General features: G+C 38.0%; 1 protein-coding gene across 2 annotated transcripts; it reads right to left on the reverse strand.

Annotated features, from left to right (window-relative positions):
- Positions 1-19596: 19596 nt before the first annotated feature.
- On the reverse strand, positions 19597-60742 carry LOC139730981 (uncharacterized). 2 transcript variants are annotated; one of them, XM_071641860.1, is made up of 7 exons: positions 60296-60742; positions 38061-38206; positions 32112-34776; positions 29591-29690; positions 27498-27657; positions 26283-26364; positions 19597-23793 (listed from the first exon to the last, which is right to left on the reverse strand). In XM_071641860.1, the coding sequence occupies exons 1-7, from the start codon at positions 60704-60706 to the stop codon at positions 23638-23640; spliced, it is 3720 nt and encodes a 1239-aa protein (XP_071497961.1). In that variant the 5' UTR covers positions 60707-60742; the 3' UTR covers positions 19597-23637. The 2 variants fall into 2 exon arrangements, with proteins under 2 accessions (XP_071497961.1, XP_071497962.1); XM_071641861.1 differs by lacking the exon at positions 60296-60742 and adding an exon at positions 47285-47553.
- Positions 60743-61517: the final 775 nt, after the last annotated feature.

A 61517-nucleotide genomic window follows, 5' to 3' on the forward strand; every position in this document is an offset into this window, starting at 1 on the left:
AGATCTATGTTTTGTTTGGCAAGTACTGCAGCTCCAATGGAACGTACACCTAAAAAAGGATAAGCTTGGGAATCTGATGAATTCCATGGTAACATAAGGCCCAGAGTAAAATTATAACCAGATGAAAATTGCACAAGAAATATTAAATAGATAAACACGACATACGTCCCTCCAGAACACAACCAGTTGAAAAGTTGACGAAAACTTCCAACTACACCCCGATGTGATTGACAATGATGCATATTGAAAGATGAGTGGTAAGAAATAATTCAAAATATCGTACGGCAGTCATGATTTCATCCATCGGGATGTAAAGTCTCTTCCAATGATATTCCGTTTATCGTTACTGCCGTCTCGTAAAGTTGGCGCGACATTGAGATACAAATCCATTCCATTTCCGCAAACATTCTCATCTCGCACCCAGTTTTCAAGCGATGTTCCCCATCGACCATTCTTTTGAGCGTCCTGTAAGATTTATATCATGCAGCTCACCGCGTTATGTGGATCTCTGGCATCAGCAGCCGACAAGTTCACCGTGACGAAAGCCCGGAAAAATGGCATTCGCCCACCGGACTAGCCTGATGCTGCTCGTGAGACGTTTTCCATGTTTTCGACATCGCGACTAAATCGTCTGCTACGACTTTGATTACTAAGTAAAAGAACGAACCCAGCGCTGGTTACTGGAAGGTTCGATTTGCTCTTTTAGAGAAAACAATCACACCATTCCACTGTCATTACTTCTCGCTGATGACAAAGTTAGCCAGTCTAGGATCCATTTATGTCTACCCTAGGGCTACCGAGTGAGCAGGCTGTCTGGAGCTCTGTTCAGATTCTCGTCATGCGTGCGATTTGTCCGACGTAGGGGAAAACTGCAAGCCACAGCTCCGGTTTTTCCGTTTAAACAGGGTGTTAGTGCGTGCGGAGAGAAGGAGTTGGAGGCACTGCAACTGAACGTGTCGGTCAGTGACTTACCTTACGACGCACCACCGGTGCATTGTGGGCATAACATAGTAGAAGCTGAAAACCACGTTGCTCCATCGCTTCAATATCAAGAGGGATGTGTATGTTAACTTATTAACACTAGATGACATGTAGGAGAAAACAGCCATGTGTGATGATATTCACAATGTAATCATTTGATATTCCTACTACCCTCAATTGTAGTTGATAGTCGGTATTTGAGATAAGTTTCGAAATAAAGTGCAATAGAAAAGTAGATAAACACCGAAAATCCGCTGATTTTACATTGATATTGATTACGGATTCAAATAAAGGACAGTGAGTTCAAGTTCGTCCTACCGTCGGGGACTGCGTTAACCTATTTCCATAACATGTATGCAAAACATGAAAAAGAACAAAACAAAATCAATAAGTCATTTGCACTCCTATTTTAGTGTGTTCGCCTCTCATTTATTTATGTTTCTTGAGACAATCAAAATTTTAGAGAGCATTTTCTTCTTAATCAGACATTAAGATACTTTTTTTTAATACGGATTATTGCATCTCAATGAGTAGCAAATTCATTTAGAATCTTGGTATCATAAAAGATATGAAGCGTAGATTTAATGCAATCCCAAATAGTCCAGGCTAGAAGGCACCCAACCTTGTTTTTTTATATATACAATGTTTTTTGATGGTTTCTTGTCAATTCGAGGGTGCTGATTCCAAATCCGATTGATGCCACTCGCGTAACCTTGAGCATTTTCGGCAAAATGCAAAAATCCAAAATGGCCGCCAGATATGCTAATTCGGCCGTGATAAACACAATAATGTGCATTATATGACCAATTATTCCACCAAATTTTGTACATATCCGTTCCTAGAGTTACTCCATCTGCATTTGCAAGCGAATTTTAATTTCATATAGGTTCATTTAGCATTTAAAGCTAATTTTTTTATTCAAAATGGCCGCCATTCCTATGCTTATGTACTATGTGAATGGCAAAACATATTATATGCATGGAAATATAGAAAAAATTTACTGTATTTCCAGTCCCGTACCTACGCTATCATGAAGTGTTGCATGTGCAATATGTTGGGTGTCACTTACAATATACAGGGGGCCTACATAGATGAGCATGTAATATTCATAAACCTTACGATGTTGAACACAATTTCTTATATATTTCATTTTGCCTCAACAAAAGTCTCAACAATATAAGTTCACTAAACGTCTCGCAAGGAATCAATATACCATCATATTCTTCATGCCGGTTGAATAAAAAAAAAATGTAATACTAACACAATATATTAAGGAGCCTAGATAAATGGTATTTATCAAATAATGTTGAAAATGGAGGGGAAGCTAGAAAGCAAAGCTTGTAATATGCATTCCCCTAAAACCATATTAACAAAGAACAGAAAAATCCTATACAGTCAATGACAGTAAGTGCAGAGATACATGGTTGCAGACAAACACACATCGGACATTAATGACACAACTAAAAACCCTTTACATTGTAGATTTTTTTTTTCCAGCAAGAGTTGGGGGGGGGGGGGGGGAGCAGTCCTGAGGCGAGTTCGAATGATGGATCATAACCTCCATCACGTTGATATGATTTAATTTAGAAGTGCCGCCTTGATATTATCGAGCAAACCTGATTTTCTCCTTGAATTAAAACAACAACAAAAACTGTTGAAGGCACAAACGGACCTGTCCTAATGCAATACCATACAAACTGTTCATTAAACATCAACCAAGGAGCAATGTGAGATACCTCTTTTAGTTCTCTCACAGTTCCCAAGTGTTGATAAAATACACTTTGACATCATGATCTCATTCAGTCTTGTCTTAAAACTAAAAGTGTCATTTTTATTGTCTTTAAAGAACCCTTTAATTGTATGTTTAGCAGCAGGCGACATCAGCCCCAAATTTGCAGAATTCTCAGGCTAAAGATGCATATTAGTCCTGCAATTGTTTTAATTGCAACCACATTTGGTGATGTTCAGCTCTTCCTCAGGGGTCAGAGGGCGATTACTTGCCATAGAAACAGGATGAAAACATAAAGACTTGCTTGATCACCACCCGTTGAAGCCCACGGTGGCTTTGTTGCCAGGCCAGAGACAGTGTTGTAGGTAACTTGGGTGGTATCAGAGATGACATTAGACCAGCACCTGCCCCAACCTGTTTTGGGGTCAAAGCTTTCAAGTTTCAGTAGGGAAATCTAGGCTTGTGGAATAGCCAGGCGCATTGATGGCGGCTGGGTTATTCAAGGGGGCATTTTACGAAGTGTTTTGTCAGATCTTTTCTTTTTGACAAACTGTTATAAGCTATTAAATCCTTGCATCTGATTGGCTGAGAGCAAATTTGTCAGACAAATTTGTCAGACAAAACGCTTCATGAAATGCCCCCCCCCCCCCCATTCTATCGTGTTTGGAAGGTCAGGTATGCGTTGACGGCACTGGTGACACTGGCCATCCTTTCCTTCCAGTGTGAGGGAGAGTGATCTAGTGCCAGTGAAGGAGGGTGGACTTCCTTAGCCTATGCTTGGAAGGCTTGCCAGAGAGGGCTACCTTGAACATAGCGTTGGCAAGATGGTTACTAAGATGGGAGGCATGGGTCTGATGATAATCTAACAAAGGTTGGGGCAAAGTCTCCAGAAGATGAAGTACTCCACTATTGTCTTGAGATGGGTCAGTACTCGGCTCATGTCATCCAAGAACTTTCTATGAGACGTAAAGGCAAGATCATCTGCAAACTTCCTACGTGAAGTGAATATAATGTCACCACATTTATTATGTTAAAAAGACCTCTAGTGGAGTTAGTTTGCAGCCACCATTAAGGAGGCCATCATTCAGAGTCCTGACACAGCTGGTCTGGTTACCGAGAGCAATCCTGAATCTGCAAATGCTGAAGATTAAAGACAAGCAGTGTGAAGTTGTTAGAACACTGCTTTCAGAATGAGGCAGCACTGTACAGATCTCAGAGTCTCCCTCGACATCATAGGCCTATACTCAAACACATTCACTCCGAACAAAAACGGTGATAAAATTCAGCTACCATATTTAATTCATCTGGGTTAACATTAAAAACTTTGGGGCATTGTTTTCATTTCAGAGATTTGACAACAGGAAGTGAGGTGGTTCCTTTTTCCACTTTCCCCTGCCTCATGTTCTTTCTCGGATGAGGGGACTGAAAAGTTTGTATGATATCGCTTTTAGATAATGTAGAACAGGACAGTTAATTGGAAATTTCATTTGTGTCATCATCTAGGATTCAGCCTTTTAATTCAGTAAATCAGAATGAATATTTTGATGTTGAACATCTCAAGGCAAGTAAGTAAATGTTCATGTCAAATAATTCCTGATAAACGATCTTGATGTTGGCGTCAATTCAAGTTTTGGTGGATTTTTCCAAATACCTAGGGAAAAATTCAGATTGAGGTAGCAAATTTGGATGTTTGCATCAAAAATAAAACAGCCTTTGTTAGGAACAACCTCATGATTTATAATCAGCACACAAATTGGTAAACAGTGTACCTGAGTGACAGAAAAAAAAAATCTTTTTTATTTCACACGCTCTGCCGTTCATATTGTGCAGGGGTATATGAGTGGCATCCATTTTGAAGTTTTGTATTAAGAAGAATATAATAAGACTAAAAACAATAAACTTTCTGTTTGTTTGCTTGTTTGTTTGCTTGTTTTGCTAGTGGCACTCATCAGATTTGCATTGCACATGCAAAACTTGATAAAAGCGTAGGTATGTGACTGAAAATTCGTCTTCTATTTCTATGCATATCTTTTGCCATTCATATAGTACATGAGTATAAGAGTGGCGGCCATTTTGAATTGAAAATAAGCTTAAAATACTAAATGTACCTCTTGAAATGAAAAATTCCTTGCATGTGCAAGTAGAATTACTCAAGGAACAAGAATTTAAAAAACTTTGATGGAATAATTTGTCATAAAATTGACATAACTGGAATTATCATGGCCAAATTAGCATATCTGGCGGCCATTTTGGATTTTTGCGTTTTGCCGAAAATGCTCAAGGTTACGCGAGTGGCATCAATCGGATTTGGAATCAGCACCCTCGAATTGACAAGAAACCATCAAAAAACATTGTATATATCAAAAAACAAGGTTAGGTGCACTTTCTATGGAGCCTAGCCTGGACTAAAACTGTCGAGTAGTTGTTTGTACTATATAGCAAAGACCTAATGTTCTTCAGATGCTAGCTCATCGTGTCAATACAACTTCTTGATTCATCTCGGATCTGTGTTAACGTCTTGAACATGTGAAATGTTCGTAGGTTTACCCATGCACATCCACGTACAAAAAAAAAACAAAAAAAAACAAAAAAAAACATGAGTACTCCCAACTATTATCAAACAACTGCAGTGCACATACAGGAACTTTTCTCAACAAGATGGATTGCATAGTGCTCAGATACTTCATTTCAATTTCGATGGCAACTTTGCTGCGTAAACATGTGGAATGAACGTGTAAACGGAGCAATTCGTTCGCTTCGGCAAATCGATAAGTGAATTTAGATACAGCCAGTGTAATCAGATACAAAAGTACCTCTCTAACACATACTCCAGTGGGCTTTATGCATATGCCTACTCAACTCAAATGAAATGGGTAGATCTTAAATCGAGATCAGACGTTTCGTTGTCTCACCACACGCCTGGAGGCTAAAAATACAACAAACAAACAAACAAAGAAGACCGGTGATAATGGTAATTTTGATCACTTTCAAAGGTCGTTCCCTTGTAAGGATCACCTGATTTGCCCACAGTCATGACAATTGGAATGTATTTGCTTACTTTCTGATTGGATGAAGCAATTTGTCTCATTAATCAATACATCGCTGAGAAGATCCTGGCCTTCTTTAGAAAATTCACAATCATTCACAATGCAAGAATGAATTTTTAGAATGTGTTTCATGGTCAAACACCGGAACATCGTTAGATGAAAATGAATTTATCTTACCCCCCCCCCCCCAAAAAAAAAAGATGCAATCCTGCTTCACTAAAAATTTGAGCCGATACAATAATTTCAGGTGAGTCATGTACATGACCCTTTTAAACTTGGAGAGAACGTAATCCATTCACTAAACCACGTGGAACCAAGGTCATCTCTTAATGAGATTACCATTTAAATTGTCAGAACTGCCGATGCGATGTCGACTGCCTTCACTATGTAACGTTATGTATACCTCTTCGGAGGGCCACTCAGATTTTCAAGCTGATAGCAAATATCCTTCAGCATCAAACATTATGGTTTATACAAAGGGGCTGATGAAGTTATCAGGTGTTTTTTTTTTTTGCTTTGTTATTGTTGTTATAGCAACACCTAGAAACAAACAATCACCCAGTATTACGCGACTCTATAGGTCCTTTATATCATTGATGATGGCAGTTATGTATACACACGTAGGTCTACGTGTCATAATTTTCAGAGATACTGACAGTAAAAAAAAAAAAAAAAAAAAAAAAAAACAACCCACACACCGAATACTAAGAGATAATGTATTGCTGCATGTCGGGTCAAACGACTACCCATGATAACCTTGTTCATTTTATTTCATTGTTCTTAGGTTCTTGTATTCTATTTTATTACCGATTAAATTGTTTAAAATAGATGAATATTCATATTTCTTCTTCATTGATATGTCTCACTTCACCAATACATCTATGAACCACAAATGAAATTGGATTATTAGTTAAACTGTATCAGACACAATCCGGTCCTGGTGTTAGAGACTAGCCTTTTTTTTTAATCAAATGAAAATAGTCTCTGTATTGTCATGCTGTATCAAACTAAACATGTGACCATTTAATACTTTTTTAGATCAAAACGCAGCCGACGCCAGCAAAAAGCGCAAACAGAAAATTAGACATGACATGTTAGCGTATGAAATTTCATCATACCATAATTAGATTATTCATAATATATCCTAGTAAATGTGGTAACAACCCATAATAACGCATCGGCACCTCACGCCGACATCATGTCATATCCAAACGCATGGCACAACAAGCGATCTTGAAGTTAAGCGTGTTAGAGTGAGCAGAGTGAATTGATGCTGGAAGAGATCCGTAGTGTTTTTTTCTCTCTTAAGACCTTCTGCCATCAAGTTTTACACTGTGCTTTCTGATAACAAAGGCTGGTCGTGATCAAACAATAGGATCATAGATAGCGAGATTCGTACTTCTTTACAGGTTTAGCCTGCGACATCTCGCTCTAATTGTTGTGGGTTTGAACCAAAGATCAAGCATTATAATGATTTCTTTCATCTTACTTCATTTAACTTGAAGTTCACAGGCTAGTGCCGTCAAAGGCTACAGGAACTGAGTGTCTTTCACCTGCTTTTAGACTCACACAATGGTTAGAATTGTAATCTGACTCTATACGTTGACGGACACCATGATGTCTCCTTTTGTATCACTCTAATCTTAGAGCGATGCAGGGAAAGCAAGTAAGACATCTCTCGCTGACTCGAGGCATCTCTCCTTCCTTTTAACATCAAGGCGTAACACCTATAGCCACCATTAAATCTGAAGCTTATGCAGTAGATATGATATACTCAACCATCAACCTCCTTCCTTTGGTCTAACACGATGTGTTCGCACTTCATTCTTTTATTAAATAAAGTCTTTCAGTTGAAGTTACAACTGACAGAAGACATTTTCAGCAGTATTGCTTTATATCATGAGCAATTACATCAATGACGCCGCAGCTCCTTTCACAAATCGTATAAGAACGTGATACATTATCTGATTATAGCTAAATAATTACAGACAAGTAGACCAATATATTCTTGTATATTGGAGAAGCAGATTATAACCTTTTAACAAATATGACTGTTCGATTTTCCGTCATACTCAGATACTCGTGTTCGAAATAAAACAGTGCTATATCAATAAATTTTCAACTTCGACGAGGTGACGATGGAATCAACTCACAAAAGTCTCCTTTTGACTTGCACGTAGATCTGCAGTTTAATTTTACCTCCAAACTCAAATACACACACACACACACACACACACACACACACACACACACGCACACACACACACGTAAGTGCACACACATGCCAAAAAAATAGAAATACAGAAACATAAACAATACTGACATATTAACCTAATATAACATACACGGGAAGCAAAAGCGATTTATATCGCCATCGCAAACAATGTTAAATTCAGTTCGATTGATTAAGTATCAATACTTTAGGTTACATTGATGTGTGCCTTTATGCACTATGTTTATGAATAATCATAATCACTATTTTTCCTAGAAAACACACAAAATGAATTTTTATGCGATAAGAAATGAAATCAAGACTTAATTGGTTTGCTTGCCAACAGGAGATCAAAATCTACAAAACTGGGAGTTCTTTCATCCCACTTCTACGGCTCAATCGCTATTGAGCCGTAGATTGTAAGTGCTTTGACACTAATAATGCAATGAAGCTGATGGTAAACTTCCTCGTCATACTTAGTAAGGATTGAGTTTTAATACGTTGATGGATGAAAAAACAACAACAACACCAACAACATAAGAACAGGGTGACGTCGGTGTGTTAGATGTCTGTGTTGAACACGTCACAATGAATACAGGGTGGCATGCACAGTGAAGCTTTCAACACTAATAAGTAGCGAAGAATAAACAGGTGACGAAAAATAAAGTGATTATTGGTGACATGACAAATTGAGTTGTCTCGAATAATCGTTTCACTCAAACGATATCCGATATTTTAGTGACAGATAAACGAAGAGAAACTAAATCTGTTAACATAGACTAGGAAGGCCAGGTGCACTATTTGATTATATATGGCTAACATTAAAATACGAATGTGATGGCAGGGGAACAAAGAACGACTCTCTTTCATATTTTGGAAGTTCAAAGACAAAACAACGATGCACGTATTCGGAGAGCTTACGTGGAATTTATAGCTTCTGTCTTCAAAATACAAAGAATTGTAATATGGAGGTCATTGAAGTGTGTGCGTGAGTGAGTTGTTCACGGAAGAATTAAGTCTGTCGTATGGCGATAAACACAATTTGATAGATCTCCGTCACAGCTACGGGCAAGTGTCATCACCAGGTATTACTGTCATCGAATCAAAGTGAGTGTAAAATTTGTAAAAACAAGGATTAGAAAGACGGCGGAGATAAGGAAGGATAAGAGCTATCTACATGAAGATGAATGAAGGAAAGAATAGAGAGAAATAGATAACCAAGTATGAAGGGATGGATGGATTATAGAGGTAATACGAGCAAACCTCCTATTATATGAATAGATTTGCTTTATTTTTTTTCTCTCTGAAAATCCTTCCCGTACTTGGAAAATGAAAATACTGTATTTCCAGCATGTTCGTATAAGCATGAAAAAATGTGCAGAGAACTTGCAAAAGGAAGAGGCATGCACTCTCTTGGATTAATAAAACTGAAAAATGGCTAGCTATGAAGATAGATAGCTAGAATACAGTAGACGGATTGACAAATGGACATATAGACGGAATAATAAATTAATAAACCAATGGATACAAAATCTAATTAACCGATAATAGATTTCTTGCTTTGGAAAGATAGGACCACGCAGGCAGCAAGGGACAGCTACACTGTAAAAACATCGGTGTTAGATTTAACACCATGGGTGTTAAATCTAACACCAATCAATCTTCAATAGAGGACCACACCCACAGGTGTAGAAAATGTATTGTGATGGTGTTAAAAAGTGTTCACATGGCACTTCGTGGTGTTAATTTGACACTGTAGCTGGTGTTATTTTTGACACTGCGCTAGAGTTAATTCATTAATGACACCGCATGGTGTTGACTTGATATTGTTGGTGTTAATTTCAATGGTTTAACACCCGTCCAGCTTCAATAGGAGACCACACCAACTGGTGTTACTGTGGTGTAAATTTGTTAACACATTTTTTCAAAAATCAAGTACTTTATCGGAAAATTCTTCATCGTCTTGTTGCAGTTCAGAATTAACAAGAAATTCAGTAACTAAGAAACTATAAAAAACAACAACAAATTTTTCATTTTGAAATGACACCCAGAGGTGTTAATCTAACACCATGAATAGGCACCGGAAATTTAACACCAGCTCGATGTTTCATACTTAACACCGGACCCTTTTTGCAGTGTAAGAAAGATGCTCCCCCCCCCCCCGGATATTATCAAATTATGCCCCTTTTCTGGGAATAACACAAAATACAGGAGTATACCTTCAACCCTATCGGCAGCATTGCCTATTGTGACCATAGCGGCATGATGAGCATTCTATTCATGGAACGAATAGATGAATAAAAAATGTCGACGTGACTTTTCTTTGCTATAGCTTCATATTGACTCTAAATTCACCACAGAAGTTTGCGATGTTTTTCTTTTTTTAACGCAAACACAGAAAATTAAAACCATACTCGTAATCAAAACACTGATAAATATAGCTTAACTACCAACATAATGGCAACTTTTACACACCGTCTTGATAAGAGGCAAACCGAAGTTATCGAATATTCGAAACTCTGAGTGCTCTTAAGTTTATTTCAAACGATGCTGTTAAATCTATTTCCTCACATGATTGGTTCTATAAAAGTTGAACTAATGTCGGCATGATTTGATTGTTCACTTAAAATCTTTATTATAGCAGTTTCGTAGTTGGTTCATTTCTGATTTACCCATGCAGAATATTTGTATAAGATTAATCATTGCTACATTGTGTATGATTTTTCTTGATTTGACGCAAAGAGTCCGAAGAGCTATTGTGCACCATCTTCCATTCGAATTTGTAGAAATTGGTTGAGCATGAGACGGCTGCCTAGTTATAAAGGGTCTTTTGACCAATTTGGTTATGTTGTTAAACAATGTTGGATCATTATCAGATTATCTGATGCTCTTTTTACCGTGCGCCAAAATAGGTTACTTGATGTGAATTTTTGTAGTGTGACTATAGATATGCTGATTATTAGCTAACACATTATCTATGTCAGATACATGTGAAGCATTTTATTTGCTTGGTACCTTATACGGTTTTCTCCCACGAAGGCAACAGACACAATGTAACCGAACGAGTTACCGATACGAAATCACACTATACTCATTCAGCCTCTTTTTAGCATATAGTCATGTTTGTGTAGCTAATCACAAGGTTGACTCTCAGTGCGTGATAGGTTGATCGTATACCCATCTAGGCAGTTAAACAGACACGTTTGATGCCATATACGAGTGTGTATGGGCTGCCTTATGTACCTGCGCCTTTCTCAGTGTAAATACCGTTTAATCGCCAGTTATGTTACGTAATACTGATGCTATGTTGGGGAGACGGGTCGATTTTGTAGATTCTAAAAATGGCAAAGTGACAATGACGGAACCAGAGTCCATGATGACTATCAAGGAATGCTCAGATAAGAACTAATTATTAACCAAACGCGACTAAAAGCATACCAAGGTTACCCTTGTCACACACACACACACAAAAAAAAAACAACCCAAAACAATTGGATCATGTAAAATCCTTTACATGCAAAAAGATCTGGTACTTGAGTATCCGGGTCCAGAGAGTAAGATATTAGGTGCCATAATTGATTTTTTTCTTGGTATATTCACATCCTCCTTTCGCATATTCTTTAGGAGACGAAGCTGATTAGTGGGCTCTGTTCTTTGACGAATTTTACCTTTCTAATAAGCCCAATAATGGTCCTTTGTCATGAAATGTCACCACGTCCGTGAAATAAATGACCGTGGCAAATGTTCAATGCATTTGACTCACTAATTGGTAATGGGGCTACTGCCAATGATCATAAATGATTTGTCTCCATCACACACACACACACACACACACACACACACACACACACACCCGATATGTGTGTATATGATTGAAATATATGTGTATATTGTTATACATAGACCTATACATGTATATATACATATGTGTGTGTTTGTGTATATAGGGCATATATATATATATATATATATATATATATATATATATATATATATATATATAATATTGTACAACGTATATATACCATAAAGATATGATACAGGCCTATGTCATACAGATAAAGAGAGAGAGAGGGAGAGACTGACAGGGAAGTTGCATGATCTATGATTTCACTTAATCAAATTAGCTCGTCTAACATGCTACACATGGGAGCGCTCGTGACTTTGTTGGTGAAGGACATGTTACTGTCGTGTTAATGGATTCGCATTCTGAATATGATAATTACGAAATGCCTTTGACATACATGGCGCCAGGGCTGATGGAATACACAAGCATGACGGACGAGGATAAGAACTTTACATTAATATCACGTTTTGTATCGAGCGAATTCAAACATACTCCACTTACGTTTTTTTTTTTTTTTCAGCACCTGCTTTCACGGGGGGGGGGGGGGGGGGGGGGGATAAATTTCACCACTTCCCCCGCCCCCCCCCCCCCCCCCCACCCGCTTGTTTCGAACTGAGCAACTTTCATTGTCAATCTATGCGCGTATTAATGGCCAGGTTAGTATGAATAGTTCTTGTTCCAAATTTCAATTGAACACTATTAGTAAGGATGGTCCTACATTCACCAGCAATTATACATGGCAGAGGGAGAGGAAGAAGAAATGTAAATGAAGATAAAGTGAAGAGCATAGGCCTACTCCTGAGGTAAGTAGACGATGATAAGCTTTCCTTGTATTTCATACTTCAATTTTACAGAATCGTATCACTTGATTATACATTGTCTACCGTTCATTTCAATTCGTAATGCTAAGTAACTCCCGCTTCCTGCAAGAAATAAAAGAAGAAAATATCAAGACAGAATTCAGTGAGGTTTAAACTTTCCATTCTGGTACTGGGATGCGTTCATTGACGGCTCAGCATGTCAGCCTGATTTGAAAAAGCTAGCCAGCGCCAGCTGTTGAAATAATGTCTATAGAGGGAGTCAGTGGGTGTCTTTTTCAAGCATCATACACTCACATTATCACAACCCGGGCGCGTCTCGTGCTCTGTGATAGAACGAACACAGCAATGATACATGGACGTCTGTCAGAGGTTATTAGTATTTTAACAAGTGCATGCTCAAAAACCGTTGTTATAGTAGACAAAAAATATATTATGTATGCATGAATAAATATACCTGTACTCGTCATATTTTTCACGAAAGGTTTTGTCATTTATGTACTTATTGTCGCTGGGGTATACTGCATATCCAAAGAAGAGCCAACACCCAAGGCTCATTAAACATGCTTATGCATTTAAAGCGATGCCTATTGGTGTCTTATATTCATTCTGTCGCCACTACATTCAAAGTTAAGACATCATCCCGCCATGTTCAAGAGTATGAGCTTCCTGCTGCCACTATATCCCTGTATAATACATGAGGTAGCATGACAAAATCAGGCAGAATTATTAACTTTGTCGAGGAGGCTATCAAATTTAGTTTTCTGCAGTTTTATTCCGATATTTCCATAACGTTTTTGGAAATGTTATGTAAAAAAAAAGTTAAATCGCTTTGCTTTGAAATGTTTTTTGATCATATCATGTGAATACTTACATGTGTGTGTATATATATATATATATATATATATATATATATATATATATATATATATATATATATATATATATATATATTATACCCATTCTCTTTGCTCAAAGTTCTCACTATATATATATATGTGTGTGTGTGTGTGCAATGTCTATACACACACACATATATATATTTCATGTTTGAAATAATGGCAAAGTATGATTATCATATTTCGGAAGTATGATATAGGAATTGAACCTACGTTTCTATTTGTTCTATTTTTGTATGATACACAATAGGTTTCTATTGATGAGATGTTACATTGCATTATTGTGTTGAAGTAAATGATTGATTTGTGCAAAGGCAATATTTAAGAAGATTTATATCATTATATATCTATCTATATATATATATATATATATATATATATATATATATATATATATATATATATATCATATAGTGGTATGATGCTGATCATGTAGGCCTACTGTTGGCTTTTGTCTTCTTTGGAGCATATTACAAATGCATTGATAAATTATGTCACACGAGGCCAGACATACATGTACAACTATACACGTGTATAATATATCATAATATGAGTGTGTATACACTGTTATATCAAATGCAGTAAACTACTTGCCCTAGTTACCTTACCCCAATGTATGGCAACTTCTCATGCAGTGATGACACGGACACAACTCAAAAAGGCAAGCAACTCACTTTGAACGTATTTGTTTTATTGAATGCACATAAAGCTTGTTTGTGGAACAAACAGTAACTCCTGAAACAAAAAACAAACAACAGAAAAACCATGGTGAATTGCTGCATTCAGTTTAACTGCTTTGTATTTCCAATGAACAGTTGCATGTCTTCAACACTTGCTGAAATTTATGCATTTGCTCATTTGCTTGCAAATATGCAAGTCTATGCAAAGTGTTCAGCAGCATTCTAATTTGTTTAAATACAATGCGTAGTGCCACTTCCTACACTGGCCACATCTAAAATTATGGCTTCACCATCCTAATCTCACATTCATGTATTATATAATGCTACCATGGGAGCACTCGTGTACATTGAAGAAACCCTTTGCAATATTGCATGTCTTTATCATCTTTTTCTTTTCCCCCAAGCAATGCTAAATTGCACAAGTGTCAGGTCTAGTTTTGTTTTGGGCTTTTTAAACCAAACAGATGATAAATCTTTCTTTCTCTTTTTTCTATAGACTATTTCTCAAGGGCTTCTCAAATTCTTTAGTGTTAACCAATTTTTATACTTTCACTCACGTTTTCCATCCTGTGGCATTTGGTTTTAGCTTTAGCCTTACCAAATAGTAATTATGACACACACTTTGCACAAATATTCTAACTGACAACTGTAACAGAAAGGCACAGGAACAGGTGACTCTAAAGGTAAGATATTTATGAAAAGTGATAATTATTCTTGAAATGATTTTCTCTTGATTTCTCACTAAAAACCACATATGAGGTACAAAGTCAAATTGACTGAAATCTTTTTGCTATTAAACCTCAGGGCCAACTAGACACATTTCACAGGCAAGTACAACAAAATCCTTCGAAATTCATTGAGATTTTTTTTTTGTATTAAGATAGAAGACATGTATTCAAGTTGTAGGTTTAATGAGTTCAGTACAGCAGAATGACCGCCATTGCTTAAGTTACCCATCCCTCGGATTTAACACGTTTCTTGAAACATCAAAAATATCCTCTTCATGAACCACAATACAATCTACATCATCTGCCCATTCCTATAATTATAAGGTAAATGGATGGATATTACTTACAGTAAAATCTCTACTACGCAAATCAAACACTTCCTACCAACAATACAATGTATATCAAAGTTTATGCATGCAAAGAAAATAATAAAAAAATTAACGTTGCTGGGGTGACAAGTCCTTGCATCTGAAATTTTGGTTAAAATCACTAATTGGGATTAATTGTCAGATAATCAGGTATGATATTGCCATGTTTTCTCCCTCTCCTGAACATTTGGAATTTTTAAAATACAAAGTTTTGTCGCCCAAACAGTGATAGATTGGGGGAGGGGGGGGGGGGTGCATGACTGAAGGTACACTGCCTTCTACAACACTAGGACAGACTTTTTTGGTTTTTGTTTGTTTTGTTTTTGAAAGACAATTCTCTCAAATCATTACAAGGACTCTCCTTTAATTCGCTTCAATTTTCCACTCTGTTTCAAACTCGGCCACATCTACCTACAAGAGGTGAGCACCATACCGGTACTATCACAGGGCATCTACATGTATCACATTATCTGATACCATAATTATAATGATCAATATAGCACCACACTTCCCATATATTTCACTTATCAAATAATATTGTGGATATGGATACATAAACATACAAAGACATTTAACATTCTGTTCTTAGCCAGTGGACAGTAATTTCCTGTGCACAGTTCACACATCATGAGTAAAGGTTGCATTTATCACTCATTTGGGATTCATACCAGTTTATATGCCAAACCGTATTATATATTTCGCGTATAAAAACAATGCAACTTTGATCTTCTTTGGTTTAAACAGCACTACAGACACCAACATCTATCAGTATTAATGGAGCTTACAGTCACCACACTGGTGGGTAGATACTTCGGATTATTTCTTTTTAAAGAGTATACTGGCTATATGGCTATTGGAGCAAAAAAGAATATTATCATCATAACAAGAAAAATGGCAGATTTCAAAATGAAAGTGTAAGTTTATAGTGCTATAATTGACAGGAATAGAAGGGGAGGAAGGTTGCAAGTAACTGAGTGAAGAGGAAGCACTAATTACAGTCAAAACAATCCCACAAGATAAGAAGTTGATCTATGACATCCAATCTTTTAAAATGACAGGTTTGGAGAGGGAAGGTTAATTCAAGCTTACAGAGGGTTCAACACTTGTAAAGAATACAAAATTAGCTGATCTATTGAAACAGTTGTCTCCACGGGTGTTCACATTTTGCTTTGTACAGAATAATATGGCAGATTTTAACAGGCAGGATTTACTACAGAGTGCTATCAGAAATACACAAACAATGTACCACTTATCTTTAAACCAGTTACAGGTGACATGACATTCAACAATAAGTGCTAGTTATCATCAATAATAGTTAAATCAGATACTAATGTGCAGGTAAACCACCACAGAGGAAAGACAATACCTCAACTCATATGATTTCATTTGTAATCACTCAGCATTTAATGCTGTGTTAAGCATAAAACTTACTTTTTCTATTCACCTTGTTTGGTACATGTAATACCAAAAATACAATCCTTTGGATAAGTAAAGGTTACTCGTACTAATCTGCCAGACACACACACACACACACACACACTGTTTAACTTATTTCATTAAAATTGACCTCATTGCAACTCACAATAGCTGAATGAGAAAATCAGAGTTTTGGGGCAAATCTTGTGGTACATGGATGCTTTTCTGTAATTTAAATTGATCTACACCTGTAAATCCTGGTCAGACTTTTAAGTGTATGCAGTAGAAATTAAAAGGAATATACCTGTTGCAACTTCAAGCATCAGGGATAGGTTTGCAAAATCTTGTCATTTTGCCAGTCCCCTTTATGGGCTTTTTTTTTTTTCTGGATAACATGGAAAGAAAGACAAAGAGTTGCCTAAGAAATACCGATTCCTTTCAGAACTGATACTGAAGTCTCCAATGTGGTTCTACACTTAATGATTATGTAATAGAAAAACACAACAAAACCATTCTGGTACATCACCACATGAAACCTATCACTGCCTCTGATAAAGCAATTGGAAGAAATCACACTCAGGCATATGATGATCTCAACTATGATATCTTTCTCATTTTGTACATGAATGACCAAACATTGCAGAACACATGTTATTTTGACTGAAAACATTGTGATTATGTTAATCTTCATTCAGGAAATCAAAGGAAATCCTCCATGTAAAACTTTGTATGTTTAGACACAGCTCTATGAGAGACCTGGCATGCATATCAAAGAATTCACAGCAAAAGTTACTTAAACACTGCCTGGACGACAAAGACTATGTGAAAAAGCAACATGCAATGAGTAATGTAGCCAGTTTTATGTGCTTCTCTCTAGTTTAACGAGTGCCTTAATGACATGATGATCAAGAAGTGATTTACATTGTGCTCAATTGCAGAATGTTAACATACCCCTACAAAAATAGCAAAAACAATTATCACAATACTACTAATAAAAAGAGACTTGGGAGTCTCTTGTTCACCTGAGTATCGAAAGTTTGCCTTCAACGCATTCTTGCAGACTACTTACTCAAGAAGAACATAGCAAGCTTGGGGAGCTTGTGGGGGACCGTCAGGAGGGAATGGTGTCCATTTGAATATTCTATCACACTGGTAATGATACCAGCCAAGTTTGTGGAAAGTATGACCATACGTTTTCAAAATGAAGATCAAAGTGTGAAAACTGGCACCAAATTTCATCCTAGCCCAAATGAGGTCATGCCTAGATCTGCCATAAATAAACTTGAAAGTATAATTCACTTATGCCCATAGTATTTCAGAGTATTTCTGGTTTCAGAGTATACATGTTAGAGTATTTCTGGTTTTATAGAAGAAGACTTTTCAAAAAATGTTTGACTTTGGGGTAACTGGGCCCCCTAGGGACCCCAAGTGGGGCATGGTGCCGATTTGTATATTTTATTATCCAAGTAAAAATACCTGCCAAGACTGGTAGCAATTTGATGATGCATTTTTAAGAAAGAAGATGAAATTTTGAACCCCCCGACCCCGAAGGGGGCACCATTGGATTGGCCATGAACAAACTTGAAGCCACAGTCATCAAGGTACTTACTCATTGCACTAACTAAGCTCTACCACTTCTAGTTACTAGAGAAGATCTTTAGAGATTCTTTAATTTGGGGTCTTTTGGGTCCCCATAAAAGGCTGAGGAGGGGGTGGTGGTTGTATGAAGCCTATGTAAACAAATTAAGATCCTACCACCTCTGGATGCTACCTGCCAAGTTTGCAAAAAATCTGTGAACAGGTTTTCAAGAAGCAGCTGAAAATGTGCAGAAAAGTTTATGCACGATGCACAACAGGACACAGACAATGATGATGATGAATAATCCCAATAGCTCACTTGAATCATTTGGCTCAGGTGAACTAAAACATTTTAAAGTTAAATAATCCTGAGAATTTTACAAACATTTTGAATGTAACAAAAATCAACCAGAATCATTGCTGTAATGGGGGAGAAGTCACATGGTGGATGACGTAAATCAAATATTTATAATCACATGGCAGCAATTTACACTCTACTTTAAATATGATATTGTTTACAATCTTAATGGCAGGCCTATCAGTGTGATATGAATTTGATACAACTATACATGAATATTCTGCAAAATGACTGCATATTTTGTGGCTCTTACAAAGCACGAATCCAACGTACTACTGATGCTCATATTGAAAAGTTCCACAACTTTTCCACAAATTTGTATCCCTTTGCATGGACTCATAATATAATCTAAATAACAGTCCAATCACAAATAACTACAAGTTCCTTTTAACTCACAGCATTCCACACACAAAAGTGAACATATCGGAGCAAATCACGACATTCCTATGAAAAAGCACATAAAAGTGTTTCAGCCACCACAAACTGCAGGATGATAACACCTACATATCTAGAAAATGTTGGGATTACATTTTTTGCATTTTTTCTTCAGTTTTTAGATCCTTCGTTTTCATGCGTATAGCTAACAGTTACAATATATGGACCTAAATAGGTGCATCATGGATCTATACATGTGTAGAATGACTGGCTAGCTTGAATCTATGCCTAATTTACCATACACATTAACACAGCCATCACAGTTTTAATCATTACAAAATTTTTCTTTCCTACCACTTAAAGGAAACTTCACTGTGTGTTTTCATTCTCATATTCTTTCAATATTGACTAAAACATACATGGGTGAATTACAAAACTCTAAACCACACATTTTTCAACACTTGAAAGTGCAAAACATATTGCATGCAAATATCAATGACTTAAGCAACAACAAAAACTTTATACAATGAACTTCATAACATGAACAAAACAATGGTCACCTCATAAACAGAACAAAAAATATCTTTCCAAGCAATGAAATGCTATGGTACTTTTACATTTCAATATAAACTCTTGACTATTTACATACACAAATATGAAACGAAATCTTCTGAAACCATTAAAGGCTACTGAATTATTGCATATGTCCGTAAACAAACCATCTTAACATAATGAGTATTACACAAAGAAATGGAACAAAGGATGAATCATAGGATGACGTGCTAAATACCAAACATTAATGTCAAGATCTAAGAAATGACAGTGCTAACAACAGATCTTTTTTTCTTTTTCTTTTTTTTTCATGGATGCATTTAAGCTAAAGATTAAATATTTGTTGTTGATGTTTATGCATCAATGATCACACAGTATGGTCAGATCATGATTCAACCACTGTCCTTGGTAAATTCTTCTTCTTCACATTTTCACATATCTTAGATGAATTTCTGAGAAGGCAACATGTTAACCCTACCTTGTCGTCACGGTAACTCTTTGTTTTGTTTGTTTGCCCGTCTGTCTCTTGCAAACCAGACAAACAAACATTTTGAAACCTAAATGACTATGATATGCAATACGAGTAGCTGACAGAACAATATTACCATCAATCAAACAAATGTGATTTATTTGAATAGGCTATCTAGTATGACCTTCAGAATGTATGCAACATTTCAATAAATGTTGAATAAAACAAATATTAAATAACATAAGTACATCTACTCTTTTCTAATTTTAGACAAATCCACCTAGCACCAATCACAAATATTTCATATTTGGGATAGACAGGTTCTCATAAATATTCCCATGCTCACATGCCTACACATATCATAATGATATATACCATAATCATATATATCTCAACACACTTAGAAAGCAGCAACAAAAAGTTAGAAGCATAATAACAGCAATAGTCTCACTGTCATATCATCCATAGGATCCACATGACATGCCATTCTAACTGGAAGGGTTGACTAGTACATATACAGTATATGAACAACTAGTATCTATTCTAATATCATCCATACACACACACACACACACACACACACACACACACAAACTTACAGTAAACACATTTCTGAAGCACAAATCACAACAAAATTTGGCATAAGATTAACATAGTCTGATATATAGACTGACTGTAACAGTGTAACTGTACACTTGTCACATCGGACTCTAGAAGCCTTGAGGCAAAGGAAGATTAAAACAAATGTTTTTTCCTTATTGCCTTGCATAATACAACAAAAGAGACAAAGAATGAATGTATACAAATGTGTTTCACAAGAAAAGTGTCAAATTTCTATGACACTCATACAAACATCACTGCATTTAAGAAGTAATGTCTAAATCACTAAGTTTGATGCTTGCATTTACTCATTATGCACACTCATTCCAATCTTTTCAGTTTTTTTTTGTTTCAGTATTATACATCAACCATACATTTTCTTTTCTCTCAAAATCTCCCTACATGGAATGTAGACTGCCCTAACCATCATTTGCTGCATAAATCCCATTCACTTCTGCCACTACGTAGTCTTACAGAAATACTGTCTCACTCGACAGCTGTATCTCTGTTATCTACACACTTGCCTTCCAGATTTAGAATCACCAAGTCTTCAGGTATCACTTGATTTGGGATTTGGGGATTAAGTTCTGGAAGATGTGGCTACTTCTGGTAAGTTGTGGCTGAAAAGCAATTCTCAAAGAATGAAACAATGAAGGAAATGAATTAAGAACTCCTTATGACTAAGGGATGTGGATATAGATATGATTTCATCAGGTTTGAAAACAGAGTTTTAGATTGAGTCAACATTGTGTATGCTGCACTACCACCAAAATCCTGACCATATGGATACACAGACAGCCACAGTGTTGGAATTAATCATCCAATAACTTCATTCCTCATTAACTTTATCATGTGTCTGTAAGCTCACTAACCAGCACCTTCTCTGACGATTTGTCTTCTCTGTTCACTACTAGGTGCAATCATTTTAGTTTCATTGAAAATACACTATCACTATATATACCAAGATAAAAAGTATGTTATGTAGTTTACACATTGAGACAGATAGAAGGTAACATGGCTTCTCCAAAATTTCACAAAATATTTCATGTATTTTCCTAGAAATATAGAAAACTTCAATAATCACACAAATGGTTGCCACTTCAAGACACAGGTCCAGCTGACCTCATTACTTAGAACTTTCCAGCACTCCAGTCTACCCATATACCCTCTCTAACACATTCATTTCTTTCCATATGAAATCTGCCCATAAAGATTCCTCTATGACAGAGCCACAGCTGTCTACTGATGCAATATCAAACATGCATAGACTTCATTCCTCTAAACTGCCCTGCCTAAATAAATCACACAAAATATCCCAAGTACAATTTTGCATACTTGGATATCAATTCCATTTCAAGATTTAAATCCTGCAGCTTCTGGCATCTCGCATTTATTACATCCTGGTTCTTTGCTTTTGCTTGCTGACCCCTTCACACGTCAAGAGTTAATTCAACACTGAACAGCTCCCTGCTTTCTTACCAATCAATCTCTTTTATAAAAAGAAGTGCTCAATGCACTTTTTTTGTATACGAACTAAAAAAATGGAAAACCCTTTCCACTATTTCAATAGATGCACATGTAATTCCATGAGAAAAGGGCACATTTCAAGTTTACACTTGAATTGACATGAAATAAAGATAAGTTGTATATCTACACCACAACTATGTTTTTGTTCCACAGTGCTGAACTTCTCTTCATTTTTCTCATGAAAATTAGGATACTCTATCAATACAGGAGCTACTGTCTAACACAACAAATAATATTCAAACATATATCTGTTGCCATTTTATCACAGAAAGCATCTCATCTATTGAGTAAATTACAAATGTTGTGTCCTTATGGCTGATGTATGGTTTTTACTAAGCACACATTGTGTTACTACAACATGATTGTTTAACACCAGAAGAGAAGAAAAGTGTGCTGATGATCATGAAATGTCTAGCAGGGATGTCATTAAATCTTGCCTTCACGTCAAAGCCTTGGCTATCACCAGTGCCAACCCTGCAGTCCTATCATATCATGCCACTGGTCAAGGCTCTTGATAACATCCAAGCACAGCATGTTGACTTTGGCTTCATTCAGGGCTCCTTGTCAGTGATAAACTCTAAAGTGTCACCATTATATAGCAGGTTAAAATTCATGGTGTAAAATTACTGATGCATAGGCAATGTTGAGAGAGAATTCTTGTCTCTTCAAAAACATTGCCACAATCTTCTCATTTCATTCTGTATTTGAACTATGGGTCAAGTGCTTGGATTTACTCTGCCAAATTGATAATCAAAAATGAGCAAAATGTAACATGTTCTTTTGACAAAAGGGTTATTTTTCCTCTAGAAAAGGTATTCCTGACTTAGTGACTGCTCCACAATTTGAGAAGATATTACAATTCATTCAATTTCTTTTCTCCAATTAATATGTAAGCAGGGAGAACCTTGGCAGGTTTGATACTGGTCTTCGGAAAAAAAATAGAAATGACAGGTGTAATACTCTATAGGAACATAGTACACCATGGAAAGCCTTACACACACCCATGCATGCTGCGCTTACAGCATCATACAAAATTCATATCACTGCTCACTGCTCTAAGTACGTATGTGAGCTCATAATGTCAGTCTGTGTTTATGCTCAGTGGTATGTTACTAAACTACTGAGCTGACACTTTTCTCCGTCTCAACTCTAGATTGCACGAACCTTGTGGTGCTACAAACATTTGAAGAATGCCTTCCAAAAACATCAAACACACATGTTCACGAACATACAGAAGTCAAGCAATATGTTTTTTGTGTATTTTTTTTTTCATACATTAAAGTTCTTACTGTGGGTTGATGAATTCATCGGTAGATGAACTCATAAATACAGCACATTTCCAAAGCAAAACAATTGTTATAGTGCAGGCATAACATTTTAAAACCAGATAAGTATTTCATAAATACCATAGACTACTATAACTACACTACCAACACTGGTAGCGAAGCTGTCGTCATCTGGTCTTGGAGGATATTTTGATAGGTTGTGATCGGATGTGTTCCGTTCCTCCTTCTCTCTGGTTGGAGGACGCCCTCAAACCACCATCAGCACCTTGGTATCCAGACAACATCAGCAGGTCAGGCATCGGCACACCTCCCCTCTGCTGATCCTGTGGGGGAGCGGAGAATTTCATGCATAAGAATAAAATCATTTATAAGATTTTCTCATCTCAGAGCTCATCCATTGCAGTCAAGCTAAATATACTGAAAAGTGGGAACGCTGCTATGGATGAATGGTTCTCTCTCAAATTAAATGTTTTCTCAATGTTATCTTTTGTGGTGCCCCTTACAGATTCCCACATGTCATTAGCTACAGCGTAACTACCTCGACAGGGGTCCTACAGGCATATCAATATTCTTTACTTGAAGGACTTGTAATAATCATTGAGTACTCAACCCTTCATTGCAAACCACTTTAGCGGGGACACCACTCAAGTGCAACAAAATTTGGATGTAACAAAGTTTTCATATGTTATTTCCACCGCTTAATCAGAACCACAAACCACTCAATCCGGACAAATTCTGGCTGAAAAACTTCATTTGCCTGTCATTAATGTCTAAAAATAGTAAGTAAATCCTTGGAAATAATCGCAAGGATTTAATTTCCTTTTCAGGATTATTTCTAACCAATTCCCAACAGATTATGCTGATTGCACAGTCTAAAGATTTGCTGTTAATGCAGTAGGACATAGTGCAGGCGGTCACATCAAGTGTTGTCAGCTTCTACTCCACTTACCAACCCCTTTCAGTGTGATACGGAGAGTCGCATTCCCCACGTGAGGCCCATACTCTCCCTGTTTGTGCATAGTATGCTTGTGTGTGGCAGACAGCGTAACGAGAGGCATAAATGTGTTTGTCACGTGTGCAGTCAGTGTCATCGCGTAATGAATGTGCATGTTGTTAATACATTAAGGTTAGCAGTGCTGCCTCTTTCTCTGCATAGAAAGGGTCATAGGCATCGTAACTTGCTGGTACTGTGAACTCTATAAAATGGGTTATTTGTGAATCAAAGGAAGGAAGGTTTGTTTTGATGATGCATGTGCAAAATTGCGAGACTGTTGAGTCTTTTTTATCGCCGTTTTGTGTCTGTGTGTCTTAGCGTGTGTATACTTGTTGCTGTGGTTTTATCAGTGGGTTTAATAACTGTGCATGGTTTAGTGTCATGCCCACATACTGAACTTCATGTTGTGTGGTTTGCAGAGGCCTATACCATCCACCGGTTAGGCTGGAGTACCACTTAAACAGGAGAAACTTGTCTCCCAGTCCCTCCCAATTAAGCGGTGATTATGACACGGTCTTACTTATTCCATGTAGCCTCTTCCTTTCCATTATCATTTTTACCCCAGCACTGCCAGGTATCCATTTTTACACCTGAGTCGAGAGAGACATCGTAGGTAAAGACGTCTTGTCCAAGGACATAGGTACTTGATCTGATTTGAAATTGGGACCACCACCACCCCCCCCCCCCCTTTAAAAGGCAAGAGCCTAGTCTACTATTACACAGTGCTCCAACTAATTCATATATACAGAAACTTCTGTATCAATGGATGGAGAAGTAATGATTGAAGAGTACGGATTGATTTTCATCCGTGATGTCTAGGATGAAAAATTAAGCTAGCTTAAAGGACAAGTCCACCTGCATAAACATAAGGATTGAGAGAATGTAGCAATATTAGTAGAACACATCATTGAAAGTTTGAGGAAAATCGGACAATCTGTTCAAAAGTTATGAATTTTTGAAGTTTTTGTGCAGTAACCGCTGGATGAGAAGACTACGGCAGTGTATGAATAACTTAGATGTCACATGCATACAACAATATAAGGAAAATATAAAGAGATTTTCACAAAATTTCATCTTTTGAAAAAAGTACACATTCCCTTGACTCGTCACCGACATATGTTATGGGTAATATTATTCCCCCTGCCCTTAGAAAGAGGCAAGTCAAGTGCTCTTTTATTATGCGAAAAAAGTGAAAATATGTTAAATTTTCTTTACATTTTCTTTATACTGTTGTACGCATATGACTCATAAGCTATAGTAGTCTCCTCATACAGCGGTTCCAACACAAAAATTTGAAAAATTCATAACTTTTGCATCGATTGTCCAATTTTCCTCAAACTTTCACTGATGTGTTCTACTAATATTGCTGCATTCTCTCAATCCTTATGTTTATGAAGGTGAACTTGTCCTTCAATTTTTTTCACGGACATGGCGGAAGGTCAAGGGTCACGCTGGATGACTTCATGGAGTCAACACGGTCATGCCGGAAAAACAGTACGGATGACCCACGAACGACGATCTGTGATAATCCGTGATGCGATCTGTGAAAGTGTAAAAGGGGCTTTAGTGGGTAGGATGGGCCACACTGCCATTATTGAACAGTATGAGCAGCAGCTCAGTGTGATACTACTTAGCTGTGCTGCATTTAATTTTGGAGAAAACTACATACGTATAAAGTTGGAATCTTCAAGGAAATCTGTACTAATAAAAAAAATTTGATTGAACTACATTTGTTTGGTATGAATTTTGTCTGTATAAAGCATTACCTGCTGACTTCATTCAGATTTTGTATAATGTAAAACTTGGCTCAATCCTCACCCAGGAGATTTCTTCACTTTCATCAGGTGTAGCACTACCTGTCCTGGAGTCTGCCCGGCTACTACACTGGGATGACACATCACTGGGGTGGGGAAAGGATTGACAAAGATATGCAGACATGTTAGCAGAGGATGTAAAACAAACAGTCACATGTTGCATTTTTCAGCAGAAATCCTTTCTTATAAATTCTTCCAAAGTTATGTCAATGTGGGGCAATTTATCAATCAGTTGCAATCAATAAAACTTGTTTGTATAAAAATGGTTGTATTGCCAAGTCATATCATATGTCCATATATATACACTAACTCAGTATAGAACTCAGTATAGAATACAATATAATCCTGACTCTTCCCTCAGTTCACTTACAGATCTTCTGATGGCTCTAAAAAGTATGATATGAGGAACTCTTTCTCATGTAAATACCACACCCCCCCCCCCCCCCATGAAAAAAAAAGGTATGAATGCATAAGAGTATGTGGGTAGTTTCTACTGCCATAAAATGTTTGATAAGAAATGTGATTAGAACATCATCCTTCATGTTTTGTAGCACTACCATTCTCACAATATCCACAGTCATTTTCTCAACTATCAAGACTGATAAGTAATTGAAGTCACAAACAAATGATTCAAATATAATTTTGTAACTATTTGGTCTATGCAGCAAAACTGCTACATGACATACATTGCAATGCAATATAAGAAAGATTCAAATAAAATTCATATGCTGTAGCAGGAAAATTATTCCCCAAAACAAACAACTGAGAGGTTTTTATCACAGATAAAATGCATATATTGGCCTGGTAATTAGGGAGTAAGCAAACAAAGGGGACTGCAAGTCATAACTTGACTTAGTGCATTATTACACACACACTAACATGGTTTGAATCAAATAGAGGTACAGTACTTCCTCAAACCCATTTACACATTCTGAGAAATAGAGACAGAGAGAAGACTTGCTCATCTGCAAAGTTTTTTAGTCTTGAGTTTCAACAATGACCAAACAGAGCTTGACCAAGCACTAGTTTCATTGATGCAAATGTGTAAACTTGTAAACTTAGGCTTCTCAGAAAGCTGAAGCTTCAGTAGGCCTGTCGACCACACTGAATACTGAGCATGAAGGAGGAGGAAAGAGGAAAAAAGGCTGTAATTTGGGACATAGATCTGTTACGCATGCTCACCTGGTGTAATAGTGCTATGGTTTGTCACATGACTTACCTGGGATAGCCATGCATAAACTGGCACAGTGATCCCCTCTGACACCTTCCTTCCAGCCACTGTCCACATGTGACATGTCCTGGGTCCACATGGGAGAAACCACACATGCTGTTGTTGCACTGGCCTAACAGAAATTCCTTGCAGACATTGTTTGCCTGACCTAAGAACCATCACATCAAAGGAAAGGGATTTCAGCATTAAAAGGGACAAAGAAATCATGAGGGACATCAAATCCTGGTCTATCATCATTGTGTATACATCTCTTGTACCACTTTTCAATAACCATGTTCCTTTACTTATATCAAACACATAGAACTCTTCCTAATAATATTTCCTACCAAAGTTTGCTTATTGTCCATTCTTAAATGCCTCCTGGTTTGTTCATTTTTATTTGTTGATTTATTCATTTATCATCATTTTTTTTTGAGGGGGGGGGATGTCATTCCATAGTTAAAGTATATCATAAATGACTGCAATAAGCATGGCATATTGCAATTCACTGAGACTTACTATTGGCCCTTCCATGTTTCATGTACGGTATACTACACATGTATCTACATACATTGGGGGAGGGGGAAGCATCTGGCTTGATGAAGCAGTGCAAGGGAGCATTATAACTGATGGTGACATTCACTTTCAAACTGCCTTTTGCATTTTTCATAACAAATTATTTTTACTATGAACTTTGAAGAGACAACATTGGAACAAGACCATTTGGTTTTATGTCACTTTAACAGCTGTGCAGAATAATTCGAATAGACACAGCTTTACTTGAAACAGGGATGGGTTCTCTTCTAACATATGTAAAGAGTAATGTGGCTGCTGAGTACTGTCACTGCGGACCGAGTACAGATGGAACACATTCTGGAACAACTTTAATTATTGCTTCACTCCACAGGTTTTCAAAGTAGAAAATGTTGCAGAAGCACAAATCAGTTTCCCCTGCTACTGTATGTGCACATACTAATGCCATGTGCATCAATTCTGAAGGGTCTACGGTGATAGATTCCATACACAAGTTTCTTCATACATGACATCTCTTCTTTCTCCCCTCCTAATTGCTAACATGACAGAGACTTGTCTCTGGGAGCAATCAACATCCATTTCTGTTTGACCTTGCTATAACATGCATGTCCCGTAGACATACTTAGGACTCATCATCAACAGGTTAAGGACTATTAAACTGCGTAGGGCAGTGCGTAGGGCAGTGCTTAACATTATCAACACATAAACACAGTAAACAGGGGCGGATCCAGGAATTCTGTAAAGGGGGGGAGTGACTAATATTTCTAGTGCCACTTCCGGGTTTCATTTCATTGTTTTTCTTTTTATTTCTTTTGTTTTTTACGAAAATTAAAGGGGGGGCGTGCGCCGGTTGCGCCCCCCTCTGGATCCGCCACTGGTAAACGTAAGGACTGAAAAGGTCTCATGATTCAGGAAGTCAGAAATCACCAGACTGCAACGGTTCTTTCAAATCACCAATTCCTCAGCTTCAGTGAAGCTGAAATCCTTCTTACAAATGAAAGATGTACATGTGTGCCTTTGTGAGCTATACATGTAGGAGGCTAACAGTGGTGAATGATGGCAGAAACTCATGTTTTCACTTTCTATTGGTCATTTCAATCGGTCAATTTAAGCAAAATACCAAAGCCTGCACTAATTGAAAATGACTATGGTCTAAGAATATCCCCTGGAAGCCGTAGGAACAAAGTGCTCTACTGAAAAGCTACATCCCATTAAGTTAGGACCAAGAGACCTAAAAGTCTACATAGTAAAACTTATGCAGTAATATTGCTTTGTTGTTGTTGTTGTTGTTATTGTTGGTGTTTGCTTGTTTGTTTATTTTTGCATTAGAGTGTGCACGAGGTGGGCACAAGGGATTAAGTTCAGCTTTCTCTTACTGCATACATTACCCCATAGACAAAGTTGTCTTGTTTTCTAAAATTCTTACTACAGAGGAGCTTCTGTTAATGCCATAAGAATGTAGAGATTGCTATCAAAATCATGCTGTTTTCATCAGGAAGGGAAAACGTCATAATGATGACACATTGATGGATAGATATTCCAGCCGCATTTACAGAACATAGACTCACCCCTTTTCTTGTGTTGCCCCTGGAGACGATGCGGGTGTATCTCAAGAGGCTGGTCTACCAGTAGGCCCTCATGGAGAAACACGTCATCATCTTCAACAAACTGCAATGATTCATACCGTACAAGGAAATTATTTGCTTGGGTTGTGCAATATTTGTCACGAGGCCTGTACTAATTCAATATACAAGCATAAACAAAAAAGATGTTCGTAAATTGACAAACACAAAATTCATGCCTTGTCACATACAGTATTGCATGTGTAACTCATACCGTGTTGCTGCTGTTGTGGTGGGTGTCACCTTATCTGCAACTTTCATCAGATGCCTACTTTTCTGATAACGGCCTTATTCTTATTGTCTTCTTTCCTAAAAAATGTTAATCAAAAAATTCACATAAACCTCAGTCTGTAGATTTAAAACCTGTGTTCTTTTAAAATATATACAACTGGTCTTAAATCAAAATATTGCTAGCAACTTGGCTGTGTTATCACTCAAAATGTCATTGTGTCATACAATATCTGTCTTACTCATTTGGCATCAATTCCAATAGTTTGGTCATACCTTGCAAGGTCATTATGTGCTTTTGTTTTGTATAATTTGTAAGGGAATAGAAAAGAAGAAAGGGGAAAAAAGACTGTTGCATTTGTATGGTGATACAAATGTAGTGCACATTTTGGGGGTCAGAATTTGTAATCCAACTGCACGTCTAGACATAAGAGCACTATTAAGCCCAGTATGGATATTAGAAGCAACATTTCTAAATTCCCCTGTCAGCTCATATTACATCAGGGTACAGAAACATGACTTCCTCTGCTAAAAAGGGGTTCCCCTCTGTCAGTACCAGTGATGTGGAGTGAAGTGAAATGAAGCCCGTAAAATCATGAAACACAGAAAAACTATATCAAGGCTAGAGGGGACCATCAAGAAACAAACATCCACCTCACATCCTCTTTGGTTTTTCTTTTCATTTCTGTAATATTTATATAAAAATTAAGGAAACAGGTAAGCTATACCAGGTCAGCACAGGTTGTTAAACATTTATTCCTCCTCAATTATTTTGTGGCTTTGCTCTTAAATTTTTCCGTAATGGCCAAGTGTTCTTAATGAAGTCAAGTTCAATTAACTGGTAGTCACAAATTTTTAATAAGTTTTGTTTCACTGAGCGAAATCAGAAGTGTGAACATTGTAATTTTCTTGTTTGTATTATTTGTAATGTTTTCATCGATTGAGAGACACCATAGATTTTTATGTTAATTAGGCAAAAATGTGTGCCTCATCCCCAAACCATCATTCTTTGACCATAAGTCTTGTGGAATGTGGAAGTGTATTTCAAGTCCTCTATGCTATTCTTCATCACTCAGAGACTAAGACCCCGTTTACAGTGCGGGGCTGGGCCGAGCCGCGGCCGAGCCCAGCCTCAATTGCGGGGCCGAGCCCCGCAATTTTGTCCGTTTACACTGCCGGGCTCGGCCGCGCTTTTAATTCAAACCTTTCAATATTTTGTCGTAGTGGCGCTCTGCTTGTAAACAAACACAATTTGGTATGGTCTGGTTTTCAGACCCTTTGTCACCTGGATTCCGTGTCGCCGTTCGGCAAAGGTTTTTGCCAAAGGAAAAATCCATTGCAGGACATAACCACCTTAAACTATACTAGCTTTCGACGTTGAGGGGGTTAATATCCTGAATAGCGAAGTAGTACGGGCAGAGGGTTTAGAGGCCAGACTAAAATTGGCCGCGCATTTGGCCCAGTTTGCGTTTACACTGAGAAAACCGCCACCTCCAGAGCGAGGCCAAATGCGAGGCCAATTTTGGCCCCGCATTTAGCCTTTTGCGCCTTTACACTGAAGCGGGGCTGGGCTGAGCCGCAGCCTTGCCGCGGCCGAGCCTCGCACTGTAAACGGGGTCAAAGATGGAATATTTGTCATGAACATGGGTCACATTCAAATGGCAAGCCATTATTCACAGTGAAACAGGAAAAGTACTGATCTGTACACAGGAAATCAATGGAGCAGTCAAAATCTGAGTGAAATAGACAGTCAAAGTATTGCCTGTTAGAAATCACTGAACTAGTTGTCTTTTAAATGAACTCTCTACCACACTCAAATGCATGGTACCATTCATAAATAAACAAGACAAGAGCAAAATCTAAAATATGGTGAGTTCACAGTGATGTCCATGATAAACCGTGCTGAGTGAATTTTGCACCAAAACAATGACTTTGACCTGTGTATGTTAAGCACATTTATGCAATATCTTCCTCTGCTGCATTGATCATATTCTTACAAAACACTGCTTACACAGTAAATATTCTTTTCACATCTTAATGCAATAAAACCTTCCTAGTAAACAAACAGATATAGTGCTTTCAAATATCTGAAAGAAGACGGAGAGAAAATTACTGTGAAAGTTACTTCAAGAGTGATGATTATGGTAGTTTCTAATCATCACCATGTAAAATTATGTTTCATGCAAAAACAAACAGTAAACAGTGCAAAGAATAAAGCATGCAAGAGTTTGTGGTGTACCTTAGACATGTCAGGATCAAGATGCTGGCCAGGTTTGAAGCCAAAGTAGCCCCAGGAGTCTCCCATACAGCCACTCCCTCCTCCAGGATCACCAATGCCAGGACCAACACCGGCTCCAGCCCCCTGTGAGTAATAGCTGTGCTGGACAGGATTACTGCTGCTATATGCATTGGGGTACATTGCACTGGTACCAGACTCAAAGGCAGATCCTGTATATCCAGGCAGGACTATTCTTGATGTATCTGACACATTGGCTTCTTGTCTGAGGGGCCCCTGGTGCTGGGCAGCTTTGCTTCTGGCAACAGGCTGCTGATACTGCTGGGTCTCAGATGCATCTTCAAAGGTCTGTGCTGTCAAGGGGTTGCTGCTGGTGAACCCTTGCTGAATCGGTTTGAAATGTGAAGTTGATGAGATCAGCTGCTGACGCGAAGAGCCTGCTGGCATGGCACTGCCCCAGGACTGGGAATGCGGATCTTGGATGGGTTCAGAAAAGGTGGCATCAGTTCTCTTCCAGTCTGCCGACAGTAGATGCTGAGTGACAACAGTGCCTTTGCCGGAAGCAAGAAGACTGTTACATAAGCCTTGCTGACTATTGGCTGAAGAGCCATGTTGACTATTCACACTTCCCGAACTGACACCAGAGCATTTGTCTTGAGGGGTGCGGTCGATGTCACAATGCTCAGAAAGCTTGCCTTTGAGATCTACTAGGCTTGTCTCATGACCATCTCTGGGAACCTCCTCAACCCACTCATCTTCAGATATCATTTCATCAGTTTCAGTTCCACGAGGGCTTGAGTTGCCACTGTTTTCTATGTCACTGATACTTCGTGCAAACTCAAAACGTGAAGAGCTTCTGGAACAGAGATATTTGGGGCTATCTACAAGACTGTCCTCAATGATGCTCTGTTCATCTTGAATAGAGCATGAAGCCCCACCACATGGCTGAGGGCTTAAGAGACATTCCAGTGAGCAAACTGATGAAGCTTCTCTGCTCTGTGTACCCTCTGCTCTGCTCTGTGTACTCTCCCACAACTCTCTGATGCTGCTATCATTACAGGGACTCGTGGAGCAGCTGTTAAACTGGCTGTTGTTGTGACTGCTGTATGGACTGCCATACACTCCTCCTTCAATGAAAGCAGATACCTTGGACATTGGCTGGAATCCGGAAAATATACTGTCATCCCATGTTACAATCTTGGGTGGGTTGACTTGTGGTTGCTTGGTTTCATATGTGGCCCACATGGCATTATTCATGTCCAATGAATGAGCTTCACTCATGTTTAGAAGTGAGCTGTCCTTGTGAGACGAACATATCCCCTGCACAAGACTGTCTTCATCAGCACTCACAGAATGATCACTGGGTAAACCAGACATGACAGGTGTGCATGGCTGAACACTTTGTGAGCTATCACTGGGGAGACCCCAAGTTGAACCTGCCTGTCCTGGTGGGCCATGGATGTTGAAGGGATGGGAGTGTGCATGGGTGTGGTCACAGATCCTCAAGAGACTGTCCGTGTTACGACCAGTCCCAATGGGGGCATTGCGGGGCGAGATTGGAGCACTGTCCATTTGGTGGTGATTGATGTCAACGCGAAGTTCTTCAGCTAAAGACGTTGTGTCAGAAGCCTCATCAGCAGCAGAATCTTCCAGCAAACTTTGCGGGCTGGTCTGTCCACTGGAAAGCTGGCAGGCACAAGCTTCGACGGCAGAGTTGGTACCAGTGATGGATGTTGTTGTAGGCAGGCAAGATCTTGCATCATCTCCCCAGGGCTCCAGATGGCCAATGCACAATGGACTCCCTGGCACAAGATTCTTCTCCCAGATGGATGACGAAGGGTGCAGTTGACCTTCGACTGTGGTGGGAGCCATGCTGGCCTCATAATCAGTGTCAGCAATTCTTGTGGAACCTGCACGCCAATCCTTAAGACTATTATGTCTTTCAAACAGGCACCTCTCACTATCATCAGCAAGTTGCTCAGGCCCTTTTGGAGAGCCCTTCACAAAAGGCTGATCATCATCACACTCTTCCATGATGCTACGACACAGGGTTTCAACCATGGTACTAACTGCCTCATCAAGTTTCTCCTCCTCATTGACAGCTTTATCTGTATTCTCCTTGGCTTCCATTGTGAGGACAGCACGATTGGGATCATCTGTCAGACCAGCTTCTTTGCCATCCCAGAGTGACATGTCTGCCAGTCCTTCCCCACTTTCGCTGTACCATTCAGGAAACACGTTCCCCTTTTTTCTTGCATATCTGCCATCGCCTCGCTCTCCTCCACGACTGGAGAATTCCCGTTCTCTGTTGTGCCGCTTTGAACCCTTCTCATGGCTCTGATTGTAGCGGTGACCTTTTCGTCCCTGATACTTTGGAACGACAAATGTAGGGCTCTTGACTCTGTTTCTGGAGAGATTGTTAGGCAGACTTTGAGCTCGCTGATAATGACGTTCTTGGAAAGCGACAGGAGAAGAGCTACCACGAGAGACTGATGCTGAGAAACTCTTTTTAGGCAGTGAGTCCAAGTCATGATTGATGCAGGGGTTGGCAGATATGGAGCCAGTTGAGTTGTTTCGCTTGGGTTTCAATTTCCATGCTCCCTTTGGCTTGACGTCAGCCGCAGCTAACTCTGTCTTATCACTCAGTGATGGAAAGGCCTCATAGTACCTGGAAAAATAAGACAACAAAGGCTCAGAATCACTACTGGATGTCAATCTCTTATGGAGTTCACTGTGAAAATATATGTATGTTACCATTCACACTCCTGACCACAACTTACGGTCTTATGTTTCAATATCTAAAATGCGAAGTCAAGAGAGATTACACTTCTAAGAACACTTCAAATCATAATTTATTAGAAAGCGATAAACCTGTCTACACGTAGAACCGCTTAAGATGCAATCACTAAATATTACAATATCATCTTTATTACATCAAGAGATTGAAGATTACAAAAAAAAATAAAGAATGGTGTGACCACAGTAGTAAAAGATCTAGAATACAGAGCCCTATTTCATAAAAGTTGCAATCAAACATAAGTCTTTGAATATTCAATTCTGATTGGTTAATACCTAACTTATCTTTGATTGCATCTTTCTATGCAACAGGGATGGGATGACCAAATAATTGGCCTTTTTGGAACAGTGTCTAATAACATGTAGCCATGTAAGTAATAAGAAGACACTGGAAAGACTATTGTACACGTCACCAACTTGGGATTTGCCATACATGTACTTTGTATTGGTTTGAGACTTGACAAGTACATACGTACAACAAATGTGAACTATTAGCCCCCTACATTAACGCATCCGCAGAGCATTTTATGCAAGTTATTATCCACAATGATAATGACATACAGTGTACAGATGGCACCATCTGCGTAAAATTTGCCATTCTAGGGATCGACTCTTTCACAGCTATGAAGAAGCAGACCTTAGAGTTCCAGTTACTATTTCATGAATCAAGTTTCAAAACATTCAAAAGATTGAAATCTGGTAAGGAGGTTGTTGAGATACAGAACTTTTTATTTCTGAGGAATAGTAGAATATTCTAATTTTAGATAAATATTTGTATTTTGCCATTTTTCAGACTTTCATGTCGGCGACTTTATCAAGAGTAACATGAAAGACATAATGTAAGAATGGAAGAAGGAGAACTTCAGATTTAACATCACTACCAAAATGACATCTAAATTGTCTGCTATACCCACAATTATAACCACAATACCTGCTAAGACAGTACTGGTGACTACTGTATGAATACACAGTGCCACATTACATGTTCAACGCAAGAAAGGACAAACTGGGGCAATGACAAACATTGTATGTGGTGGGCTGGTGAAAATCGGACCAGCATTGTAAAACAAGGCAAGTGCCAAATTGTGTCTCGCCCATTCGCGTACAAGGAATTAATATTTTTTATAACTCCCAGAAGTTAATTGACCTGCTTATGACCTTTGACCTTGTGGTGACCTCCAACACCCTAAGGGACATTTACCATCCAAGTTTGGTCACAAACGGACAACGGGATCAAAAGTTATGAGCCATAAACGAAATGCACCCTAAAAACTTAACATTGGGCCCTAAAAATTTGTTGACCCCTGTCTGTGACCTTTGACCTTGTGGTTACCTTCAACTTCCCAAGAGACATCTACCATCACCCAAGTTTGATTGCCATTGTAGCAACATGTGCTGAGTTACGTGTGATAAGAGAGTCTTGCAAGTAAACTTTAACGTATGACCTCAAATGACCTTTGACCTTATCATGTGACCTCTTACAGCACCATAACATGAAGGTACCCCCAGTGCATCCATCACCCAAGTTTGATTGCCATTGTAGCAACATGTGTCGAGTTACGTGTGATAAGAGAGTCTTGCAAGTAAACTTTGACGTATGACCTCAAATGACCTTTGACCTTATCCTGTGACCTCCAACGGCACCATAACATGAAGGTACCCCCAGTGCACCTATGACCCAAGTAAGGTTGTAATCCAAGCAACTTATGTGAAGTTATTTGTCAAAAGAGAGTCTTGCAGGTAAACTTCAACATAGAATAGAGTCCTGCACATACTCTTTAATATATGACCTCAAATGACCTTTGACATCATCACATGACCTCCGACAACACCATAACATGAAGATACCCCTAGTGCTTCTATCACCTAAGTGTGGCTGCCATTGCTGTAACAGCTGCCAAGTTATGCATCATAAGAGAGTCTTGCAGGTAAACTTTAACATTTGTGACGGACGACGGACGGACAACGGATGGACGCCATTTGGATCCCTTAGTCTCGCCTTCACCTCCAGTGGGCGAGACAAAAAGTGGAAATGGTTGCGTAAACTGCATCCAGTCACAGTATGTTTCCCACAGATATATTTACATGTGAAAATTTGTACAGTCTGTTAGGTGAATTCACTAGTGTGGCATTATCAGTAATGGAAAAAAAATCCTAGGGTCTGATGACAAAAGAGATTAAGAACATGCCAAATTCAGCATTGCTATTAGTTAATGCACATCCATATGTTTCCACTACAGAGAGTGAGACACGGAGACAAAGACAGACAGACAGACAGACAGACAGACAGAGAGGGGAATAGAAGGATATGTGTGAGAGAGAGAGGAAATGTGATACCAGTTTTGGGATAAATAGCATGAATCAGCAACATCTCTTTGAATTTTCAGTGTCTCAGGAGTAAACCATGACAGATGACTGTAAAAGTGAGGGTGATAACAGGCCAAGAGAAAGAAACAAAATGATGTCAAAATGATGGATAGGCTAGGAGATGGATACTAACCTACACACAAAATCACCTCTGACTTTTATAGTATATTCATGGAAATAAAAATTAATGGAAAGGCAAAGGGCACCATAGGAAGGCATGATTGCCTTTAGACTTACACATTACAACCTTACAAGCCTTGTATGATGGTTATAAATGCATTTTAAATGCAGAGGCTTGTATACGGCAGTCCCTTTTAAAAGCTATTCAGATGCTGCATGTTATTATGCCTTGTCTATAGATTTTAAAAACAAGAGGGAGCAAAGAGAGGAATGTTAAAGGGATGGTATAGTTTTGGTTGAGATGGGGATTACAGGTTCCCAACTTTTCTGTGAGATACTGAGAAACCTCTTATGAAATATGAAAGAACATACAATTCTAAGAAGAATTCAAAGTTTATTTGATGAAAATTGGTTTTGAAATGGCTGAGATATTCAAAAATGAAATAAAACAAAGTGGTCCTAATAAAAGGAGGGTCCCACCTCCTATTACAACCTCTTTGTTTTTGGATATCTTAGCTATTTCAAAACTGATTTTGATCAAATAACCTTTGAATTCCTCTTAAAATTGTACGTTCTTTAATATTTCATGAGGTTTCTCATTGTCTTCAAAAAAGAAAGGAAAACTGAAGCCCCACCTCAACCAAATCTATAATCCCTAAAGGGTCATACCTCTCCTTCTCGTCAGCTGGATCATCTGAGTGGGGTGTGTTGGTATGGTCTGGTGAGTGGCTTGGTGAAGTGTTCTCCTCCCGCTCCTCTTGGACTTTCTTCAGTTTGAGACAGAGTTCCTCCACAAGGCCTTCAATCCCACAGTCCTATCAGGCAAAAAGACATTACAAGACAAATTACAATTATTAAAGATGGCTTGACATATCCGTCATCTACAGAATGTTATCTCTTTAACTTTTTTTAGCAAGCTGGTCATACTGTTATGTGGGGATTCTGCAAGCAATCTTCTACTCATTCTCTTTTAGAACATTTGGATGTCATATGATCTTTTTTCATACCAGTAGGATACTGCTAATCTATTGTTTTACCAATGCACAGCCTTAAATATTGACAAATAAAAGACATTAGAGGGGAGGAAACAGAAACATAAATACTGAACTTTGCACAGAAAAGGAAATTATTCAACATGAATGTATAAACGAAACTAAAGATTCTGATATTATACAGAAAAACTATAAAGCATTATGTACGTTTGAAGATACAGAAAAAAAAATGAATGATACAACTTGGCTATATTAAGATTAGAGAACATTGAAAGTCAGCAATAAACAAAAGGATTTTCTTACAATTACAAAGAAGTAATTCCAGGCATAAAATATTAGATGGTGCTTCCATGCTGGAAAGCTTCTGAACATGATTACTAGACAGACTCCAGAAGCTTAAATCTAATCAATACTGAAAAGTGATATGATTACATAGTAAGTTCAGTCTGTCAGACATACACTGCACTCCACACAAACACTACATAGACGTATAGCAACATGAAGCCTAGATACAACTGTGGCCTTCACTAGCAAAGCAGCCCAGTCTTTTACCAGCAGGAGAATCTGTGACTAAAAGTCCTCAGAGTCTAGATACGTAGTATGACATGTTGACTGTGGTGAGTAATCTCATTACTTAGCAGCAACAAGAGGTCAATCTGTCTGAAGTTGATTACCGGCCATGGGCACAGGCAGTTAAAACTGTGACACTGATAGCACGCAATAACAGCCTTTCAAGCCCAGAGTACTAGTAAAGTGGTAGCCCACATATTGTATATAATACAGCCCTGTTTTCATCACATTAATCAAAAAAAAAAAAACAAAAAACCAAGGATGAAGTACAAGTATACACATGTACAGTTGTATAAATGTATGTCATTTCCATACCCACACTTCCCTGCATTCAACCTCTTTTAAGATTAAAAAAAAAAAAAAACCCACTTATCTTAAGACTGAAGTACTTGAATACCTCAGATATCAAAGTGACACGTGTATGTAATCACTTTACACAGGCATACAATAAGAGGAAAAACTGGACCCAATTTTCTTATTATTTTTTTTCCCCACCACATCTGAAGTACAAGTGAATGTGATTTACATATCTAACTCAAATGCAGACATCTCTTGGAGAAATTAAGATATGATTGTTTTCTTTTCTATAAGCAATTGAATATCTTTCCCTCAGAGAAATATACTCACTTCCCTGTCCCACTATCAAATCAGGGAAATCTAGAGCTGTGTGCATTACTTCAGTGCTTTCAATGAATGTACATGTAGATAACTTCTGAATATGAGTCATCTGACATTTCCTTGAGTTCATGAACTTCAAGGTAACATTGTTGCAGCAAAAAAAGAATGTACATTTTAAAGGTACATTGCATTATCAAAGTACATGTAGGAAGATAAGTAATTAGGGCTTACTGACTGTAAGTCAAATTGCATAAAGCTACGATCTGTACACTTACAACCCCCCCCCCCCCCCCCCCCCCCCCCCCCCCCACAGGAGATCTTCAATATACATGATGTACTTTAACCCGTTGAGGACAGTTTGATTTTGCTACAACACGCATTTCCCACAGTGGGTTAATAGTGACCGACAAAACTAAGTTGTAAGCTAGAAAAGGACTACACTGTTGCTACATTGAATAAGAAGAAATGTAATAAAGTGTAGTGTGAAAAGTAAAAACTATCATTGCATGTAGACCTGTAGCAGCACAGTCCCTGTACTGTACATAAACTAATAAGAGATCATAGTGACATATGAATGGGAATACAGCAAGTTACCCAGAGTAGAGGGCATGGTAGATTCATACATCATGAGTTCCACGTGCTGTTATTCAGCTAACAACGTTTCTTCCACGTGTACTCAATGAGTCATATCCACTTTGTAGTCTGTTTGCCACACGACGCCTAGCAATGACTTGACCACAAACTCCCACAAACTTGACACAACTTGTACTAACTGACAAAAAAAAGAGGAAAAAGTTAGCTGTCAATGTCAAGCGTAACATTCCTCAAAATTTGCACTGTCACTGAAAAATGGAAGAATGACTGCACCAAAAGACATTAAAGTGCAGTGACCAAAGTTTAGGTTCAAATGTATTGTTTGTGTAATGTGCTTCAGTGTCATTTGGCTACTCATGATTAAGACTAACCATGAAGTTGATTCAGGCTGGGATTTATCAGGGTCATCAGGGCTCTTTGTTCTCAATGACATTGGCACTATGTTGGGACTTGAAATGTCAGCCTCAAACACAATTTCAGGTTATGACAAATGTGACTGAGAAAGACAGCTGCTGATTTTAGTGGTAATTTAGGCGGAAGTACCAGCGGTTGAGGGTACGCAGTTGAAACATGTTCATGGCCAATATTCTGGCACTGGTTGCTTCATCTTGAATTGTTTTGTCTGCATTTCAAGACAGAAATGTGATAGTGTAATTGGCAATCCACTATATATCACACACTAAAACATGAGTGAACGCATGGACATTGAGTAGCATCCAGAGAACGATAGAGCACAAGCTGCCGTTAGTAGTTCTTTGATCATTATCTCTATGTGCTTGGAATGATTTATCTACAGTGTACAAAGGCTATACAACTGAGAGACATGAGCAATAGGTCCTCAGAAGTCAAATTCATGCTTTCCAATCACAGTCTAAAAAAATATACACAAGCAAGGAGTTGCACATACCTAAAATACTAAACCCCTAATTGTCATTTTTGTGTTCATTCTCTACTGAAGGCCATTGATTCTCTATTTATAGCATGTCACATTGTCTATTACATATCAGAGCATAAAGGATTTTCAGGCTAGCTTAGCATTGGTAAATCAGTTCACATTGTGTAGTCCACAAGAATGGTAACTGACTTTTAGTCAGTGCAGTACAATCAAAACTATTTATATCACTTCATCTTGGCAGAGTACTAACATGATTCAAAGCAAAAACAAAACAAAGGGTCAGACAAAAAGTGCAATTACCTGCAAATAGGAAAACATGTTAAACACAATAGCTTTTCACAAGGTCAGCCATGAAAGGCACACATTATCAGCATCGTGTTTTCTGATTCTATGATACTGTTGCCAGCATCTTGACACAATGCACAATGGTGATATGAAACAAACTTCATGAATAAATGGTTAAAAAAAATTATAAATCCCAACGATGACCGGAAGTCTGCCCATTCTAAGTTACGAGTGACAAAGTAACTACATGGCAATCCCAAATGAAGAGTCTGTGACCAGGTTTATGGTACAAAGACATTGTGTTTTAGTTGTGTTATTTTCCATTAAAATGGTCATGTTCTTCAGGTATAGGCCTACACAATCACACAGTAGCTGCTTCAGGAGTGCCACTAACTATGCAAAGGGAAGTATAACAAATAAAGTTATTCCTCACCCCCCACTCAAAAAAAGAAAGAAAACACACACACACACACACACACACACACAAGAAAAATAAACACAATAAAACAGATGGCTTGAAAGTGTTAACACTAATCTGCAATGAATGCTTAAACTTTAAAGCCCTTTGCTAACATTTGCAAATGGGGGAAAAAACAGCTTTAGTGGTTCAAAATACATAGTTCTAAAATGTGAGTTAGGGATGACAAATACCTGCAACATAAAAATATTAATCAGTATAATTAATGTTAAGTATTGTTAAATATGTACAAAATTTGAACACTAGTTTTAGCAAAAAACATTTCTGAAATTGACCGTCACTGTGACAGTTATTGAGAAAATCAGTGAAATCGCCTAATATTTGTGGCTTTATTGTGAAATTTTTGTATAGTCGAGTGTTTTGAGTTACAACTGAACTAGTCTATGTGCATTAAATGTGATTTCTTCAAACATCTTTTTAAATCACTGCTCTCAATGTTAAAAAGTGGTTTTAAAGGCTCAACAACTTTTACTTAAAGGAGAAGTCCGGACGATTTTGAAAAAAATTAACCAAAATCTACATAAATAAAGGACCATAATGACTAAGTTTCATTGAAAAAGACCCTCCCAACTCGCCACAATCGATTTTTTAGCATCACTAATTTTGAATCGTAACCGTTCGATTTCTGTACGCCGGCGAGAAAGATCACATGACAGTGTGACGTATCATCCTCACATTGCTTTTTGCTTGGAGCGTCAGCTGGCTCGGGGGAGCCCTGCTTGAGCAACGGTGATACGGGCCAAGCAAGCGGTAGTAGCGTACCGCTCAACAGTCTCTGACCACACAGCGGATGCACGCGGCATGATCTATTGCTTCATTAAAAAAATGCCGATGTGTCAAGTGTTAGGGTGTTGTCAATACTTCAACTTTACTAGTAAGTCTTCAAATTGAAGAAATATTTCGATTTTAAATTGATATTTATCCACGATACTACCTTATCATGATCCTGAATGCTACAACACGCAGCCCCATTACGCTGTGTGTATTGGGCTGCTGGTCGTAGTTACCGGAGCGGCGCGGCGGGCGGTACCAAGCTGGCGCTGGCGTTTCTTCCGCAGTTCAAGTTGCATGTATACTGTCGTATTTTATCACTGTCAGACACACTTTTCAACAGTCTCGGACAACAAAAGAGGCAATAATTCTGACATTGACAGACTGATTTCAGATTGTTCACACTCCGAAGTCGAAAAAACGATCGCGGATTGTGATAGCACTTGGCAGCAGCAGACGTAAATGTATGCCTGAACAGCCCGACAACAGCTAATGCATTGTAAGTGATGGGGTGGACACTAATAAGTACGGCAGTATTATAATACATACATATTTCAATTTAAACGAAAATCTTATAGCATTGCAACTATTTTACATTAATCTTTGAAGATTTTATATAGATATATAACGAAAATTATTTGAATAAAGGAATACAGCGTTTGGCAACAGCACTCCTAAATCGGTGTACGGTCTCCTGCAGTAGCACCGACAAGGCACACCTATGCAGGCATGCAGATACCGCCCGCAGTCAGCAGTGCAATGGGAGATCGATGCGTAGCTGGGCTTCGCTCGCGGTGCTCTCAGCTGAGGAAACTGCGCCTGATACGTCACGCGCAATGCATCCTGGGACAGATAGTACGAAGGGCTGCTCGCGACGGATTCGAACATGAAGAATTACCTTATTTTAAAAAAAAATCATGTAGTAAATGTATAGATCTGATGGTCTTTTCTCGTCGTTAAAAAGGGTAATAGGTTCATGAAATATTGTTCTTTACACACGAAACGGCTGATAATCGTCCGGACTTCCCCTTTAAAATCTATGCAAAAACACACATTATGCATAATAGTCACACGCTGTATACAGGGTGCTCCAAAATACATTTTATAACATACAGGATGTCAGCCTTTCTAATAAGAAATTGCACATCACATTTGTAAAGTCACTCCTGTGCATGGAATAAGATTGAACTGTAAACCATTGTTCAGAAGAGGGTATCATTAGGGGCATTTACATTATCCTTAACAGTATCACAAAAACAAACACTTTCTGTTTTACAGGGGCAGAAAATGCATGTGCACACACACACACACAAACACACACACACACACACACACACACACACAAAAACACACACACACACACACACACACACACACACAAATATTCCCTAATATTCAGTCTTTTTGGTAAATATATGTGTACTGTGCACACCCAACTTGCCTCTGTCTTTGAGCAGAGGCCACTGATCTGTGTGATTCTTAATAGATCAGTGGTATGGGCAGGTACATTGTAGGCAGGAGACTCCATGCACCAAGGATGGATATGACATGACTAAAATCCATAATGAAAATAGTGAGCCGGGGAGAGAGCATTTACACAAGCAAAAAAAAAAAAAAAAACCCTGAATAAAACAGCCAAGTTAAACTTCACCTTTGAGGAGGGTTTTTCCCTCACAACCAGCAGTTGCCTGCATGTAGCAACTCATGACCCCCCCCCCAAAAAAAAAAAAAAAAAATGGAAAACAATACATGAGAAAAAAAAAACCTGTGGTTTATCAGCAGCAGTGTAAATCCTCCTATGATTCACTCTTTATCAAGAAGTTAAAAACAATCTGTGATGTTTCTATTTCTATTATTGTGTGAATATGAATACATAAATGTATTGGAATATATGCAAGATTTTAAAATGTCTGATGCTACAAATAATGTAGGCCAGATTAACTGAGTAACTACATATAATCCTCAATTACATGTATTAGTCACTACATTATCTAGGAATCAAATTTAGTTTGGATAAACCCAGATAATCAAAGATCATGTCAGGCTTGGAAGAGTACTGGGTCATTATGATTGGGGTGACACCAGCAGTGTTTCAGACTTGACCTCATAGCAGCACTGATGTCTGAACACTTTTTCTGTAAATGCTGCAAAACAGTGATTCTCAAATTTAGCCATTTACAAACAACATCAACAACAACAACAACAACAACAACAACAACAACAACAACAACAACAACAACAACAACAACAACCTCTTAGTGGGGAAATGGAGCTGACACATCTGAGTCATTCATTGAGAAATTAGATTCCAGCATACAATGTATATCTGAGAGAGTATTTCAAAGAAGCCATGTACACGAATATTTTTTTACACCAGCTGTAAAGTCACACACCTTCCAAGGTACACGGTGTAGATGTCATCCATTATCATGTCCTTATACCTCTAAACTACAAGTGGGACCCCCAGGGCATGTGGATAGAGCATAAATCACAAGAAACATTTTGTAGTTTAAATAATCAACTAATACAGATTGCTAACTTTCAAGTGTGTCTACACAAGGCTATTCAAAACTACAAACTAATTATCAAAGTTTAAAACTTCAAGTTACATGTATCATATCTTTTAAGATGAGGAACATCACGAGAACTGAACTATTTTCATGCATAATCATCATACAGACACACTAATCGACAGTATGGACAATAATCTCAATGTGATGTACCTCTATTTAAAAAAACAACAACAAAAAACAGAAAAGACCAAAAAAAAAAAAAACTTTACTACATTCCATTGGTAATCCCTGGAAAACAGAAAGTGCACGTACACAAAGGAATGGTAAACCCTCAGACATAAATTTACTGACTTTTACCCACATATAGTGCCTCTAATCAGCACCACTTTGTACAACAGAGCCATGTAATGTAAATTCTTAAATTTCAAAAGAATAGTGCAGATCACATGAACACACTGATAAATCAAAGTACATGATAAGACACTATATTATCTGATACTGTCTTATCCCAACCTCTGCATGAACTTTAATATTTCAGTAACCCCCCCCCCCAAAAAAAAAAAAAAAAAAAAAAAAAAAAAAGGAGAGGGAAGTTGGACTAGCATGAGCTCATTGTGCAAAAGAGCTCACAGCACTTATTTCCAGACAGATCAAATCTCACTGCAGTGGAGAGATTAAATCTGGAAGTTACAATGTTTCAAGTGAGTCATCTTGAATGACCTCTGTACTGTACACTATCACGAGGCATGTTCTGTCAGGTTAGAGTTAAAAAGGATTCATTGCAATAAAAACCCTTAACCATATTTTTCTAGATCAAAATGTAAAAATCTGTCCCAAGAAGGAAGTCTGTAGTATTTTTTTAACCTTTCTTTAGTCCTGCAGCTCAGTTGCCTTCAATGTGAACATGCAAATCTGAGACACACATGGCTGTACAAAATGTATTTTGAAGTACAAAATTGTCAACAGTTTCAAAACTACACAAAAGACTATGAAGTGAGCACAATATTATGCACATTTAGTATGTATGACTGAATTAGTACAGGAAATATGGAGCAGTAATTGGTGGAATTCCAGCAAATACATTTTCTCTCAGTACAGAACAATTTTAACTACAGGTACAGTGTAGCATCTTTACTTGAATTCATTGATCACTATTCAGCACACAGTAACCAGCATCGTAGCACAATCAGAAAGACAATTATACTAATAATAGATTACCTAATTTGTATATTTGTTACAATTTTTCCACTTTTTCCTTGCAATAATGGCCCTTTTCTATATAATATTTCAATGATTTTCATGTATATCACATCAAACCTTAAAGTAACATTTGTAATATATAAGCCATAGTTGGTGATACTGTGGAGCATTTACGTGTATCAAAAACAAACATGGACTGACTTAATCTAAATTTCAATTATTTTTGTCAAATATCGATTTTTTGGTACAGAATGATTGAAACATGCTTTATACAGTGGCAAACATAAGCCACAGGGGAAGTTTAAATCTACTTTATGACTTAAAATGCAAATTATGCACATGTGACAAACAACCATAGTACAAGCACATGTACATGTATCACATGCCCAACAAATATACGTGCATGTACATTGTAGGCCTACAATTTGTACATCCAATAATAAATGTTTGCTTGTACATATAATGCAAGGTACTGTAGGTCCTACATGTACATGTACATGTAACCTCAACATATATTTCACTGAGCTGTTTACTGACCTACATAAAGTGTACTTACAATTTACTATTTTGGTCAATTTAAGCCTTTGATATTCACTATTGTGTACAGAATGCATATTAATCGCTATATTTTTGATGTAGGATAACATCATCTACATGTGTATGTCAGGAAACTTGCTGTACAGTTGTATTGCGTATGGCACTTGTGCAAGTTCATGAAAAACAAGTCAGTACATCTAATGTGATACAAATGCATTTTCTTGTGTCCTACACATATGAAACATTGAAGAGCTACATGTACAATGCAGAGAGTGTGAACATTTAATCTTTGATTCTCTAATATCAAAGATAATATACATCATGTAAAATCATACTTATTCCAGTCATTTGCCCACACGTGCATTACTGTTGGTAATATTAAGTCTACATCTGAGGCTACACTTGGCCACAAGCAGCAGTCAAAACAATCTTTAACCTACCATGGCACACAGTAGAAAGCAACAAGTTAAAAATCCAACAGAGGCAGGAATTGATGAAATGTTGTCTGATTCAACAGCTGTGGTATTATTCCAGCAATATAACATCCACTGGCCGCTGGTTGAAATGCTTCACATGCAAACTACAGAAAGAAGGAAGAACTAGCTGAACTGTTATGATGCAGCTATCCCAAGCAGATGATGTAAATAGAGGGAAGACGGTGAGCCCCACTGTTCGGCATAACATGATACCCGCTGTAAATGCCAATGGAGGTGCCATGTGAAGACAGGAAGCATCTGTTTCGCACGCATGTAAACATCAGCAACTCCTTACATCACTGTCGCTCTTTCTCTCTGTTTCTTTCGCAGACCTTCCACTCCCGCCCCCTTAAATCCCTCCCTCAGATTACCACAGCATCTTGATCGCGACCCAAAACAGAGCTACGGAGCCATTATCGTCACTGACTGTCGTCATCTCAAACATCATTGCTACCATCACGGGGCCAACACCCACCCCAACCCAAGACATTTCAGCCTCTTCCGACACCCAGTTGTGCCCCTGAAAGCTGGCTGGGGTAATACCATTGGGCTGGCATCACAAGACCTTTGCTGTCTCCACACCAAGAGGCATTCATTGTCCTGCCTGAGGACAATTCCAGGACTTCACTTCACACAAAACCTCGGGTACTGTTACCTTTCACACCCAGTTATAATGTCGTCATTTGACATCCTCCAGTCCAGATCTACACATAAAGATTCATTTTATATGAACAACTTTGTGCTGTGTAAGGCTGATGTGAATTCAGTAAAATATCACAGCAGCAAACTGACATTAATCAGTTTCAAGTATGTCATTCTTTTTTTTTTTACTCGTTTTTTTTTTTTACAAGGGTATATTTGACAGGTAGAGACATGCCACATTGATTAGAGTGACACCAAGTGATAATGAGATTAGACTTTCATTTGCCTGTGTGACATTACTCAAAGTTTGCCATCATGTATCGTACTGATAATAGTTTTCAAAAGACCAATTGGCTTTGATAAACACAGCTTTTGTCAATGAAATGTGAAACTGAGAAGAGATAATGACATTGCGTATCCTTGCTAGCACTAGTCAGGATGATTGTGAGGGAACTAGCTCCCAAGTTTGATGTTCACAATGCACCTCTCCCAAGTTGTGTATGATGCAGTGCTGCTGCATACCACAAATTCCTCCACACTTGTCTGGCATTTACAAGAGGCATGTTGGCTATGCCTGTGCACACGGGCCATGACATGTGTATCGGAGAGGGTAAAGTACATACACACAGAATAAAAGAACAAAACCTGCATCCAGCGAGTAGCATGGCACACACAGAAAGATATAGGGACACTCAGCCAAGGTGGAACTGCCTATATATGGTCTAATTAGGTTGACAGGCATATCATGTGCAGGACTGAGAAGGGGGGAGGGAGGAAAAAGCAAAATACAGGGAACTTGGCATGACATAGATCTCATACAAACATTCTCACAAATCATGTTCAATAGGTGAGCTGCCTTCATTTTGTGGGCTATTAAAACCTTCTGGAGAATAGATAAAAATATTACCATGCTACAGATTCCTTCCTGTGGATTTTTTTGATTCTGATTCCCTCTTTGTACTGTCTTCAAGCAAAAGGATTCTAAAGCACCTCCACAATTCCTTGGTTTAGGCCTATACACTAGCCCTGTTGGCAAGCCTTCCCAATTTTGAACATATAACACAAACTAATGTCAATTGTTATCACAATAGGACAAGCCCCGCAAAAGCTCAGAATAATCCCAAAGTTTGGCATAGAATATAAAAACATCTCTGAATTTCCTATGAATTCCTCTGAATACTTGAGGCATCTTCGTGTCACACTAAAATAGCTTATTTCACATAAATGTAAATAACCATTGTGATAGCAAGCAGTATGTTGTGATATGTACGCTGTAACTGAAGGTGTTATGATTGGATATTCAAAACATGCTGGTTTCCTGACTCTATTGAATTTGATGGATTTTCTTCCGATAACCCAAGTAACCAGTTATTTCATCCACTAACAATGTATACAAATAGCCTATGCAATGAAATTCAATACAAAAAAAAAAAAAATCAAATTTCCATTCACTTTTAGTTCTTGCTATGTCGAGCATACCTCGGAAAAAGTTTCTAGTCATCAGTAGCAGCTTTAGTTACATAAATATGCACAAAATTTGCAATTGTTGGTAAAATGGTCTATAAAGGTCATTTCTTTGAGATCCTCCCCTATAACGAAACATCAACACACATTCACTCGTAAGGAATCATGAACATCTCATGTCTTAGCATAAATTACATTCTATGAATTGTGTCAAAAAAAATCGGTTACACCTCGTTATTCCGAAGGTTCATTATTCCGAAGGCTCTTTATTCCTTAGATTCGTTATCCCGAAGGTTCATTGTTCCGAATTTCATTTTCGGATTAACCAATCTTCGGAGTAACGAACCTTCGGAATAACGCTACAAATTTTTGGATTAACGAACCCTTTTTCATTTTCGGATTAACAAACCTCTAGGTACAGGGAATTTGCGTGTTTCGGATTAACGACCCTTCGGAATAATGAACCTTCGGAATAGCGAACCTCCGGAATAACGAACAGCACCCAAAATATCACATCTTACTGAGAACATATTGTACATGTAATTAGAAATTATGTTCATGTTACATGTATGTACCCTAATCATTGATGATTAATGAGGAAGATAAGGAAAATTCTAAACCATGAGCTTCTTCATACATATACATGTACATTGCTCATCATCGATGAGAGTTTTGATCAAAGAGCACTAGCGTACTCAACAATATAAGGGTACAGATTTGTGTGTAGCTTGTGATAACCCCAGCTAGTTTATGAACACACATTGTACACATTAGGTAAAGTATGTAATTTCTCCTGACACAGACAGTGCAGCTACAAATGTCCAATCTACACTTTGTACTACCACTTTTAGTAGCATGCATCTCTTTTAAAACACACACAATGTAGGCTTAGCCGCTAGCATACAGTATACAACTGTATGTATTTAAGGTTGTTCTCTAAGGTTTACTGGTAATCACGACTCCAACCTTTGCTGAGAACACATTTGGAAAGAGTTGCTAAATACCTGAACCTGTTGCATAGGACCTTACTCAGATTGTCTTTGTGATCTGAATGCGATTTTGCTTGATGATGTACACAATGTGTTCATTATATCTTGTCACTAAACTCAAATTTTTCATTCCAATTTCGATATTCTCATCAGTGTATGAATCTATACAGTATTACTGTATACTGCGCATTCAAAATACAAGCCATCTGGCATATGTGGCAAGATGATATGTTATACAACCACATGCAAGGTTGTGATACTAGGTGGTAGGAAAACATAAAGTGTTGCAATAGTAACTTGCCTGACGCACTGGCAAGGACAGAAAGAAAGACAAAAAAAAAATGAATGTGACCTACACTGTACTGTACATTTCTACACGCAGCGCACAAAGGTATAATTGTACATGTTATCCTACAATATCTAATTGTTCACACCTGTACATTTCATTACCAAAAGTGCACAGCGGAGAGACAACATACACTATTGTAGCTTGTACTTCATTTTGAAAGACCTTGTTTGCAAAATAGACTGTGTATTGTTCTGCAGAGTTTTTGTAGGTAATCTCATACGCAGGTATCACTCATGCATACAATTACATGTATTTCCTACTGTCATGATTCCTTCCATGACGTACAAAATGAAATACTGCCTAGAGGTGTACATTACAATGGCTACAGGTTAGGTTCAAACTTTTAATCCGTGAACTTGCACTCACCCCTGACAGATTTTCCAGTGGTTGCTGCAAACTTGGCAAGGTGATGCAATGCAGGGCTTTCTTCTTTTTGTTTGCTTGTTTGTTTGGTTTTTTTTTTTGTGAGCATGCATACTGTATACGCTATAATTTTCGCGTACATAAATTTTCGCGAATTACCGCTGTCACACATTTTCGCGAGTGGTTAAATTCGCGATTGGGGGACCAGAGAAAATATGAAGTGGCAAAGAAAGTGTGAATTTTCAACTTACTAGCAAATAAGAATGATACTAGTTATACACTGCATGAAAAAAACTTACCAAACTCTGCGAACTAGTAAGTTAGAATTCAACATTTTGGTTAAGTCCATCGCGCTAGATTTCTGACGAGTGGTCCCCTTGCGATAATGGATTGGCTCTCTACAGTATTCGTAAGTAGACGCGGACGTGCGTAAACAAGCTTAGCCAGTACTTGTATGGTCTGTTCGGTAAGTCGTGACATGGTATACTAGTACTGAAATGTTCGTATCATGAAGGCAAGGGATTCATTTTGGCAGGTAATATTTTCATGTGTTGTTAATTTCGCGAATAGCTCCCGACTCGCGAAATTCCCGAAAATAAAACCCCTGCGAAATATATAGCGTATACAGTAATGCATACAATGTATTAAATATCATATACTACAATGTACAAAACAACCAGTCAGACACTATGGTTCATACAACATGTAAAAACTATATCACCTTGTTTAATTCTCATTGGGGTATGGTATAATACAGGATTTACTTTGAAAATAAGGGAATGACTACATGTACATATAAATAATAGGTACAGCTAAATTAGCACCCTGTAATGAAAATATACTTCATAAAAGGAGCCTTGGAGCTATGCAATAATTCAGGGTAAACAAATAGATGGTCCACAACTTAAAATTTGAGCATGCTACAAGTCCTGATTTCAACAATTATATTGCAGAAATTGAATGTGCACGGAGAGCACATCAGAGTGTGTAGCGCACAATACACTCTATTTCACAACTTATCTCCCATTGTGCTGCTAATGTTCAATATTCTGTTTCATATTTTGCACCAAAAATTTTCAAAATAGTTTGATGTTTCTCAAGCTCTGAACATGTTTTTCATATGTTTGATTACATTTTATTTGGAGCATGTTGCCAATTCTAGAGGATGTTGTACAGCATGTTGCCGGATTTTGAGGATGTTGCACAAGAATTTGAGCATTGCAGTGGCATGATCCACCCTCATGGATCACCCTGAAACACTATACCCCATGAACTCTTTTACTGTATGTGCAATGTACAGTGTATACAACTGGGCATGCATCACATCAAAAGAGCTCTAATGTTACAATATTTGTATAAAAGTCAATGCTGAGTTGTCCTTCAGTTTTAGAATGCAATTTTCCACTGCACAGATACAAAAGTTGTAGCATTGGGTTCATACTGGGTCATGACTTTGGGTACTACAATATAGTGTTCAAACCACCATGACTACAAATAAACCATTACAACAAAAATGAATTGAATAAAATTATCACCTGGATGAATGCAGAAAATGCAGAGAACTCTTCAAGGGTGATGACATGTTCTGTACCAAACTACTGTACAACACATACATATATTAAAAAGGATTTTAGCCTGGACTGCTTGATGTTTTGTTAGGGCACCTTGATTCTTTGGGTAGATTCTTAAAACTTTGGTTTGTGAAATCCTTTAGAAAGTTGTTGGTTTGTTTGTTCTTTCTTTTTGCAAATATCTACTTTATATTATTATAACAGTTGAATTGCATTTAACTCCCCTTGTAATAAGTTATAATTTCTTAGTTAATACCATTCTAGAATGATTTGATGTGACGGATTAAGTGTCTAATCTTTGTTGTTGCTGCTGTTGTTGTTATTTGGTACCAATAGTCTTTTCAAAAGAGATTTAGAGCAAATTTGAGTTCAAGTAAAGAGGAAATTCTTGAGGCAGTGCCAAAGCCATCTCTTTCATTTAATTTGCATAATGACTGATAATACTGTGTAAAAACACAGAAATCTTTAAAATGTGAAAAAATCCAATGGATGTCCAATTTTCATGAAATTTCTGCCATTCTGTTAGTCCATCAATCTGGTTGAGGTGAGGATTTAGCTTTTAACGTTTTGCGAGATATTCAGAAACCACTCTTTGAGATGTCAAAGAGCATGCAATTCTAAGGGGTATCGAAAGTTTATTTGATGAAAATCGGCTTTGAAATGGCTGAGATATCCAAAAACAAGGTGAAACAAAGAGATCCTAATAAAAGGCATGGCCTGTTGCCTTTTACACACATGTATAATTATCATTTTTTGGGATATCTCAGCCATTTGAAAACCAATTTTCATCAAATAAATGTTGAATCCTTCTTAAAATTACATGCCCTTTCATATTTCTTAAGATGTTTCTCATTATCTCACTAAGGAATGTTCAAAACATGAATCCCCACCTCAACCAGTAGTGCTTACACTCTACTGACAAGTTGTGAAATGTGAGACTCTGCATCAACACAGTAGTATGAGGCCTACATATGAAAGGGTAAGACCCAACTGGTTTTAGGCCAGCCAACCAACAGGTATCTTCAGCTGACCTCATCTTCTCACTAGTAGAAGGAAATTTGAGAATTAGCTTTTCTTGTACACTGCACACAGATTAAAGGCTATATGACTGACTCTGATAGTGTGCAATTGGCATACACGTAGGACCCAGCAAATTGCTGAATCACCCAAATACAGAAAGTCACTTGCAAAGGTCAATACACTGTAGAGACTGTAATGGGCATTTATGTAGGCCTACAAACTTGTACAAATGCAGTGTTGCATGCTGCATATAAACAATTTAAACTTTTCCTTTCTTCCTGATTTAAGCATTATAATCTTAATATGTTAAAGCCTTTGTTTTCTGAATTACAATGTACTAAATGTGCAAAAGAACTGACTAGAAGAACAATAACAAATGGGACTCCCTGAAAAGAGGCAAATGTGTCAAATTCATACTTCAGTTAGAAATTTAGTAAAGCAAAACAAAACAAAACAAAATAAAACAGGAAATGTTGAAAGTCTGTGAAATCATCCAGTAGGTGACAGTTGAGGAATAGAGTCTTAGTCATTCTGGATTAGGCCAAGTAAAAAAAGAAACCAGTTTCTCGTCCTCGCGCGCATCGATTTTGGCCGCCGCATCGATTTTTTTACTATTTACTATTTTCAAAATGGCGCTGAAAATACCAAGAAATTCATAATTTCCGTCCCAGCCCGCTCCCCGCCCGCATCGATTTTCAGTTGCCGCATCGACTTGTTTGATATTTACTATTTTTTCGGCCGCCGAAAAAAAAAATCAACAATTCACCTACCAATCGTGATGTCTTATTTCTAATTACGCCTTGCGTCCTCTACTTAGCTGTAGTACAGCTGTAGTTTCTGTAGTGCGTATGTAATAACGCATGCATTTCACACTGCAAGCTCGGCAAGAAGGAATGACCCACAAAGCAGTTGAACTGTCGTTGGATGGGCGGGCCTGGGCTGTTGTGATGTACAGCGCACTCGGTACGTCGTGATGTTGACAGGACGTTGAGCACCTTCGGTACATTTCTCTCGTGCTGTTGCCCGCTTCATGTGCTGCTAGATTGATTGCGCAATGTAACCACAAACCCCGTTATAACGAGATCCGTGGGACTGGCGATATTACCTCGTTATAACCGGTACCTCGTTATAACCGGTACCTCGTTATAACCATACTCATTAAAAATAAAAAAAACATAAGCATGACGTCGTACACCCATCAATGAAACTTAAACATATCCTTTGCGTTGTTATTACACAATTATTGAGCGTTATTATTGAGAGAATAAAGGGAGATTATTTGTGAATTAAACGAAGAAATAGAGGCTGAAATGATAAGTTAATTCTTTATTGTAATTCTTGTTTGTTAAGCTTTTTCTAAACACCAGCGCAAATATGGGGGCAAATATATGTAGAGTAACATACAGGCCTTGTTTACCGTAACTTGCTAGGTATTTTTACGCTGTTGGTGCCCACCGGGAATGCGATGATTTCATGAATCATTTAGGCTGTAATCTTGTACACATGTACAATGTACACCTGTATGAGCGTTGCGCCCAAATGGATTAAAAATGCGTTCTTTATTTTCTTCCGAAAATCTCTTCGCGTTTTGTACGACCGTTCTTGAAAATATGTGACAGGATTGAATGTGGGAGGTTGCTTATCCTGTTTACGCAAATCTGTACCAGATCTATTCAAACTAATAAATGCGTTTGTTTCTTTTTCTGATTAAGGTTAACATGCGTCATTCAACTTTGTTTTACGCTACTGTCACCTGGCGAGATCGCGATGATTTCAGAGTAAATACGTGCGTTGTTTACCGCTAACTTGCGAGGTATTTTACGCTGTTGGTGCCCAGCGGGAATTCGATAATTTCATGAATCATTTGGCTGTAATTTTATACATGTACAATGTATGATCGTTGCGCTCGAAGGGATTAAAAATGCGTTCTTTATTTTCTTCCGAAAATCTCTTCGCGTTTTGTACATCCGTTCTTGAACTGTTGAATGCGTTTGTTTCTATTTCCGAGCACCGATTAAGTAGGTTAACATGCGTTATTCAACAATTTTTACGCTACTGTCACCCGGCGAGATCGCGATGATTTCACTCATTATTTCGGCTTTAATCATACACACTCATATTTAAATTATCATTCGTTAAATGATAATGAACACATCCAGATCTATTCAAACTAATACATGCATTTGTTTCTTTTTCCGATCACCGATTAAGTAGGTTAACATGCGTTATTCAACTATTTTTACTCTACTGTCACCTGGCAGGATCGCGATGATTCCACCATTTCTGCTTTGATCATACACACTCATATCTAAATTATCATTTGTTAAATGATAATGAACAAATCCAGATCTGTTCAAACTAATAAATGCGTTTGCTTCTTTTTCTGAACATCGATTAAGTATAGGTTAACATGCGTTACTCAACTATTTTAACGCTACTGTCACTCGGCGGGATCGGGGCGATGATTTTATTATTTCGGCTTTAATCATCCAAACTCATATTTGCTCAAAACCAGCAAAAGAACTGGAAGTCGGAACTAAAATTGGAAAGGATATAATGATGAGTTGCACACGCATTCCAATTGTCCATTTTTGGTCAAATTTTATTGTCGCTACATGAAAAGTTTTTGAATGCGTTATCTATTTTTTTCTCGTTGCGCTGTGGTCTGACATCATATCACGCACGCGTTTCTCGCGAAAAAGAAAAACCGAATGATTATGTTTAATAATTAGTAGGAACATCGGAAGGTGTTCCTGTGTCTTATCGTGTGATTAAGAAGAAAACATGGAAGGAACGGTTCTCTGCAAAACGAGAAAAGACGTGGATAGCGAGATTTCGGTTTCCAATGTTTCATTTGTCGCGTGTTTGAAAGCGGCAATTTGGTCAAGAAATGGAACCTCGTTATATCCGATCAAATTGCTTATGTTTTTCTCTATCATGATTTACCGAATTGTCCTCGTTATAACCGGAATCTCGTTATAACCGAACACGTTATAACCGATTCGTTCTGCCATTACACGCAAAGGAAAACGGGACCGACGCGATCACCTCGTTATAAGCGGTTCCTCGTTATAACCAAACTCGTTATAACGGGGTTTCCCTGTAGGAGAGAAGACCAGCCAGCCAGCATAGCATGCGTTCTGGAGCTCGAAAAAAAAATCGTGGAGTGATGGAGAGAACAGATCTCAAGCGCACGTGTGCACAGCGAACGGCTTTAAATAGTGAATATAGTATTCAACTGGTTCGTATTCTGTCTTTCAGTAAAAAGGAAATCAGGTGGTTGTTTCACAGGGTTGACAATTGGCAGTACTGTCTGCGGCATTTTAAATTCTTGAGCGAATACAGCTGTAAGTTTTCATATGAGAAAAGATCTAACTCAGTAAGTTTGTGTTGTGATGAAAGGCAAAAATAATGCTATGCATTTCCCGAGGTAATGGTTGGATTCATAGGTTCAACAAGTGATGCATAAATGTGTATATTTTATGTTTAAAAAACATGTTTTTTTTCCACACCATTGATATGACTGAATGAATACAGTCACAGTGCAGTTAAATTGGTATACTTGTCATGCATAAACAGCAATATACGCAGATTTGGTATTAAATTGTGCATCACTCAAATGATAAGTGGTTTATATCACACATATAAACACATATTACTTTCATTTTGACAATCCTCGAAAAAATAGTAAGATATCAAATAGTAAGGACCTCCCTCATCGCCTTGCTCAAAAAACCCGGACGAGAAACTACTTTCTTTTTTTACTTGGCCTTAACTCTTTCAATTTGCATCATCATAAATCATTGCTTTTTCTCTCTGTAAATCTGCAAATATCCTTTCACCATCATGTGAATCTGTACCAAATAAACCAAGTGACAAAATGCAATCTAATAAATGAATAAATTTCTGTAAAACAGATGAACAATTACCGTTTTTATAGATTCCAAGGGCACAAAACTGCACAAAGAAACACACTATGCAGTGTACAAATGTACTGGATAAGAAGAAGAAGGTAAAGCTCTGTTGCAGTTTCTAGTATAATACATGAAATATGTCAAACTCTGTATTTGTGCTTGTGTGTGTGTGTGTGTGTGTGTGTGTGTGTGTGTGTGTGTGTGTGTGTGTGTGTATGTGTGTGTGTGTGTGTGTGTGTGTGTGTGTGTGTGTGTGCCGCACTTGTAATGCAATATTTCCCTTTCCTTTTCACACAGCAAAATTCCAGTATAGGGATAAACATTGTGACAAGTGATAACTTTCTAACACCAATGCAAAGGGGATCTACTGTACCAGACTTCAGTTTCATAAAATGTTGTATTATCCAAAAACACATGATGAAAATGCTGCACACACACACCTTGGGGGAAAAAAGTGTTATCCTATTACGCATATCCTTGTGGAAGGAAAAGAATGTTTGGTTATGATTCATTCAGTTTCAGAAGTACAATGTCAACTTCTTTTACTCAAATTGTCTTTGTCGCCCTATGTACAGATCTAATGATGTAGATGTCCCACAACATGGTGCTTTATGTTTAATACACTGAATAAAGTTTATTAAGCATTGGAAGGGTAATCAATAAGGTACAAGAATTGATAAATAGTGTTTTCACTGAGATAGACTACTTTCCAACACTGAAATAGTAACATCAATCTCATTACAGATGCAGGTCCTGGTAGTAAGGTGCCATAGCCAACATTTCGATAGCAATGAATCTGTGAGTTCCTGTGAAATAATTTTCGCTATTTTGCTTCTTTACTGCCCAAAGATGCCCAACTAATCAAATGGTAACAGGGTGTTCCACAAGTTTAGTCCTTGGACCTACCTCTCTTCAAAAAGAAAAAAAAAAGGAAAAACAAATCAGGGGATGAAAGGGTCATGGGTAGTTTTATTGTCAAACATGTCATTACATGCTGGACTGTGATGCTCACACTGTCTGCTTTGTTTGGTCTATGGCTTTCTTTGCAGTCCAAGGCCAAAGTGGCCTTGCCCTACAAATAATAAAAGCCAAGGCTTGCTGTGAATACTGTATACCTCTTACAGCCACCATACCGTACATGAGAGTAATCTTCATTGAAATAATGTACACATTATGTATTAACAGAATTGGTAAATGTTCATGTCTGATGAGTGTATAATCTTCCCTTCACACTTGTCCAGCATGAGAGGTTTGTAGTAATAAAATCACAGCACAAATGCACTCAATTCAGATATCACATTTAAAGATTAGAATTAAAAACTTTTGTTTCATTTTGTAAAATTACAGAACAGATACACAACATCCAAAAGCAAAACAAAACAAAAGCAAAAAATCTGCAAGTTTGCATTAATTACTGCATTTTCCTTGTATTGCTACATTTGTAGGTCTCTCCAATACCAAAACAGAAAGCCATGGTTCTGTACCACTACAGAAATGGAATTAACTTTCTTTATGCACTTTACAGGTTTCTTGTAATTTTGGCATGCAGAAAAAATGTAAATGGGCATAAAGCTTTCATCTCAACATGTTTGACATGCAGTAAAGTGCACAGGACTGTCTACTTCAGAGTCAGGGATAAGAGACACATCTTGTTTTTCCATTCATTTGTCTTTGCTAAAAGTGCTTCCATTTTGTGCATCATGAATAGAAGTATGAAACTAGAGCCGGGTGGGTGCTTGGCTCACGTACAAAGTAGCCATGATGGTGTGACCGTACATGTAGGGGCACTACCACAGCTGGCTTGCAAAACCTAGAGTAGACTCTAGACTTTCCTGACATATAATTCTGAAGTCTGGATTAGAGTAAAACAAGCATGATATGATATACAGTATATAATGACAGGTTCAATACTCTGCAGTATTTCTTCCACTCTTTATGTGGTAAAAGCAGTTTTACCAAATTTGGGAACCTACCCATCTCAAAACACAATGGTAATACCTAGGAACAACTGTTATTGTCCCCACACCAACTTTCCAAATTGAGACTTAAAAGACGATTCACAAGTGATTGACCCTGCAATCGAGAACCACAGAGAGAGAATGAAAAAGATCCCATTTCAGAGAATAGTAACCAATTCCCTGTCTTGAAGATGACTTTTATCATGTTTCTGTTTCCAAAGGCAATAAATACATTGTGAGTTGTTAATTTTGCATATGCTGACAAACTTGTGAAATTCACAAGTTAAAAATGTTTTTTATAGCTCAGTCGGGAGAGCACCAGGCTATCATCTGGAGGTCTCGGGCTTGTATCCCGATGAAGTCCCATTTTCTTTGCTCAATTTTTCACTTATGAAATACTACAATTCTGGTCAGTTTGCCTTAGTTTGGTTTAAGTTTAAAAAGCCACAGACTATATGGCATACACAGTAATCTTCAATGTATCATGGCACATACATCATACAAAAACTTGGATATCAGTTCAGAATATACAAGAGAAGTTTTGAAACTTAGGGATCATTTTGAATGAAGTTTGGCACTCAGAGAGAGGCAATATGGACAGAGCTTTATATTCTCCTACTAGGCCACTATTACAAATCACATGTACATCATACATAACAGATCCAATAACTTTCCTTTCCAGAATAGTTGGTCTACATTACGTACCTTTTCAGTGACAGACTGGAGGCACTTCACCACAGCATCTTTTCTCAGATCCTCTGGACTCTGCCATCGGATGTGGTTCCTTGCCTTCCCTCTACCTTTACCCTTTTCCCGCTTGGTGGATGTTGCCTGGTGACGGTGATTGCTGCTGTTGCTACCACTGCTGCCACCAACGTGGCCCATGCTCCCCTTGGGGTGGTAGTGGGTGTGAGGCCGGGCTGAGGGGAGGGAGGACTGGCTAGCCATCAACTCTGGATCCTGCTCCAAGTCAAAGCTGTCCTGCTGGAAGATGCTAAGGATGTAGCGGGTGTAGACGACTGCATCGACGCCCCGGGTCTCAAGCTCCTGGCCTAGCCAGGACTGCACGGAAGCTGTCGATGCCATCTTGATGGAGGAAGGGCTTTGGATAATCATTGAAGCTTTGGGGCTTTTGCTTTAGCCTTTCTTTGAAATGAGGTTATACATTTTTTTTTTCTTTTTCTTGTGTAAATTTGATTATTAAGCTTACACTTAACTAGTGTAAGGTTATTACTTCTGCTCTTGAAAAGAATATTTCAAGAACTTTAAAATGAGCTCATGGTGCTAGATGGCATACAAAAGAGTGCCTCTGCACATCTATAAGAAGCCCAGCTTACTCCATGATGTTGGGCATGGATGTAGTCTCAGCATGCACTGGGTTGGAGGTGGCCTTCAGGTTGACAGGATCACCATGTGACACACATGGGAATTCCTAGACAAAAGATAATTATACATCAGATAATTATACATCAGAAAATCAAAAGACAATACCAATAGCAAATACAACGTACAAAGAATATCAGTACATTACACTATATGTCAACATGAATTATGCATGACAAAAGTTTTGACTGTGACAATGCATCAGTTATCAAATCTATCATGCTCAATCAACTTAAAATTGTAAACATTGACAGGTATCTATTGAAAATATCTTCTGATGGAGTCAAACTAGGATATCTTATCTGATTTCCTTCCTTCACCCAGTGACTATGAAGGGCAGTTACAATTCTCGGTATCGCCAATGCGCAGAAAACTTCTGCGCACGCTGAAGAGCTCTGTCACAGATGCACTGTGGGATTCCTCGGTGCCCTTGTCGCTTCCGGTTGTCTCACGTGAGTCGCAATTCCCATACAATTCAATGGAGTTATTTATCTGCTTCTCTGTCGTTACCTTTTTTTTTTTTTTCCTTGGCTATAATTCAGCT

The sequence above is a fragment of the Diadema antillarum genome, unplaced genomic scaffold (assembly GCF_040938485.1).
Source record: "Diadema antillarum isolate AM-2024a unplaced genomic scaffold, OU_Dant_1.0 seq00000347_RagTag, whole genome shotgun sequence".
Taxonomy (NCBI): domain Eukaryota; kingdom Metazoa; phylum Echinodermata; class Echinoidea; order Diadematoida; family Diadematidae; genus Diadema; species Diadema antillarum.

Excerpts from the sequence above, each read along its gene's own strand:
- LOC139730981 (XM_071641860.1), bottom strand. The coding sequence starts at position 60,706 with ATGATTATCCAAAGCCCTTCCTCCATCAAGATGGCATCGACAGCTTCC. Across the intron at positions 34,777-38,060 it reads CCAGCTGACGAGAAGGAGAG|GTACTATGAGGCCTTTCCAT; the intron begins GTATGACCCTTT and ends TTATTTTTCCAG. Across the intron at positions 26,365-27,497 it reads TTTATGCATGGCTATCCCAG|TGATGTGTCATCCCAGTGTA; the intron begins GTAAGTCATGTG and ends TCCCCACCCCAG.